At 33.7% G+C, this 72,089-nt stretch overlaps 5 protein-coding genes and 1 pseudogene across 6 annotated transcripts in view; 1 reads left to right on the top strand and 5 right to left on the bottom strand.

Annotated features, from left to right (window-relative positions):
* Positions 1-35,659: 35,659 nt before the first annotated feature.
* Positions 35,660-36,911, bottom strand: LOC145113116 (uncharacterized). The gene is made up of 3 exons (XM_079049231.1): positions 36,721-36,911; positions 36,213-36,452; positions 35,660-35,952 (listed from the first exon to the last, which is right to left on the bottom strand). Exons 2-3 carry the CDS (start codon positions 36,426-36,428, stop codon positions 35,896-35,898), a joined length of 273 nt encoding a protein of 90 aa, XP_078905357.1. The 5' UTR covers positions 36,429-36,452; positions 36,721-36,911; the 3' UTR covers positions 35,660-35,895.
* A 1,389-nt stretch (positions 36,912-38,300) lies between these two features.
* LOC145111053 (uncharacterized) lies at positions 38,301-39,262 on the bottom strand (annotated as a pseudogene).
* Positions 39,263-53,049: 13,787 nt separating this feature from the next.
* Positions 53,050-57,605, top strand: LOC145113166 (ADP-ribosylation factor GTPase-activating protein AGD5-like). Its single transcript, XM_079049285.1, has 9 exons — positions 53,050-53,280; positions 53,883-53,941; positions 54,038-54,128; positions 54,218-54,272; positions 54,361-54,659; positions 54,755-54,938; positions 55,552-55,985; positions 56,746-56,795; positions 57,208-57,605. The coding sequence occupies exons 1-9, from the start codon at positions 53,230-53,232 to the stop codon at positions 57,407-57,409; spliced, it is 1,425 nt and encodes a 474-aa protein (XP_078905411.1). The 5' UTR covers positions 53,050-53,229; the 3' UTR covers positions 57,410-57,605.
* Positions 57,606-57,987: 382 nt separating this feature from the next.
* CCDA (cytochrome c biogenesis protein family) lies at positions 57,988-61,087 on the bottom strand. 2 transcript variants are annotated; one of them, XM_079049287.1, is made up of 12 exons: positions 60,855-61,087; positions 60,592-60,726; positions 60,228-60,280; positions 60,011-60,144; positions 59,834-59,919; positions 59,701-59,732; positions 59,131-59,292; positions 58,994-59,066; positions 58,814-58,914; positions 58,621-58,713; positions 58,435-58,481; positions 57,988-58,274 (listed from the first exon to the last, which is right to left on the bottom strand). In XM_079049287.1, exons 1-12 carry the CDS (start codon positions 60,943-60,945, stop codon positions 58,193-58,195), a joined length of 1,089 nt encoding a protein of 362 aa, XP_078905413.1. In that variant the 5' UTR covers positions 60,946-61,087; the 3' UTR covers positions 57,988-58,192. The 2 variants fall into 2 exon arrangements, with proteins under 2 accessions (XP_078905413.1, XP_078905412.1); XM_079049286.1 differs by having other exon boundaries at positions 60,228-60,283; positions 60,855-61,085.
* Positions 61,088-65,070: 3,983 nt separating this feature from the next.
* LOC145113413 (B3 domain-containing transcription repressor VAL2-like) lies at positions 65,071-67,932 on the bottom strand. Its single transcript, XM_079049509.1, has 8 exons — positions 67,547-67,932; positions 67,128-67,209; positions 66,950-67,048; positions 66,599-66,732; positions 66,423-66,522; positions 66,175-66,349; positions 65,767-65,846; positions 65,071-65,409 (listed from the first exon to the last, which is right to left on the bottom strand). Exons 1-8 carry the CDS (start codon positions 67,663-67,665, stop codon positions 65,407-65,409), a joined length of 792 nt encoding a protein of 263 aa, XP_078905635.1. The 5' UTR covers positions 67,666-67,932; the 3' UTR covers positions 65,071-65,406.
* Positions 67,933-71,271: 3,339 nt separating this feature from the next.
* Positions 71,272-72,089, bottom strand: part of LOC145115997 (uncharacterized) — an 844-nt gene continuing 26 nt past the window's right edge. Inside the window, exons 1-3 of the mRNA XM_079052363.1 lie at positions 71,984-72,089; positions 71,812-71,866; positions 71,272-71,576 (exon numbers count right to left, since the gene is read on the bottom strand). The exon at positions 71,984-72,089 is cut by the window's right edge and continues 26 nt beyond it. Coding sequence (XP_078908489.1) covers positions 71,423-71,576; positions 71,812-71,866; positions 71,984-72,065 — 291 coding nt within the window. The 5' untranslated portion in view covers positions 72,066-72,089 and the 3' untranslated portion in view covers positions 71,272-71,422. The remainder of the gene's footprint in view (positions 71,577-71,811; positions 71,867-71,983) is intronic.

Here is a 72,089-nt window from a genome sequence, read left to right as displayed (position 1 = left end):
GATTCTCCACTTCTTGCTTAAACTCTTTGAATTTCTCAAAGGTTTCTGACTTATGCTTGATTAAGTAGACATATCCATATCTACTAAAATCATCAGTAAAAGTCACATAGAAACGATTAGCATCTCTTGTGGCAGTTCTGAAGGGTCCACACACATCCGTGTGTATGAGGTCCAACAAACCTTCACCCCTAGCACAAGTGCCAGTAAAAGGTGACTTTGTCATTTTACCAAGCAAACAAGATTCACAACTATCATCTGACTTTAGGTCAAATGACTCCAAGACTCCATCCTTTTGGAGTTGGCCTATGCGTTTCTTGCTTACATGTCCAAGACGACAATGCCATAAAGATGCTTTATCTAAGCTAGTGGAAGAGTCAATACACAATACATTATTTCCTAGATTATCTACAACAGATACAGTTTCATACACACCATCACAAGGTAATGCTTTAAAATAAAGAACATTATTAAAGAAAGCATCAATACTACCATTATTATTATCAAAATAAAAGGTAAAACCTTGTTTATATAATGCATGAAAGGAAATAACATTTCTTGCCATTTCTGGCGAATAATAACATTTATTCAAATCTAATGTAAACCCACTATTTCGCACTAAGGAATAAACTCCTATCTTGGTGACAGGTGAAACTTTCCTGTTTCCCATGATCAAGTTTATCTTTCCTTGCTCCACATTCTCACTTCTTCTTAGTCCCTGCAAATCACAACATATGTGAATACCACAACCTGTATCAAGGACCCAAGACTTAGAATGAGGTGAGTTATTAGACAATATAGTGTATATACCTGCATGGTTGGGTTTTACTTTCCCATCCTTCAAATCTTGCTGGTACTTTGGGCAGTTTCGCTTCCAGTGCAACTTTTCATGGCAATAGAAGCATTCAGCCTCATTAGGGTTAGCAGAAGAAGTGACAAACCTTTCTTGGTTTTCCTTGAAGAGGAGCCTTCAAGGGTCTTACCCTTGGTACCCTTAGAAGGGTTCTTTCTCTTCTTCCCTTTGCCATGCCCGATTGCCAAGACATTGGCCGCAGTTGGAGTAGGAGTAGGAGTAGTAACAACTGACTTACCCTTTAGACCACTTTCGGCGGTCTTCAAGAGTCCTTGAAGTTTGCTGAGGGTGACTTCTTCCTTGTTCATGTGATATGTCATGCGGAATTGATCATAGCACGATGGCAAGGAGTGCAAAATGATGTCTATTGCTAACTCCTCAGGGAAGTTCACATTCAGCTTCTGTAAACGGTCCACATACCTTTGCATTTTCTGCATGTGGCCCGTGATGGGTTCACCATCCTTCATTCGGGTTGTTATCATGGAGGAGATTATTTCATATCGCTCTTGACGAGCACTTTGATGGTAGCGGTCCATCAAGTCCTGGTGCATCTCAAAAGGATAATAGTCCTCATAGGACTTTTAGAGCTCGGCTGTCATGGTGGCCATCATGATGCATGCCACTTTTGTAGCATCTCTTTCATGTACCTCATATTCAGCAAGCTCTTCAGGAGTAGCAGTTGGCTCGGGTACCTTCAGCTCCTTGTCTAGAACATATTCTTTGTTCTCATACCGAGTGACCATCCTGATGTTTCTGATCCAATCTGTAAAGTTGGACCCATCAAAGATGACTCTTCCACAAAGATTCATGAGAGAGAAGGAGCTAGTAGGGTTTGAGCCAGAAGCATTGTTATTGGAAGACATCTGAAAAGAAGAGGGAATAGATTAGATTAGATATAGAGATAGTCCTTAACAAAACACCCAAATGTAATATTAAGGCTAGGACCCAACACAATATTTTATAACTTAGAAGAGGGATGCCATAATCTAAGCTATAAGATATTTGAAGGTAGGTGAATGACGATTCACCAATTTCCACCATGAAAAACGAAATATTTAATTAGGTTTTAATTGGTTTAGAAACTCCTAGATTCTTTGAGATTCATTGAACTTTCTTCAATGGCATGTTTCAATCTCGAGTGTGTCCTTCAAGTTTTGTGACTGGGATGCCGAGGATCACAAAACAAGGTGTGAAGTAACCATGCAAATTACTTGGTACCCTTAATGTATTACCCCTCAATCGACGTGCCGGTTAACCACACACGCTCCATCGATACTATGATAAACATTAAGTCACCCTTTACCTACCTTGTTAAGTTCAAGTTAGTGTGCCGGTTAACCACACACGCTCCACTAACGACTTAAACAAAGTGTAAAGTGTAATTTCATGGATTAGCACCTTATTCACATTTTCCTAAAATAACTAAGATTGGGAATTCAATAAAGTTTAGTTACTTTAGTATTATCATTATACTTTTAATGAGAATTTATAAGTCCTTGTCCTACCCGTTCGGCTAACGACCCTCCACCGATCAAGGAAGCGGTGGGTGAGAGTGGACACCCATTAAGTTGCCATTTTATAGGCAACAACCTTATACCCCCCTTATAGACCGGCTTCGTGAATGAGGCGTACTAGCGGTAAGACGACTTGATCTTATACATATATAAATATTATTAAACTTATAATATTATAAAGTATAAGGGTTGAATTTTAACTTTTAAAATTCTAGGGGTTGGAACTAAAGTTTTTAATATGACTTTACATGTTCCAAAACTTGAGGGTAAGTTTTGTAAACTTTCAAAACTTTTCATTTCTCATAACTTATGAGTTAATGGTTATTAAAAATGAAGACTCTTCATTTTTTGTAACCTATGTGTTCTTTTAATGGTTATTTATAAATGTGACTTTTGGTTATCCATAACTTAAGAACTAGTTATGGACTCCATTAAAACACATAAAGATCAAGAATTAATCTAATCAATTATTAGCACATAATTTCTATGATCTTCTAAACTCATATGTTTATGAATGTTCATATCAAAAATTTCAAGAATCGTAAGTACATATACAAAACTTGAAATTTTGATACGAGCTTTTGAACAAAACTTCGATTTTCAAGGTTTTTTTTTTTTTTTTTTTTTTTTTTTGCATCAAGTATCAAATAAACAAACCAGGCTCTGATACCACTGATGGGTTTTTAGCATTCTAACACTCCTATGGTGTACATGCAACCCTAGAAACCTTGGATCTATGTTTGACTAAGATACATGCAAATAATTATTTTTCCAAGGTTCTTATCCTAACTAGCATGGCATGGGGTACTTGAATCAAATAAAACTAGTAGAATTACTTACCTTGTAGTAGTAGTTGATTGCTTGGAGTTTGAGAGCCTAGCACCAATAATGTGGATGCCTCAAATGGAAGTCACAAATCACCACAAACTTGGAAACTTGAGAGAATAGTCACCAACTTCTTGAAATCGGCCCTCTTAGTTTACACACATCAACTACTATAATTTCAAGAACCAAAGCCTCCTTTATATAGTGTGATGGATTAGGGTTACATCCATGTAAACCCTAATACCCATGTCTTTTCATTTCCATGAGATCCATGGGTTAAAGCTCCATGGAGTATCCATGGACTTTCCATGCAAGCCTAACCCATTCCAAATAAACATTAGCCCACACTATATAAATACAAGAGCCCATATTTAATTAGTCATACTTTTGATCTCTAAATTAATTCTAAATTAATTATAGATCAACACTAATTAAATAATATGATTTTATATTAATATATTAGAACTTATAATATATTAATAAATCATAACTTATACTATTCTCAAAAGATTATCCGTAAATTGTTCGGGTGAAGTGCAACCCAAATGGACCATGCCGGGTCGGGTCAAGTACATACCAAATATAGTTATGGACTTAGACACTATCTCCAACAACTTTCGCATTAATTGTTATTGTTTTACTCTGATGTTTGAAAATACATTTTACTTTCATTGGTTTTGGAACAAATGATTGTATCATTTTGATGGATTAAAAATGAAAATTTTGTTGATATTTTTGGGACGTTACACCCATGAACCAATGGGGGTCTCGGGACAGCTCCCCTGGTAGCGGGGTCCAAGGGATGGCAATCCTTAGCGAGTTCCAAGGGCAGAGCCCATAGCTAGGGTCGAGTTGACATGGGTTAATATTGTTTTTATAGAAAATGCATAGAAATCCAAATTTGAGAATTTTGATCAAGTTTTGAACCTGGCGATTTTGCCTCTAATGGTCAACCCCTAACGTTAACCTTGATGGTTGACCCTTATGGTCGACCCCTTGGCATGGAACCATTTTGTGGTAGTTTTCATGACAGTTTTGAAACTGCCTTACGACAGTTTGGCTGTCAGTTTCAGACAAAGTATTATACCTTTTTTTGTTCATTAATTTGGTATGTAGAGATCATAACTACACACATTATCTGTTCTTGAACATCATTGAGTTTTATCCAATTGAGATTTTGATAGTACCATCGAAATACTTTAATTTGATAATGCAATCATGACTTTCAATGAATCCAAGCAATCTCGAAACCCTAATTTTCTAACATTACTTACGAAATCTTAACTTGGAATAAAAGAAATTGTTTATATTTGATGGGCCTAATTGTAATATATTTGTACATAGAAAGAGGGTTTGATATTTTCTAATTGTGTAATATTTTTCTTTACTGGTTTATCTCTTGATTCCCTATATAAAATTAGGATTTGATTAAAAAAAAAAAGCAATTCTTGTTTAGATAATTTGTTTCTAAGATAGGTTGTTGATCGTAGATGTTGTTTTGTGGTAAGATAAGTACTCCCTTATTCCTATTTTTATTTCGTGTAATCGTTTATTTTATTTAGAGTTGTTAAAAATTGATACAATGCGTCAATTCAATTTAAACCGAACCCCAAATTAACAAAATAGGGTCAAGATTTTTAACATATTTAATTAAAATGAGTCAACTCGTTTAACTCAATTAATTATATGGGTTGGATTAAGTTGAAATTTCAACCGTTTTCATCTTGACAATCCATTTAAACATTATATATATTTCTATTTTATATTTATTTGAATATTCATTATTATTATTTAATTATAGAATTATATTATTGATTATATCGAAAAAGAAGACTCTAATTGTAATTTCTAAAGTTACATAGACTCTTCGCTATTAAGTTACACTATTTTTATTTATTTCTATAGCAAAATTAGAATTTTAACTGGAGTTATATAGATTTTATAAATATATGTGGAGTCTCATATTATTTTTCAAAGATTCCTAATGGAGAGAATGGTGACTCTAAGATATTTAAAGACATAAGGGACCATGTTATGGGATGAGATATAGTAACACTTCCCCTCAAAGACTCGATGAGGTCAGACAATAATGTATTCAGCCACGGGGTGGATGTCGGCTCTGATACTATGTAAAAATATGTGGAACCAAATATTTTCTTTCTAAAAGAGTCCTTATGGAGTGAGAGACTTCAACATATATAAAAATATAATTGATCGTGTCACACCGATATAGGATAAACTAAAATCTTGAAAATAGAAGCTAGTTACATGAAAACTAAACATTTTCAATGTTGTTATTTGAACAATTTATTTGTATTTGTTACCATAGTTTCTTTTTCATATTTAAAAAATAAATATACTAAACTGTAACTTATTTACTTGTTTTTTTTACATTTTAAATTTAAATGGGTTGCCGAAGTTCAACCTATTTATTTAACATGGTGTGTTGAAAAAAAATTAACCCGATATAAGCCTATGTGTTTAACAAGTTTAATTGTGTTGAAAAACTCTGTCTATTTAATAAATAGGTCGTGCTAGGTTGAGATTCTTAAACCAACTAAAAAATTGGTTTAACTCAAACCAACCCAACCCAAATTGATTCAGCTCTAATTTATTGTAAAGATTTAATTTATATTGATGTATTTGTTGCATAAAATATTCTATGAGCTCATATAGAATTTGTATTTTAACACGTATTATTTGTATCTACTTATGTTATTTTAGTATCACAAGAGTAATTGATTCAAATCGAAATCGAAAACTGACAAATACCAATAAAACTAAAACCGAACCCAAATTGTCGGTTTTAGGTTTATATATATATATATATATATATATATATATATATATATATATATATATGTCTAGTCAATTAATTGGCTACTAGATATGCATTTTTTCTAGTTAATTAATAGACCAAAGGCCTTCTAGCCTACCGATATTAGGTGTTGCTCTCTTTCTCATTGAGTTCGATGGTTCAAGTCCCATTAGGGACATATGTGTATTTAAGAGTAGTTTATGAGTAAGGGACATATATGTATTTAGGAATAGAATAGATTTGTCGTTCAAAAAATATGTTTGGAATTGATCTTTTTGAATTAAATTTGTATTCATTTGAATGTTGTAATTAATATGTAACATAACAACTTCGTATGTAATGTATTTAAGGACTTACTTTGTTTGACTGTAACGCCCCGATTCTCAGGTATTGATTTATGTGTGAATCTTCTTGGTTTTTGGGTCTACTCAACGAGTTGGACGCCCTACTCATCGAGTGGTAGTGGGTTGGTCCGCGTGTTTTAGTGATCTACTCGCCGAGTCCAAGAAGGGACTCGACGGGTAGGAGCTGGCAGATGAAACCCTAAATTTCGGGGCATTACGCCTTATTTAAAGGATCTTTGGCCTCCCCCAGCCTCCCCTTTACTGCTTCTTGTCCCTCTCAAACCCTAAATTGAGTGTGTGTGTGTGTGTTCTTTTGGTGTGTTCAAGCTTGGAGGAGGGATTTTGGTAGAGGAAACACTTGGGGAATCAAGCAAGTAGAAGCAAGAACTTGTGGGATTCAAGATCTACATCAGTGAACACTCTCTTGAAGGTATTAGACTGTTTTCCTTGGTTTATTTTCACCTAAAATCTCTTTTGGATGGGTTTTATGAAAGGTTTCTCATGTTTGAGCTAAGATCTGAAGTTGTAACTTCAGATCTAAATTCCCTTTGGCCTATAGATCCATAAAGCTATCAGCCATGCTTAGTATGAGCCTTCCCTTAAGTGTGAGACTTCATTGCAAGCTTAGTTTTGTCATTTTAGGACTTTAAAGCCTTGCATGCACGTAAAGTTTGCAACTTTACGTAATAGGCATGCCTAAGAAGGTTGGATCTGCAATTTGGAGCCTTTGCATGGCTTAAAAAGCGTCTGTACGGATGAAGGATTGAAGGGACTCAGCGAGTGGCATTGTCGACTCGGCGAGTCCGTTGAAGTTGGTCGTGGGCTCGGCGAGTCGAATGAGTGACTTGGAGGGTCCGATGAAGATTGCCTTGGACTCGACGAGTCAGTCTAGTGACCCGACGAGTTGGCAAAATTAGGCAGGAACTCGACGAGTAGTCGAGGGTGCTCGACGAGCTGAGGTCAACATGGACTGTTGACCTTGACTGTTGACTTTGACTTTGACCAAGGGTGGACTAGTTGACTTATGGGGCACTTTGGAAAGTTGGGAACTTACGAGTGTGGTTTTATTGTGATGATAGGTAGTGGAGTTTGTGGCAGTGATCCGAGAGTTGGAGTTTATCTTCCGAGCCGACATTTGCAAGGTGAGTTACCCTCACTATATCAATAGGGTCTAAGGCACCAAGGCCGGCCCTCTATAGATTGTACTTAGAATATAGTGTGATATGCTTACTGATTTGTATCCTGGTATTTAGGATGATGATATGCTAGTGACCTGGTTAGGTCAGTATCCTGGTATTTAGGATGATGTTATGCTAGTGACCTGTTAGGTCGGTATCTTGATTAAAGGAATGCTGCTATGTTTTGTGATCTGTTAGATCAGTTTGACTGTTGTATATGCTAGCTTATGATATTTATGTGCACATGGTTGTTTTGGGTTGAGGCGGTCCTGCTTTGTGCTGTAGGCCAACATACTCAGTGAGCGGTCCGGATAGGCTGTAGGCCCTGCGAGGCGGTCCAGTCAGGCCGAAGGCTCGGGAGCGGTCCAGATAGGCTGTAGGCCTTGCGAGGCGGTCCAGTCAGGCTGAAGGCTCATTATGCATGCTATTCAGTAGTTGTTGATATGATGTGAATATGGCTATATGTAGTTGGTATTTTGGGGGAACTCACTAAACTTCCGAGCTTACGGTTTCAGTTTGTGTTTCAGGTACATCAGGGGATCGCGACAATGCGAAGGCATGATCGTACCGCTCCTCATGGTTTATTTATGTTTCTGGGAAAAACTCTGATATAGACTGTTTTGAAAACAAGTGGTAATGAATGTTGGTTTTAAATGTTTTGAAAAGTTTTAAATTAGCTTGAAATTTTTGGGTATTACATTGACATAATTGATTTTGCTTACAAAAATGAAGATATGATATCAAGTTTTATAAGTTTGAAGGTGGTTTCTTGGACACTACAATTTAAAGTATAACAATTTACACAAACCAAAGGTACACTTTTATTGCAAATTTCATGTTTATTGGGACTTATGTTTTAGGAATTGGTCATTTAAATTTATCATCACGTAATATAAAGTTGAAGAACACAAAAATAAATAAATTAAGGATATCATAGGCATTTTGCACACATCAATATAACTTCCAAAAAACGACATCGTCAAGGATTTTTGAAGTTGATTTGGAAAATATGCTACACGCACCGACGCTATAACATAAACCTAAGAGAAGACCCCTAAGTTTTTGCCATCTATAAATACCGGGTAGTCGTGTTTGGGATTCATTCTTAAACTAACGTCTCGCCGAAAACAAGTGCAAAATACCCGCATTGCGAATGGCCCAAGGTATAAAAAATTTCTCCCCTACATTATCCTTCTATAGTTATTTCGATCTTTATAAATCATGTTTAATTAAATTAAAATATATGTGCCCGATTTCAAACGCATAGTCACTATTTTTCGCTTTAATTGTTTGATCCATTATTAGATCTACTTGTTACTAATGATTATTGTTATTGTTGCTTCTTTACTAGGAATTTAACTTTAGTGTTTGGTATCGACATAGATATAAATCAACGGTGCATTTCTAAGGAATTTTTTTCCGATCTAACGGGAAAAGGAAACATACAGAATTAGCATTGTGTTAGTAAATTTAATTGATATCAAGGACATATCTTTCAAATTTGGAAAAGGTTTATCTATTATAGAATCAAAATGAGCTTTGAGTTATGTTATATGTCAAAAGAATCATTTACACATTAGTAAGAAAATCTTATATAGATGGTGACACTTGCTGCAATTCATGATGTGGATTTTCTATAACGACTAGAAATAGTTTTCTTAATTTGGGATCGGGCTAACATCAAAACCCTAAGCTCACTTTCGTCTTCGATAATACCGAGGTACGAAGGCAGATTGATCCACATGTTGTCTGGCTTTTAGTTTGGGATGTGATATTTCTATTTATGTTTTTTATCAATCCACTTAAAAAAAAGATTGTATTATCAATAATTCTCTCTTCAATTAAAATGAAGGGTATAAAAGTCAGAGAACGCATATTTTTTAAGTGGATAAATAAAAAACATAAATAGAAATATCACCAACCTTTTAGTTTTTCAAATATCTCTCTTAAAATTAACTTAATCAATAATTGATACCCTTGGAATGTTACTTAATATCTTTAGAAGAGTTTACATGCTACTACATATGTAATCTACATAAATTAATCTATCGTATTGCCTTGAGTTGGTAACTATGTTAGATTGCAGTTGGAATTGTTTTTTTCCCATTAGTTGTGCTTGTTAGATATTTTATCAGGTATTTTTTTCTGAATTCAGTTAAAGTTGTATGACTTTTTTTTTTGTTAAAGTTAATGTTTTCTAGACTATCATATTTTAATAAAAAATGAAAATGAAAATGAACGAAAGTGATTTATGTTTGATTGAATGGCCTCTCTGGAGCCAAGTAGTCGGTTACTTCTTGTTTTGAGTTCATGCCCACCTTTTCAACTACTGAAAAATGTTATACTCGTATTATAAAATGATTATAGGTTTTAAAAAATATAAACGGTGGTAATTATTAAAATACAGTAACTGCAACTTACAAGTATCATATTTGATAAGCCTTTTTCAATTTGTAACAGAACTAAATTTGGTGGTTGTTCCCGACACTATATTTTCACATGAAGAATTGAGGGAGTTTGTTGGTTCAATTCGAACTCGAGCACCACATTACATTGAAATAACATGTGGTTGCACAAGCAATCAATTTGGAGACACCACTGGCATACTAAGAATATGTGATGACGGCACCATTCATGCCAATTGTTTTTGTTGCAAACAAGGCATGATCAAACTTTCTTTACACAAATATATATCCACTGCATGTTTTCATATAATGTGAAATGAATTAATTATGATACATTTGACGACAGTGTTTAATTCACCTGCCGAGTTTGCAAAGCATGCATGGCTCCAGAATTTCCAACGTGTCAAATTGGAAAGCAAAAATTTGGATTGCTAATTGTGATGGTCAAAAAATAAAAATAGCCAAAACTTGTCTCCTGAAATACTACAAAGGAGATGTGTACAAAAGACCACACAATGAAGATGTCCACCGTGACCAATTTTTGAATTGTAGCGTCTGCAACAAGGTGCGACGATTTGAACTTCGGTCACGTGAGACATGCAGGTTCTATCACGATGCTATTGCAAGAGAAAATCGAACTTGTACACATGATACCTGGGAGGTAGGTTATCTTTAATATATATCTAATTACTTTCCTAGGTTCCCACTAGTAGAAAATTGGTGCAATAGCTACAGCACAATCCGTAGCTATTCCGTAGCTATAAGCGGATAGCTACGGAATTGCTACGGAAAATTGGTTGTAGCATAATGGTCCGTGGCCAAATTATAGCTACGGATTAGCTACGGAATCACTACGGAATAGCTACGGAATTTTCCGTAGCTACTATAGCTACGGAAATAAATAGTTACGGATTTCCTACAGAATAGCTACGGAATTGAATAGCTACGGAACTAAATAGCTACGGAATAGCTACGGATCCAAATAGCTACGGAATAGTTACGGAAGTAAATAGCTACGGATTTTCTGTAGGTAATCCGTAGCTAATTACATTTTATTTTTTTTTTAAAAATAATATTTTTTTAAATAAAATAACAATTAATTTGGTCAAAATGAAACAAAAATTCATTACATTAAACTACAAATTGTAAAATACATTACTAAGTGCCTAACACATTACAAAAACATCATTTTCCAAAAATAAATATTAGAATAAACATCATCTATACAACAAAATAAAAAATTTGGTCAAACTAAAAAATATGTTGCTATTTACAACACCAGAAAGCTTCATGAAGGGCAACCAACCGGTAACTATTACACAAGTCAGCTACTACAGTTTTTTGGCCTCCAGATAACTGCTTCATGGACTGTGTCACCTTGTCCAGTAAAGAAACCTGAACTTCTTAAACATAAGATGATTTTGATAAGTAGATTGTATAACATTATAATATATATATATATATATATATATATATATATATATATTAAAAAACTTAATAAATATAACATTATAACATGAAACTATGATTAAAAAACCCCTTTGATCTGAGAAGTTCATTGATATGAGGTTGGGGACTTGAAGGAGGCCATGTTGCAAGAAACCATTTAAGCCTTTTACAGAACTCACTACATAAATCTGTTGTGGTGCTTGAGAGATCAATAGAGCTGAAAAAATGAAAAAATATATTCAATTTCAGACATATGCAAAACCAATCTATGTTCTTGCTACATACACATACACACATAAAACTAATAATTGAGGGATGAAGAACTAACCTGTAATCCAATCTGTATGTTTGCTACATACACAAACAGCCAAATACACATACACACATAAAACTAATAATTGAGGGATGAAGAACTAACCTGTAATCCAATCTGTATGTTTGCTACATACACAAACAGCCAAATACTACTATCTGCTCCATTCATTTTTGCTCCAACCACCAAACACCACCATTGACCACCTTCCTGTTTGCATCTGTTCTATACCATCACATGCTCAGCTACTCCACCATTTTAGCAACATAAACAACCGAGAACCAGAACAAAACCACCTACATCTTCAATCCATCGTTCTTGATAACTTCACAGATGATCAAGGGACCAAAATTTTGGTCAAGAAATTACCCGAATCCAAATACCCTTCACTCAGGCAATTAATCGAACACTTGGTGGGCAGATGGTTTCATACACAAAAAATTAAAGATTTTGGTCAAGAAATTACCCGAATCAAATACCCTTCTTCCCTACCTGTTACAACCGAGACACAAATCCAACTAACAATTCAAAAAGATGAAGAAACAGCAAATGATTTTAGAAAGATGAAGAAAGAACAAACAATTTTAAAAAATCATTATGTGATGTTGCAGAAAGAACAAACGTTATTGAAAAGAACAAATGATCTAATGTCAACATGTGGTGTACCGGATTCGAACACGAGTATCTTATGTATAATGTCAAGGTATTTACCAAAAGGCCGAGAATGCCACATATCCACAACATAGAGGCTCTTTAATTAAATTTATACAATGCCCACTTGCATTCCTTTATTATTATTATTATTATTATTATTATTATTATTATTATTATTATTATCATAATTTTGTTATTATTTTATTATTATTATTATTATTATTGTTATTATTATTATTATTATTGTTATTAATATTATTATTATTATTATTATTATTTTATTATTATTATTATGATTATTATTACTATTATTTCCATTATTATTATTAGACAAAGTTACAAGAATGGTCACTGTGGTATGTCAAAACTAGCAACTTTGGTCCAAAATGGGTTTGGTTCGCAAGGATGGTCCAATAGTTTCGTTTTGTTGCGACTTTAGTCCAATTTTCTATGAACTTTTTATAATGACATATTTGCCCCTTATTATTTTATTTTCCATTTTTCTTTTATTACAACAATTAAAAATAAAACAAAAATAATCTCTCTCTCTCTCTCTCTCTCTCTCTCTCCAGAAGAAGAATAGCCAAGGACCACCTCTGTTTTGCTTCCGTTCTTCTTCCTTCTCCCTTCAATCAAGTCGTTTCCCTTTCCCCCTCGATTTGTGGCCACCGACGACGAGAGGAGAGCCAATGGGAGTTCGTCGGATATCGACTCCCTTCCCGTCGATCTGCCTTTCATTCGAATCGATGGTGGGTTTTCGTTTTAGGTAAGGTTTTATGTGTGAATTTTGTTTCAGATCTACCCTTCTTCATCTTCGTTTCAAATTTGGAACCAAGAACATACCTACCTTCAACTTTTGGATTTGGGTTTTATTTCAGATCCAAAATAAGAACGAAGAACACCCATTGTGGATTTGGATTTGGGATGTTGGATGGTGGTGGATCACGACAGGGGGAGGCCGAGGAGCTACCACAGTTGACTGTGGTGGCTCTCTTCGTCGGAGAAGTGCGAAACGAGGGAGATAGACGAGTTGGAGATGAAAGGGAGGTCGAGGAAGGAATTCTGAATGCATCGGCTGTGGTTTGTTCTTGAGTTCGCCCATATCTGATGAACACACACAAAATCAGATGGTGTTTTTGATGGGTTTTATGCATAAGAACCTTCCTATGTGCTCATACAAACCCTAATGATTGGATCTAGGTTTCTCTATTGTACATGCAATGAATCCAAGACTTGTAAACCCTAATCTAGCATACAAATATCAAAACTAACATATAGAATCAGATCTAGATGTTTACCTCTTCAATGGAAGCTTGAATAAGGCCTTGGACAAAATATGATGATGGTGATGGTGATGGAGATGATGATGGTGATGGTGATGGTGATGGTGATGGTGATGGTGATGGTGATGGTGATGGTGATGGTGATGGTGATGATGATGATGGTGGTGGTGGTGATGATGATGGTGGTGATGATGATGATGATGGTGGTGATGATGATGATGATGGTGGTGGTGGTGGTGATGATGATGGTGGTGATGATAATGATGATGGTGGTGATGATGATGATGATGATGATGATGATGATGGTGGTCGTGGTGATGATGGTGGTGATGATGATGATGGTGGTGATGATGATGATGATGATGGTGGTGGTAGTGGTGATGATGGTGGTGATGATGATGATGATGGTGGTGATGATGATGGTGGTGGTGGTCGTGGTGATGATGATGATGATGGTAGTGGTGGTGGTGATGATGATGAAGATGATGATGGTGATGATGTTGGTGATGATGATGTTGATGATGATGATTGTGATGATGGTGATGATGTTGGATTAGATGTCTAAGCCCATAACTATTATTGGTATGTACTTGACCCGAGAGTAGCATGGTCCATTTGGGTTGCATATCATCAGGACAATTTGTTAGGATGGACTTTTGAGAGAAGGTTATTTATGGTTTATTAATATATTATAAGTTATAATATATTAATATGAAATCATATGTTTTAATTAGTATCGATCAAGAATTAATTTGGAATTAATTTAGTGATCAAAAGAGACTAATTAAATCTATGGGGACTAATTATGATAATTAGTTATATTTATATGTGTTGGGCTTATGATCCATGTTGGACCAAGTTTATGTATGGATACATAAAGAGTTGGGCCACATGAACCATGGATCATAAAACCCATGGGTATAAAATTATGGGCTATACCCATGACCCTTGGCATCCTACATATAAATAGGTTACTCCATAGCCAAAATCACCACTTCTTTTCTTAGAGAAATATGGAGGTGTTTTGGTGCATGGAATTCTCTCTCAAGAGCTACCTTTGTCCTAGGTGTGTTGTGATTCCATTTGAGGCATTTCATACTATTGGTGCTAAGCTCTTAAGGCCAAATACATCAAGACTTCAAGCCACATAAAAGGTATGTTTCCCTAACTAGTATATTATATGGTTTATGTCAAATGCATGCTAGTTATAGGTTTAATGCCTTGGAAACCATTTGCACGTATAATAGAGAAAACATAGATCCAAGGTATTTAGGGTTGTATGTGCACCATAGGATGTTGTAGTATACTAAAACCCAACAGTGGTATCAGAGCCATGGGTTGTTTTCTATTATATTTGATGAAAATGTATTTTTTTTTTCAAGATGAAGGGAAAAAAAAGAAAAAAAAAACATGAAGTTTGTCAAAATTTATGATAATTACTTGATTTTATGAAAAACTAATTATTTATAAAATTTGAGTCACTTTACTACAAGAGTTGAATTAGGTCAATTTATTAAAAGATAGAATGATATGATTATTTTATTTGTTTTAAAAGTTTGATCTAAATGGTTTTAAGGAGTTACAAATTTTGTCATAAAATTTTGGAACTCAAAAGTTTTTTTTAAAGTTATGATCTTAAGAGTTTTGAAACTTCCATAAGTTATGGATGTGAAATGTCTCATTTATTAACTCTTTAGGTTATGAATTTCAAGAGTCTTCAAAGGATAATTGTCAAAGTTTCAAGATTTGTATTAGTTTATATGATTATCTAATTTCTTGAAAATTGTTGATGTGAATTATCTTTACTTATGAGTTTAATCTAGATCATAGAAAAATTATTTGATTATTGTGTTAATTGGAATATTTGATCTTAATGGTTTTTATGAACTCCATAACTTGTCCTCAAGTTATGGAAAGTGAAGAGTTTTTCTTTTTAAAGTGTCATTAAGTCTCATAAGTTATGAAAATAGAAGAGTCACTATTTTTAATGTCATCATTAAATGATTTAATGTCTTCCATAACTTGTCCTCAAGTTATGGAACTTGAATTTTTTTTTTCATTAAACCTTAATTAAACTCATAAGTTATGAAAAATCCAAGAGTTTTGAAAGGTTTCAAAACTTGTCCTCAAGTTTTGGAATTTGTAAAGTTACCCCCCATGTATACTTTAATTCCAAACTAGACCTTAGAATTTTAAAAGTTTAAAATTCAACCCTTATACTATTATTATAATTTTAATTATATAGATATGTATAAGATAAAGTTGTCTTACCATTAGTAGGCCTCATTCACGAAGCCGGTCTATAAGGGGGTATAAGGTTACTGCCTATAAAATGGCAGTTTAATGGGTGTCCACTCTCACTCACCGCTTCCTTGACCGGTGGAGGGTCGTTAGCCGAACATGTAGGACAAGGACTATAATTCTCCCTTCATTATAAGTATAATGATAAATACTAAGTAACTAAACACGTATAAATTCCCAATCTTAGTTACTTACGAAAATGTGAATAAGGTGCTAATCCATGAAATTACACTTTGCACTTTGTTTAAGCTGTTAGTGGAGCGTGTGTGGTTAACCGGCACACTAACCTGGACTTAACAAGGTAGGCAAAGGGTAACTTAATGTTTATCATAGTATCGTTGGAGCGTGTGTGGTTAACCGGCACATCGATTGAGGGGTAAATATTAAGGGTACCAAGTATATTTGCATGGTTACTTCACACCTTGTTTTGTGATCCTCGGCATCCCAGTCACAAAACCTGAAGGGCGCACTCGAGATTGAAACATGCCATTGAAAAGTTCAATGAATCTCAAAAGAATCTAGGAGTTTCAAAACCAATTAAAACCTAATAATACATTTTGTTTATCTTGGTGGAAATTGGTGAATCGTCATTCACCTACCTTCAAATATTTTATAGCTTGGATTACGGCATCCCTCTTCCAAGTTATAAAATAGTTTGTTGGGTCCTAGTCTTAATATATCATATTGGGTGTTATATTAAGGACTTAAATCAACTTTACGTGAATTTCTCCCATTGTTGATGTCTGGTTTAGACAATAATGATCTTCCCAAACCAAGCTTTCCTAATGAATATGACTTCCCGAGTTTGGCTCATGGAAGTCATACTTCTCTTCCTCCACCTCCTCCAATTATTCTCCCTAACCCACAAGTTCAAGGTCACTCAAGCCCTAATGGCAAGCAAGGTCTATGCGTGATCACATCTTAGAAATGAAGTCACATATTGACAAGCCGGGAGAGTTGGGTGTCAAAGTCTTGAGAAAGTTGGATGTTCAATCACTTTCTAAGTCACATAGTGAGTTCCTTTGGGACTACTATGAATAGTATGATGAATGAGAACTTTCAAGCATTGGAAAATCAAGACTAATTACTTGTTCACATGGATGTATGAGTCAAGTGAAGGACAAAAAGGGATCGAGTACACATTCTTGTGCACTGGTCATGTCCACCACAAAGCTCGTTAAGACTATTTGATTTACTAAAGTTTAGTAAATATGGTTATACTTACAAGTTTAAGTATAATTCTGAAACATTGGAAAAGTCTCAATGTATGGCAGAACGAATGGGAAGAATCAAATTAGGCAGAAAGATAAAAGTTTCTCAAATCTGAAAAGATGGGAGAGTACTTTAGTATCATGTTTGTGATCATCTTAATGATTTAGAAATCATATCACAATTAGTCCTCTAAAGGTCATCTTAGTGCATTCTTATGACTAAGAAGAGGAGTCATGAATTGTTGAAATGGTTAGATCAGGAAGATGAGTCATACTTCGTTCCAAAACAATTCTTAGAGTCATACTCCAAGATTGTAACTTAAGTGACATATCTTAAAGAAAGGTTTAAAATACTTGTCAAATGTAAGAGTAAAAGTGTCCTACTCTTGTACATTTGAAATTGGTAAGTTGTGATGTTTTGGATAAAACAAAGACCAACTAAGGCCAATTGTGTGAAGTGTTTGTCTTGATAAAGAATCCGCACTATCTCTTGAATATTTGGCAAGATAGTCTTATATGTCAAGAGGATAGTGGGAGTCTTAAAAATCCTAAAAAGAATTTCAAGAACTAATCAAGAATAAAACCTGAGGTTCTTCACTAGCACACGACTTGAGGTTTATAACCTATCGTGTTGACATATTCTGTGCCCATTCCAGTTAAAGTTGGCTTTGCATAGGAGTTCTGAAAGTTCTCAATTGGTTGCATAACAACTTGGAAGCAATGACAGGCCCTATACTGCCAGGTGGCAAGAAGTTAAGATTGCATAAGTTCAGTCCATATGAGTTTGGATTTGTCATTATCCTTGTCTTGTGACTATGGTTTTGACGATTCACATGGATAAGAACACATACACCATAAAATCTAAGGGTCATAAGGTTTCTCTCCGATTCATGAAAATGATGGTGAGGAAACACTTCCACCAAGTAGATTTGAAGCAGATGGCAAAAGGTCTAAACAATTGAGACTATGATTACGACATCCCTTTTCATAGTTCTGAAATTATTTAGACACACATGCATGCTATCTAAGGAAAGGTGTATGATTTTGATAAAGTTTTATCAAAGCATCTCGTATCAGAAATCTGAATTTTGGTAAGAAAGTCAATAAAGTATTGATTTCTAGAAGTCCAGCTGATTTCTGAGTACATGTCATAGCTAGTGGGAGCATAAGTGTTATGCTAATAATCATCATGTTAGTGGGAGCATGATAATTATTGTTAGTGTTGCAAGTTAGCAATGTTAATTATAGAAAACAAAAGTTTCAATTCGTGAGGCTGCAGGGATTGAAAAAGTTGTTTTGCTATAATTAAGGGAGAGAATATACTTCATTTCGGTTCTAAAGGCTTAGATTGAGACCTTAATCATCTTTAGTCAAGAATATATATATGAATTTCATGTTGGATTGGTTCAACTTAAGTAAATTCTATATATTGCGTTCTCAAAATTCGATTATGATTATGACATCCCTCTTCATAGTCAAATTTTGAAAACATGGCAAATAAAAATATTGTAGCAAAAGACTGGTCTAGAATCATGTCTTTATGTGAGACATCATGAATCGTGTACCAGTTGCTTTGGGTACAGGATCGATTGCATGTGCTATAATATTTGTCATTTCTAAATTTTTCCAAATGCCCAGAGGCATTAAGAAGGGAAAAGGTCTAGAATTGGATATGACTAAAATGATTAAGCAATTGTCGAGGACAATCTGAGGTTTACCAAAGATTTGTTGCTCAGGGACAGTTGGAAGTATAGTGCTAATTTTGGAAGGATCATATTGACATGTTCTGAAAAGAGGCATCTCTTATTCAGAAGTGATAGTCAAAATGAGAATATGGAGTTGTCTCCATAGGTGGAAGTTATCTGTGTAAGATTAGAAAACTTAATGCAAGAAGCATGTCCAAAGCAATGTACTTTGAATATGAGACTTAGTTTCCATGGAGTTGATCTCCATTGGAATACCTTATAATGACTGTTGACAAGTCTTTGTGACTTTGTACATATTCATTACAGGAGGGTCAGTGCATATAAGTTTAAAATCTAAACAGATTTCGATAAATGATAGGAATTTGAAATTCTCACATTTTTCGATAAGGATTTAGGAGTGTGAAATTAGAATCATTGAAATTATGTTCAATTGGTTTATTTCACAAAGTAAGGATCATAGACAAACATAGAGTGCATACTTGGTGTATGGCAAAGCTATTGTTTAAGAAAAACATAGTGTACATGCTTGGAGCATGGGACAACTAGTGTTTTTAATTCAAGTATAAAGTTGATAAAACCGAAACAATGAATAATGAGTAATCAGTATGGTGATAAATAAAAGTGTTTATTTATATTCATAGGGTTTGATACCATATTTGATTCATTTATTCTTGTGTTTCACTTTGCATGTTTTGACTTCCAGAATAACTAATTCACTCTTCCTGAATGATTAAGTTATTCAAACCATCCACAGTCGGTCATATGTTGGAAGTAGATATGAATCAAGACTGTCATGGGTTGGTTTGTAGAGGTCCAAGTTGGTAAACAAAGTGGTGCTACAACACTCATGAGTGCTCATAAGTTCTGAGTATTGGATTCAACCCGCGCTCATTTGAATCACTTCATGGATTTTATCACGAGTGATCATGAGACGATAATATCTTATATTCTTCAAACCTAGAGATATGAGTTGTTACTATGAGTTGGTTATACATTGATTGCACGAAAACGCATTGGTAACTCGATGTTATAAAATGTGCCTTTGTGTATGATTCAACAAGTATTAGAACAAGCCATATGAGTCGAATTTATCCATTCCTTTTACCTTCGGGATAAAAGCGATATATGTGGGCCCCTCGATGATTTAGCGATGACACATGTGAGTGCTTGGCCAAGCCAGGACTGATTTGATTTGTTCAATCAGTCAGTCATCATAAATCGAAAATCGGGAAACAACAAATGGACAGAGAGAATGATTATAATCCATGTCTCAGTCCATATGATATCTAGAATGGAGGAATATATGATCCCTTATCTAATGGACGCGTCATTGATTTGTTCAGAGTTCGACAGCGGCTTTAAGAGCTACGATTTCTAGTCGGGTTATGAAGTCGTACTTGCAATAATAGTTTTAGACTTATCCAAGTGGGAGACTGTTGGATTAGATGTCTAAGCCCATAACTATTATTGGTATGTACTTGACCCGAGAGTAGCATGGTCCATTTGGGTTGCATATCATCAGGACAATTTGTTAGGATGGACTTTTGAGAGAAGGTTATTTATGGTTTATTAATATATTATAAGTTATAATATATTAATATGAAATCATATGTTTTAATTAGTATCGATCAAGAATTAATTTGGAATTAATTTAGTGATCAAAAGAGACTAATTAAATCTATGGGGACTAATTATGATAATTAGTTATATTTATATGTGTTGGGCTTATGATCCATGTTGGACCAAGTTTATGTATGGATACATAAAGAGTTGGGCCACATGAACCATGGATCATAAAACCCATGGGTATGGATTATGGGTTATACCCATGACCCTTGGAATCCTACATATAAATAGGTTACTCCATAGCCAAAATCACCACTTCTTTTCTTAGAGAAATATGGAGGTGTTTTGGTGCATGGAATTCTCTCTCAAGAGCCACCTTTGTCCTAGGTGTGTTGTGATTCCATTTGAGGCATTTCATACTATTGGTGCTAAGCTCTTAAGGCCAAATACATCAAGACTTCAAGCCACATAAAAGGTATGTTTCCCTAACTAGTATATTATATGGTTTATGTCAAATGCATGCTAGTTATATGTTTAATGCCTTGTAAACCATTTGCATGTATAATAGAGAAAACATAGATCCAAGGTATTTATGGTTGTATGTGCACCATAGGATGTTGTAGTATACTAAAACCCAACAGATGATGATGGTGGTGGTGGTGGTGATTATGATGGTGGTGATGGTGATGGTGATGGTGATGGTGATGGTGATGATGTTTATGATGGTGATGGTGATGATGATGATGGTGGTGGTGGTGGTGATGATGGTGGTGGTGATGGTGATGATGATGGTGATGGTGATGGTGATGCTCATGATGATGATGATGGTGGTGGTGGTGATGATGATGATGATGATGGTGATGGTGATGATGATGATGGTGATGTTGGTGATGATGATGATCATCATCATCATCATCATCATGTAGGTATACGTGTTTGTGAGATGTATGTGAACGTATTCATAAGAATTATAGTGTTAAACCATTAAACGAGTAATGGATCTCGTATGTGCACACGACTTTATGAACGATATTAATAGCTATAAGTTAGTGAAAATATAGATAACCATGTATAGTAGAGGTGTGAAAAAAATGAAGCGAAAAAAACGACGTTTGGTGCCCGAAAAATCAAAAATAAGAAAAATTCGTAGCTAATTAGCTACGGATTAGCTACAGAATTCTAACGGAAAGCATATTCCGTAGCTAATCCGTAGCTAATTAGCTACAGAATTCTAACGGAAAGCATATTCCGTAGCTAATCCGTAGCTAATTACCTACGGATTAGCTACGGAATATGCTTTCCGTTAGAATTCTGTAGCTAATCCGTAGCTAATTAGCTACGGATTAGCTACAGATATTTCTTATTTTCGATTTTTCGGGTACCAAACGTCGTTTTTTCCTCTTCGTTTTTTTCACACCTCTATTATACATGATTACCTATATTTTCACCAACTTATAGCTATTAATATCATTCATAAAGTCGTGTACACATACGGGATCCATGACTCGTTTAATGGTTTAACACGCTTATGATCTACATTCACATATATATACTCACAAACACGTATACTTACACACATACACGTACACATATACCACAACTCATTAATGTATGTAAATATACATATACAAAAATAAATTCATCACAAGTTGGTGAAAAGTATAGTGATTACATTGTTAAACTGTGAAACGAATACTTGATCCCGAAGGTGCACACGACTTTATGAATGATATTAATATCTATAAGTTGGTGAAAGTATAGATAATCATGTATAGTAGAGGTGTAAAAAAACGAAGCGAAAAAAACGACGTTTGGTGCCCGAAAAATAGAAAATAAAAAAATTTCGTAGCTAATCCGTAGCTAATTAGCTACGGATTTTTCTTATTTTTGATTTTTCGGACATTAAACATCGTTTTTTTCTCTTCGTTTTTTTCTCACCTCTATTATACATGATTATCTTTATTTTCAACAACTTATAGTTATTAATAGTGTTCATAAAGTCGTTTGCACCTTCGAGATCCTTTACTCATTTAATGGTTTAATATTGTATCCGTAGCTATTCCGTAGCTATTCCGTAGCCATTCTGTAGCTAATTAGCTACGGAATAGCTACGGGTTAACATCCGTAACTATTCCGTAGCTAATTAGCTACGGAAAAACTACGGACTAGCATCCGTAGTTATTCCGTAGCTATTCCGTTACTAAATTAGGGCGTCCCATTCTGTAGCTAATCCGTAGCCATTCCGTAGCTAATTAGCTACGGAAATTTTCCTTAGCTATTATCCGTAGGAAAACACCCTTTTTTCTAGTAGTGTCCATAATCACACGAAACATGTTTTTTTTTTTTTTAATTATGTATTTCACTAGTTTGTCAATTGTTTGTTGTCTACAGGTTGTTAGTATTTACTAAAATTCATATACCATATACATTTATTTCATATCATATTTCTATAAAAGGAAGACCATGTTAGAATCTAGAGTTAGATGCGTACATAATCTTATGAAATTCTGTAAGAGTGAAAAGATGGAAACATCATTTGTAATGTTCATAACTTGATATATGTTCATAACATTGTTTGATCCAGGTGGACGTGTGAGGACTTGGAAGAGAGGGTAAGTTCTAGGATCCGAACTGGATGCCGCAAAAACATAAGATGCAAAGGGTGCCTTTGTTGTGTTTGTTTTGGATGCAACATGTGTAGGTTTGAAGATTGTGGATGTCGAACATGCATGGATTTTTATGAAAATGCAACTAACTAGGTGCATGTTGTTTTAGTAGCTTTGTGTCTGTCTTTCTAAGATATTGAAAAAGGGATGTTTATGTGGTTCACATGCTTGGGATTTTATGGTTCTACGGTCCGCATTGCACTTGTTTGGGATTTTGTGATGGTTAATGTTTCTATGAAGTTATACTGGCATGTTAAGAAAATCTATAGTCATTTACTTTTCTATATACAATCTATCATTTGTATAATATATGCATTTCATAACTTTAGTCATATTTGCATGTACGAGATTGTTATACCTTCAAAGATTTGCCATGCAACGTTCTTAACATGCCAGAGTGGCCACCCAGAGCCCATAGCAGTATATATGGTGCCTTAGTTTTAATCATGCTCTTGATTATCAATAAGTAACTTCTCATTTTTTTAAAACTAAATCGGCTCTTTTTGTAAGGAAACTTCTTATTACCTAAGCAACCTTGTTCACTCATTCACAACACCATTTTTGTTCTCATATGTAGCACGCTGTTGCTTTACTTTTTAATTTATATTATAAATATATTAACAACATTTATAAAACACTGTGTTCAAGTGAACTATTAAAATTTGCCTTAGTTTGCTTGGTAAGTGAACTTTCTATTTGACATGTAACCTTGGTTGGGTTCAATCCCTTGGAGATGTAAAAAATTATTATATTTTTGCTATTATTTTATAATCTGTATATTAATAAAATAGATAATAAAACATTATACATGCTCATCAAAATGCTTGACTTGATTGGCATGGGCAATAGATTTAGTTTACTTTTTTTTATATGCGTTTAATTTGAGTTTAGTTCTTAAATAATAATATTTTTTATAATAAACATTTTGACTCTTATTTAAGAGGTCCATGTTCATTTTTAACAAGAGTCTTACAAAAAAAACTCAGGTATAATCATTTGGAGCTTTTTCTTTTTTGTTTTGCCTTGTACTCCAAATATTTTTGGATCGGCCCTATGTCCTTGCTATTTGCTCGAGGTGCACATGGGTTGATTAATATCCGATCCCTAATTTGTTTTTATCTTAGTCGGATAAAAGCCTAAAATGTCAAACTAGTATTTCACAATATCCATATTGTATTTATCCGAATTCAGTTGAAAAGTGTTGGATCCGGTATAACTGGTTTCGAATAGGATAATATTATGATTTTAAAACTTGATATTCGGATTATAAATTCTTTTTTTATACTTGTGTTCAACCAAGTATATTATTTTTGTTATAACAATAACAAAAAAAAAAAAATAAAGCACTTTAAGCATAAAATTTTTCCAATAAAAATTAAAAAGATGCAAATAATATGTGAAACAAATAACAAAAGTTAGATTGAACACAAGTATTTATAATAGTTGAGTGCTACCAAGAACTTGATCCACTTCAATGGAAGAACCCCTCACTGTCCTAAATTTTTTTTGCAGATTTTGCTAACAAGTGCTTTCAAACACAACGGTAAAAGGTAATGAATCACTCACCCAAATACTCACACTCTTACACAATAATATATTTTAGAATGGAATCACACCACTGAAAAAGACTTGAAGCAATAAGGGGAGATGATAATTTGAAGATTAGGCATTGGATTTTTTTTTCCTTTCCTTTGAATTTCATAGAATTAAACTATCAAAGATGTATGAAATTAAAGAGAATCTAGAAAATTTTCATCAAATGTCTTAAGCTAGAATATGAAGCTGTAGCATATATAACCAAACTAAGGAAGCTGCCATGCCAAACCTGAATCATTCATCACAAGAAACCTTGGATTATGATATCTGAATAAAGATGCATTTGTTAACCTCTAAGTGGAAACTAAATCTAAGACAAACTGAAAAAGAGTATCGAGACGTCTAAGCACAGGAAGGGGAGTACTTTCCCTATTGATAAAAAAACTTACACCTTACAACCAAGTATTAATTTAAAATTGTCATTGCATATGCCACATATAAACATTCAAAAAAAAAAAAAAGTAAGAGTTTATAGATGCAACTTAAAACATCAACAAAAATGCAAAAGAATACAGAATCCAATCTACCGATACCTGTAAAGTGTAAACGCATATGTATTTTACAATCCCCCTCTTTATAAGCGCGACCGAATGAAGATCTTCTTCACATCAGTTTTTGCAGGAGATGATTTTTCACTACCTTCTGCGGTTTCATCTTTACGAGGATCCAAATCCTTGGCACATAAGATTGAATCTTCGTCATCCAGCCTTATAATATGCAAATCCTCTTCCATTTTCTCCATCCGAGCCTGCATCTCCTCCATCATTAATGTATGTGGTGCTTTATTGTTCAAATTTGCTGGTTCTACAGGAGCTTCATCCTTCAATCCTTCCTTCACTATCTTATACACTTGCATCCGACCTTCACATAACCAGAAACAGAATCATCAATTATGCAATCGGGTTTTGAGAACAATTGAGTCGTTCGTAAGAACCTTATAAAGTACCCAAAATCGTTACCATGAAACTCATAAATCCCTAATCTAAAATTCGACCATTTAAATAGAATTGTTGAATAATACCAATGTAACTTCGTAAGAAAACATTAAAATTTGAACACAGGCAGGGTTTCTTACCCCTAATCCCCAAAAGCAATAATTTTAAACAAAAATAGAGTCAGGAGCTCAATCCTAGTTCAGTAGCATGATTCATGAAGGAGATCATATAACTAACCTTTGAGAGAATCGTTAACAGCAGAATCGACGGCGAACTTGCCGAAGCCGGTTAGAACTCGAGTTATGGTCTCCCTACGATCGGGGTCAGGCAGGGATTCCACAACCGGCTTGGTTAGGAAGCGATTACGGGAAGTTGTAGATGAATCGGAGGAGGTGTTTGAAGTGCTCCGATTCATAAGTCTGACGGCGATCGATCTGATATCGTCCCAGATACCCATGGAGCCGGCGTTGGTTGTTCCCGGTGGGAGGAGACAAGGGGGTGGGGGTGGGGGTGGGGCTGTTCCTACTTCCTATCCGTAGTCAGTGGTTAAGATTATTAATAAGCGCAAATTGTTGCACTCAGCGGAAAACATACTTATATCACGGCCCTCGATTCCTTTGCGTAAGAGTAATGATTTATTTATGTAATATTTTAATACTTTAAGTTTAGTTTGCAATTTATCAATTATCAATACATATATAAATCATCAATATATAATCCAAATTTTAATTTACTTTTAGTATACTACTTTACTAGGTGTAAAACTCGTGTATTACATAGGTTGATTAGAAAAAAGATTAAATATTAAAGGATAAACAATAAGTATTTTTTAAAATAAAATTTCAAAATAATGAATGAAGAAAACGTATTAATTGCAATTTACTATCACATTTATTATATTTAATACTTTACATATATAAATACAAGTATTATGTGGCTTTTTAATTTTAAAATTTGAAAAAATCAAAAATTTACATGTGGATATTATTTGTTTTAAAAAATATCACAAAATGACAAGTGACAAAACTCATGAGAGATTGACATTTGACAAAATGAATATTATTTATTAGAGTAGATTATTATTATTTTTTAAAAACGGAAAACCAAACACTGTAGAATGGCCAACCAATTTATAGTGGCGTTCGGATTGCTTATTTAAATTTTTTTATGTTTTTTTTAAAGTGCTTAGTTGTTAGCTTATGTGTTATAAAATGAAGTTTAGAAAATAAAATGTTTACATTATTTTATTGTGGTAACAAGTTATAATAAGTTGATAAATACTTTTTTAGTGTTGGATAAATTTTGCTTATTGAAAATATAACAATAAATTCATATTCATATCGTTGTCATGAAAAAAAAAAGAGTTAAGATTACGTTTTAGGGTTAAAAAATGGTAATTGGTTTTCATATATAAGTAATACCTTTAAATAAATTAGAAGCATTTAAGATAAGTTAGAAGAAAGTCACAACTTATAAAAACTGTTTATTTAATTAAAAAATTAACTTTTTTTATTTGAACACTAAAATATACTTATTAACATTACCAAAAACCAAAAAAACTAATAAACACAAATAAACCAAAACACCCAAAAAAAACTATGGCTACTGTATTTCAAATCATAGTTTTGTAAGAAAAAAAACTTAATTGGAATATTATAATATAGGAAAAAGCAAAACTAATATTTAGTGAATCTAACCATAATCAACGAAGTTTAATGACTTAAAAGGTACATGTCATGTGTATATATATTTAGTCAGTCAACAATTTTTTTATATAATTTATCATTAAAATCTCTTCAACCATTCAAAAACTACCATAATAATGGTAAATTTTAGACTATGTCTGTTATCTTTGTTTATTTGAGAAAAGTAATTAAATATTATTTACATAGAGAAGGTTAATGACTAAAGATGATAATGTATTATTTCACGTAAATATATTTAGTTCCAAACTTTGAATATGATTTATCATTAAACTCTCTGTATTTGTTCAAAAACTACCATTATAACCAAATATTACGAATAAATGTTGATTTGATATTTACGTTGCAAAGATAGATCTAATACGTAATTGTAAACTTATATTCGTAAGCCATGACCTAAATTTGAACGAATGAAGTTCCAACAATATCGTCTTCTTCTGCACTCTCCAGCTCAAATACGAATGTGCAACCGAAATTTCATGTGATTGTGGCTTAGACCATGTGGTATGGGTCCTTAACGTTGTTGATGAGTTGTGACATCCCTATTTTTACGGTCATTTTAAAATTTTTTATTTATGCTTATTTAAAACATAGTTTATTTATATATGCGGAATTTGGTCCCGTAAAAATATTTCCGAATAAATGTTTTTCATTGATTTATAAAAAGTTTGGGATGTCATAACCGATACAAAACATAAACATAAACAGATCTTACAATATCTTAGACTATTAGTCTACATCTCTTTGAATCTTTCATCATTCATGTACCTTTGTACCGCTACCTATGATACAAAGAAGTTGAGTGGGTCAGGTTGGGAAACCTGGTGAGTACATAAGGTTTTCAATCCATAATAATATAGTTAATATGTTTAATTATCAAACAATTAACCTGGTTACTCATCCCCGTTTTCTTCTTTATTTTTCCCTAAGGATCTATCCTAAGGGTTATATTAGTCATCATTGCTGACAATACTGTTACATGGATTTATCTGGAATACATGTCAGTAGGTTTCTTTCTATTTTCATTCCTAAGGATATGTCCTCATGATTATTTTAATCATCGTCGCTGACAGTACTGTTATAGAGATTTCTCTGCAATACGTGTCAGTGGAAAGTAGAGTACATCAAATGGGCATGAAGTCCATCGATGCCTGCGTTCCACGGGACTATCATCAAATAGTTCGGTGGTTGTCATCTATACTTTGTTAGATGACTACATCGCTTAGTACTGTAGTACTAGTAGGTTAAGGCCTTTTATTATTTTTATCTCCCATCATTTATCTCTCTCTTTATTCTATTCATCCATTATTACCCAATATATTGTAGGTAAGAAAATACATATACAGTAAATCGTATAAAAATCATCTTATAATATTTCATCTAACACACAACGATTTTGCACATAAGCACGTATAATATTTAATTATCTAAATACTTCATATTTATGTGTAAGATGAAAGTAACTATGCACTCACTTGTTAAATTGGATGACTGAAAAGTTGGGTAGCGCTTCGCTTCGGTACTTGGCTTTTCCTTTTGACGCGGCTCAGGTTCATATTACTAAGTCTTAGTCTTATATTCGTGGTGATTAATGATAGTCTAGATTCCTCACTAATTCAAATGTCTACATCAAGATCTATCAAGTAAGAAACAACCATATAGGATCATATCGGAGGTAGGGTTCGTTTGGTATACATAGTATATTGTTTGGAAATCTCACTTTAAACACCTCACTAAATCCAGCCTAGACATTATCCCCATAAGTAGATCAATCAGTATAATGATCTGGAATCACTGATAAATCTTATTTATAGATTCATAACATCGACTATGAATATAAATATAAATTACACTAAAATAAAGTTTAGTGTAAGAGATTTCCTAGACAAAAGTCCGAAAATTGTACTGGCAGAACTCTGACCTGCTAGCTACTAGATTTCGGGCTCTCAGAGACCTCAAGGCTTCGCCAAAATCCTAATTCTAGAGAAAATGTTGGACAAAAATAAAGAGAAACTCAACAGATGGAGGAATAGGGAGTGAATGGGGCTTGGAATTAGCATTTATAGGAAAATTTTCGGGAGGTGTGTTGTGCATTTTGTCGGGTGGGTGATGTGGCTCCATGCAGAGTGTGACACGTGACGGAAATCTAATGGAGTGTTAGTGCGCTCCGCGCCACTTGTAGGGGCGCGTCGCGCACACACACATTTTCAGTTTTTTTTTTAAATCAAATATTCTTCATACTAGCTTCGTTTTTTATGTTCTTTATATCCAAGCATAGTTATCGACGAGATCTACAACTTTCGTTTAGACTCCGTCGGCTAATTTTCACTTTATTTTTAAAGTTATATTTTTAACTGGCTTAGACTGTTAAAGTCTGTGTAAAAATCATAACCCTCTCATACGACATTCGTTCTTGATTGGCTTTATATTAATTGACTCCTATTAACGAGATCTTCGACTCTCATTTAGATTGTTTTTCCTAATAATCGACCGATCTTTATTTTGGTTTCTGGGTCCGCATTGTTGCGCTGAAACTTCGAAAAATCATAACTTCCCCTCGCAAAGTCAGATTTGGACGTTCTCTATATGCACGCTCTCGGTTTTACAAATACTATGACTTTCGATTATACCACTAAGGCTAAAAAATATTTTATCAAAATTTTACTTTCTTCGATACATAGAGTCGTGTCGGTTTAATCGCGAAACTTCAAAGAAGCGTAACTTCTTCATACGAAGTCGGGTTTCAACGTTCTTTATATGTACGAAATCCTTGTCACATATACTATAACTTTAGTTAAGATTATTTATCCTAAATAATCATCTATTAAAAAGTCATTTTTAACGTTTATTATATATTAATCGTCTAGCCCGAATTTGCAGTCGTTATAGGAGCCAACGTGGCATACCCTTAACGGCGTTGAGGACATAGGCACACCACCCCCAAAACATGTTATGGTATGAAGCATTGCAACGAGAACGTAGCTCAACGACGAACTAAACCAATCAAAACTCTTTAAAATTTGTTGAGCATTGAACGGTCAAATTTTTTTTTACTTGTAAATACATACCATCTTACCTAATTTATTCACACCGTTTTTTTCTTTCTTTGTACTTTATATAATTTCAATACATCTACAAAAAAAAGTGTGCATCCGTTCGTCTTGTTCAATGACATGTATGATGATATGTTCATCACCATGATGTAAGAGTATTACAATAACGAGTTACTAGAAGCAAATGTAGCACCTCTACTAACAAGACATGCGATGTTAAATAAAAATCATAAGGAATGACACGAACAACTATATCGCGATTACTTTGCGGATAATTGTGTCTACCAGTCAAAAGATTTCAAAAGAAGGTTTCGTTTGAGTAGGAATGTGTTTTTACGGATAGTCAATGCCTTGGAAAGCAGGTATCATTTCTTTCATTTTTTTACTTATTAAATATATATTTTATATAAAATAAATACATATTTTTACATATTAAATATATGTTTAGGTATCGTTTTTTCTAATTAAGATATGATGTTAGAGGTAAGCGGGAATTTACAAAGTAGCAGAAATGTGTTACGGTAATTCGGTTGATGGCTTAAGGGAGCCATCTGATTCCATTGACGATTATATGAAAATATCTAAAAGAATTGCAATAGAAAGTTTGTATAGATTGTCAAAAGGTGTTGTTGAAACATTCTGTAATGTTTATTTGCGGAAACGATGTTGCATGATATGCAAGAACTATATGCAGCACTTGAAGAAAAATATGGTTTTCTCGGTATGTTTGGAAGCATTGATTGCACACATTGGAAATGGAGAAATTGTCCCTAGGCGTGGAGAGGGAAATATGCAAGTGGTTTTCATGTAGCGCCTTCGTTGGTATTAGAGATTGTTGCTTCCCAAGATTTGTGGGTGTGGCATGCTTTTTTCGGGGTTTCGGGTTCCAACAACGACATCAACGTTCTTGATCAATCACCAATATTCACCAATCTTTTGTCAGGAAAGGCACCAGTGCTCTTTTCAAAGTGAATGGAAACGAATATAAATTTGGGTATTACTTTACGAATGGAATATATCCTGCATATCCCACATTCGTGATATAGAGTAATATTGATATGTTGTAAAATGCTTGTTGTATTCAATAGTATACACGTCATTTATAGGTAGATTACAGAGGTTGTGAAGATCCACTTTTACAAGGCATATCTCACTTTACAACTCCACCTCATACCCCGGAACAAAATGGTGTCGCCGAGAGACGACACCACCATATTGTAGAAACCGACCTATCCTTGCTTCATCATGCCCATCTACCATTGACCTTCTGGTCTCATGCTTTTCAAACTGCAGTGTATCTCATAAATCGCCTGCCTACACCCATTCAAAACAATCAATCCCCTTATCAACAATTACACAATACCCCACTAGCTTATACCAAATTAAAACCTTTTGGCTGTTTGTGCTTTCCTTGGTTACGACCTTATGCTGCCACAAAACTTCACCCTCGCTCAACCAAATGCATCTTACTTGGTTACTCCACCTCAAAGTCAGCCTACAAATGTTATGATCCAGCCGCCCACAAACAGTATCACTCTCGCCATGTTCTTTTGACTGAACACATATTCCCTTACACTACTCCCACCGACACCACTCCCCCTCTACCCACTTCCGATGACTTTCTACTCACCACTACATCTCTTATTCTTACACCCTCTGCTCCCAGCCGCCCATTACAAGCCACACCCACTACCATTCCTATCACACCACCTACTGCACCCGATAATCCACCACTCATCGAATCGGACATACTCGAACCGGCCCCACCACAAACACCACCAGCAGCCCCCTCACCTCCTCCATCACCTCAAATCCTAGCCTCACCTCTTCGCAATGATCGTACCAGCCCCTTCCCACCTCCTCGAAATCACAAACGAAACTCTAAATACTTTAACCCCAATCTTATCAACTCCACTACGGAACTCTTCGTAATGATCGTACCAGCCCATTCGCAATGATCGGTTAGCTTTACAGAGTTTAGCAACAGACACAAGATGATTCTTTAATTTAGGAACAAACAGAACGTTTTTTAGAGATAAGGAACGAGTGTGAGTGGGGATGAGTGTATGACCAGTATGAGATATGGGCAGAGTTTTACCATTTCCTAATACAATTTCATCGGGTCCTCCATATTCTGAAAGGGTGTGAAATGAAGTAGTGTTGGACGCAACATGATGAGACGCTCCACTATCAAACATCCATAGAGGTGTTGGTGATGTGGATGTTGTTGTAGTAGTGTTGAATGTTGGAGAAGATGTTGTCATAGATAGAGTGATATTATTTTCTTTCAAGAAACGTGCTAATTTCATGCATTCTTTAGTATCATGGCCAGGAATATTGCAATATTGACAGTAAGATGAGCTGCGATTACCACGCTGAGGACCATTGTTACCATTGGAAGATCCGTGAGAACGATAGTATCGAGGTCCAAAGTTGTTGAACCTGTTTGGTGGTCGGCTGTCATAGCGGTTGTCATAGGAATTCTTTGGTGCATACTTTTGTTGTTGTTTCTGCGTGTTGTTGACAGTGGTGAGAATTGGGGTTGATTGGGTTTCCTTGAGTGTGCGTTCGTGATCAACAAGTTTGTCAAAGATATCAGGAATGTGATGGTGGTGTCTCTGATTTTGAGTGCGGCTGAGATATGAGCATAATCTTCTCCAAGTTGGCCCAAGATGCGGACTATTAGATCTTCTTCCTCTACTGGGCTTTGGGCCAAAGCTAATTCATCAGCAATCGTCTTCATCTCATGAAGAAATTCGGCTACTGGGCGGGAACCTCTAAGGTTGTTGGCAAGTCTGGATTTAAGCGAGATGATGTGTGATCTAGAGACACTGGCATAGCTGTCAGTGAGACGCTTGAAGACTTGGCGGGAAGTTTCGGCAGATGAAACGATTGGTTGAATTGTATCAGAACAACTTCCAAGTAGGGCTCCAAGTATGATCTGATCTTGATGGTACCAAGGTTTATACACTGGATTGGCTTTGGCGGTATCAGTGGCTAGAAATTTTGATGGAGCTTCTTCAGATCCATTAACATAGTTGTCGAGACCCAAGCCTATGAGAGTAGCCATGACTTGTTTTCTCCATACGGGAAAATTTGTAGCTGTAAGTTTGATAGGAAAGTGAGTGTGAGAGGTAACTTCAATTACGGAAGACACGATCATGAATGATTAGGGTTTGGAATGGATCGAGTGTGGCTCAGAGGAGCTGAAGGAGCTCTGATACCATATAGAGTAATATTGACATGCTGTAAAATGTTTGTTGTATTCAATAGTATACACGCCATTTATAGGCAGATTTCAGAGGTTGTGAAGATCCACTTTTACAGGAGTAAGTATAGGAACTAAACTAGATGTAGAGGACTAAGTAATTACAACGTGATTATAATGATATAATGAATTAAGATGGGCTTATGGAGTCGATGGGTCCATTATCCTTGATACGTGAAGACATTCTGACACCCAGTGGAACGAAGAGAAAAATTAGTCAAGAGAAAACAAGAATCAACATGTAAGGATGTGAAACGTATTTTTAGAATTCTAAAGGGGAAGTAGCACATAGTAAAACATGTGGCAACATCATTTGAGTTAAAAACTCTACAACATATTATGTATACATGTATCATAATACATAACATGGTGGTGTAAGATAAATGACAAAATATTATACAATATATGCCAACAGAGCCTAGACACAAAATTTGAACCAGGTTCAGCAAAATATTTACATAAAATCATTGATATTCAAGACGCACAAAAACACAACTAACTTCGAGAAGACTTGGCGGATCATATCTATGATGGTAACGATAATGATGAATAGTATATTTAGAAAAAAAATTATGTATTTCTTTTTTCGTCTTGTAATGTCTTTTTTTCAATTTAAATGTTATGGTTTATTTAAATAGTATGTTTTATAAAATTATATTTGTTTTTATAATTAAAAAAAAGAAACTTGAAAAAAAAAGAAAAACAAAAGAAAAAAGTAATGAAGTGAAAATATTTTTGGTGTTATAACATGATGACACTTAATTGGTGTTATGATATGGAGATGACAAAAAAGTAATGAAGTGAAAATATTTTTGGTGGTATAACATGATGACCCTTAATTGGTGTTATGATATGGAGATGACATGGCATGTGAGGTTTGTGTTATAACACCATGCTCATACCTGGTAGTCTTACTCTCTCGAATTATAATATCTTGGACAAGGCATATGTTTGTTATGAATTGGATTCTAAGACCAGATTCAATAACATAAAACAATCAAGGATTCTAATATTGATTGAAAAACACTCGATAATACCAAATGATAATGAAGATAGTTTAGCTTAATCGAGATAGCCAATCTCCTAAGGAACGAATTCCAAATTTCACACCAAAGATAGATCCCCACTCCCTGCACACTACCCTCTTCTTATACTATCTGACATAATAGCTAAATAGTATAAAATGCCCCTAATGTCCCTTTATTTGTTGAATTTCCCATATTGCCCTTATCTATCATATATGGCAGAAGTTGATGCATAACAATGGTGTGCTCTGACTCCTATGGTAAGTGGTTTTACACTCGATTTTGACTTATTCTATCGAATAGCACTTCCCATGCAACCTTTTATTTTTGTTTTTCAAGAATCTCAAAAATGAAAAATGTTTTTTCTGGAATTGATTCTCTCATTTGTAAAACCATTTACATATAAATGTAATATTGATTATTGAATTTAAAATCATTTTCCAATAAATGAGATGACTAATAACTTACAAACAAGTGGTATCTCATTTGCATAAGATATCCATGTTAGATGGCTTGCACACCGAATATAAGTCGACAATTACGTATTACATCTATCTCAACCACGTTGATGTCAAATCAACATTTACCTACAATACTATCTCGTAATGGTAGTTTTTAAACAACAAAGAGTTTTAATGCTAAATTGTGTTAAAAAAAATAGTTTAGTGATTAAATTTGTATGCCAAACATAATACATTACCCTCTAAAGTCATAATACATTACCAAGTCATTAACCTTTTCCATGTTGTACATTAGGCATGATTACATTTTTATGAATTGCTATATTTTAAAGACAGACAACATAAGATGTTGCCCCACAGGGGCAAGAAATATATATCACACCACATGTTCTCTTGATGAAACTGTGATTTTCCGCATATTGTTTAATCTATATTTGCTTATTAAAATGATCATGACTTGCAGACGACATCATGGTAAAAACCTATAGGTATTAAATATAGGTATTTGATTAAAAACTTTAGAGTTACAATAACATTTAATCTATAACTAAGAAATTTTTATAGCGAGAAACATTGATTATAGTAACATTAGATAAAAACAAAAAGGTACTTGTTAAAAACATTATACAGGATCTTCACTTCACAAACCAACCTCCCACAATATCCTACATACTTTTTATTTTTGGTAACAAGATGACCACCATAAGTATGTACACACACAGCATGTTATGAAACAAGTAGGAATGTTTTTAGGTAACTAGCCAAAAGGTTTTAGATGGAAAGCCCTGCAAAAAGCAACTCTAGCTCCTCATCTTGTGATGTAGTCCTCTGGATTTATAAGAGAAAAAAAAAAAACAATATTTATTTCCTGATAGTGGTTATAATGAGTATCTGATAATGGTTATAATGATTAATGAGTATAGAGAAGATAAATCATCCTTTAGTTTTTTGAGTAATCGATAATGGGGGTCCTATGGATAATATTTATTTTCTGTTAGCATCATTTATCAATAATCCTTGATGATTTTCCATCTTTTATTTTCTGTTCATCAATGAATTGTAGAAATGCAACTTCCTTTTATCCATACCTGAACAGATAAAAGCTGTAGAATTTTATTGAGAACCCGCATACGATGAGTTGCATAAGTGCTATGCGCAGGAAGCTGGTTCACTTTCTTAATTTCTTCATGAACTGCAGTTTTCTTCTCCTTGGGTCCCATTTGTTTTCCTCCACTTTTGGGCTGAGTCGTATAAACACTCTGCATACTAGGATCTTCAAAGGAACCAAGCGTAAATTGCTCCATTCCTGATTTTATTGCTAAGCTACGCTGCACATATATGAAAACAGCGTTATTTAAACCTGTAAGGAATTGAACCCTAGATGCGGATTTATAGGGACAATTGCTAATGCTTCCTTCTCGGAACGCATCTACTTAGAAGGCTAACAGATGATCTTGAAAATGAAATTAGGGTTTAAAGTGTCGATCACAAAGAGTTGCAATTAGGGTTTAAACTGTAAATCAAAGACGTATCAAAATTTATGTTTGAAAGACAGAATCTACATGTTGCGAGCGGGCGATGGGGTGAACAACTTACGGTTGCTTTTTTTTCAGTCTGATAAACCCGATCAAAACTTTTCCTAGGTAACCTCTGGAATTCCCTTTGCCAAATTTGGTTTTCAACGTTTGATGTTCTCGAACTAAAAACCCAAACTAGAATTATATTCCAAAGGGATAGTGACTTAACTTTCTCAAACAATTGGAATTTTATAGATTTATTTTTTCTGATAATAGGTTTTTAAATTATCATAAAAAAATTTGAATCGCCTAAATTTATACATAATTACATACATATAAATATTGAAAAACATATCTATGAAAAAAATTATTTAATTAAATATTGTATTGTTCTTTTCAAATGTTATTTCTTTATAGAGTTTTTTTTTTCAATTCATATGGTTTAAAATGTAAATATAAAACTTTATATTTTTAAGAAGTATATAAATATTTTTGTATACTTAAAAATATTCATATATATATTTTTAGAGGTATAAATATGTACTTTATGTTTTTTGGAAATATTAGTTATTTTTTTTAGAAGTATTAATATGTTTTTAAGAAGTATAAAGTTACATATTTTTACGTATTTAGAAAATTACTTCTAAAAAATATATTATATTTCTTATAAAAACATAAAAAAATTATATTTATACTTCTTAAAATATATTAATATTTTTGAAGAATATATTCAGTGACGAATCTAGTTGGTAACCAGGGGTAGTCTGTGCTACCCCTCAAGCTTGTCCGAGAAATAGAAAAACATTTGATATTGTCGTGGTGCTAGTACTACATTAGAGAGGTGCTAATCCTTATACGTTGCAGAGGAAGATGATTAGAAGAAGAATCATACCAGTATGTGTTCCTAACCCATCCTATCCTCAAAATTATGATTATTATGATTCCCTCCACACACTTTTTACTTAGATTCCAAATGAGTTTCCGCATTGTTTTTTTTTCATAATCGATCCAATCTGCAACCGTTAATAAGTTTTAATTTATTTGGGTATTCCTTATTGTTGGAAATTAATAAGTGCTAAGGGTGTGTTTGGTACAGAGAAATGAAATTGCAGCAGAGAATGGAAATGCAGAGAAAGAGAATTAAGCTAGAGAAAGAGAAATAACTTCCTTGTTTGGTAGAATTGAGAATCCACCAGAGAAATGTTTTTGAGAATCATTTCTCTTGTTTGGTTGTATCAAGTAATGAAATGGAAATGAATTTTTTTTTACCTTGTTTATTCATTTCAAACAACATGTTTTGTAAAAATGGATTATGATTTACATCTTAATTAGTCAAAATACGCATCTTTTATGTTTTTAATTTTTCATTTTAACATTAATTGTTACCAAATAATTTATTTTCTAATCAATTAATATTATTTTATATACATCTTGTATTGGAAAACATATTTCTAATATAAATAAATAACTTACAAATATATTTTAATAAATATGAAAATCATACTATTCACAAACTATGTCCAATGTAGGATATGCAAAAAGTAAAATTCAATATTCCTAACAACTAAAAAAACATAACTATGTATAATAGAGAATGTGCAAAGAGTCAACTTCACTATTCGTAAAAACTACAAAAAAACATAACTTAAAATAACCTAATCATGATATTGAACCATCCGCAATCATTTCCATGTAACAAATCTTTTCTTCTTCTGTCATCTTAAAAAACGCTCGGGCGCGAAATTGATCTTTGCTAAATATGTCAATCGCCTTAATTCGCTGTTTGACATTAATATTTGGCATGCGTTGTATATCTTCAACAACTTTATCTATCATATCACATGCTTCCTTGTTTTCTTACTTTCCTATATTGTATATTGTTTCATTAAGTTTCTCACCAACCTCCTTGAAAGTCTCTTTCATTTCTTTCGCTGCTTCCTTATAAGAGCTTTCGGCGTCATCCGTTGGAGGCCGTTTGCGTTTACTATTGACACGAGCAGTTTGTTGTGTCTCTTCAACAATATCTTCCAACCCTTCTACATCAACAGGTGAGTTTCTTTGTGTCTCTTCAGTCACATCTTCTTCTCCAAGATCAGTAGCTCCATTACCAGTAGCTCTATCCTTACCAAATATTTTACACAGGTTATCGAATTGGGGAAATGGTTTATCGCGAAAACATGCAGCACCTTTATGACTCTACAAGAAAAACAAAAAATTAATTGGTTAGTATACATTTACAATCCGTTTTAATGATGATAAAAATACTACAAACATAATCATTATAGTACCTTTATGTACTCATCCCAAACTTCAGCATCAGCGGTAACACAACATTTATTCGTATCCCAGCCGAATCCACTTGTGTTTGTTCCATATACCATATCGTGTACGATGTTGAAATGATTTTTCCATGTCTTCATCCCCGATTTAATATGAGGTTCTGCTTTCAAACCCGAGTTAGGAAGACTTACATCTAGTAATTGTTGCACTGCCTTCAAATAACCGGGTTTGAATCCGTTGTCAGCACCACCATACTTTCCGGATACATGTAACTCCAACAATGCTTCAATCAACTTTGTATCCTCTTCAGTAGTCCATGTGTGTTTGCTTCGCCCTGCCATGCCTACAAAAAAAATGAAGGAAAAAAACACAACAATGCTGAAATATTAGACAATATTCCTAACAACTCCTACACCATATACATTCTTCAACAAAAGTGAGGATTTGATCCACTAGCCTAAATTGGATTATTTAATCTTCATTTAAAGTGACGCATTTGCCATATATGTATTATTATAGAATGAAATATGAAAAGTTGAAAACTTAAATTACTTATAGGTATTCGTATAAAAGTGCACATATAAATTTGAAAATTAATGCATACTAAAACACCTCTGTCGAAATCATTGTAATTCCAAATTAATGCAATATTAAAACAACCATATGAAATCCTATGTACCATAAAATCAAGTATCTACAAACGATTAACAAAAAAGTATTCCTATGAACAATTGCTTTTTCAAAAAAGCAAATTGGAACCATATAAAAAGCGCAGGCGTCAACCAAATAAAAATACACACGTATAATTGTATTGATGAAAAAGAAATAGAAAGAAATTACACCTTCAATTGAGCAATAGTAGAAATAGGAGTAGCGTTTGATCAACAAGAATTTGACGTGATGGGGGTAGAAGTAACGCAGCAGTAGGGTTTATGGTGAAGGTTTACGCAAGTGATGGAATAGATCAACTTATATTGAAGCGTAATTGTTGATGGGAAGATTCGAACGTGATACCCTATTGACGGATACAAGCGTGATATCAATTCTCCGCTTTTTTTTTTATTTCCCAAGAGTTGTTTCTCCCATTTTCTCTATAAAATATAGAGAATTAATTAGGTGGAGATGGAATTAAATTATTTCTCATTCTCTCCTTTTTAAATACTAACCAAACAAGAGAAGTGGAATACATTCCATTTCTCTGCCCCTAATTCTCTCTACCAAACACCCCCTAAGGGTCATTTCATGATGCCTTACAAGTGTTTGATGTTATGCCTAAAAGACCAGATCATATCGTAATGTACTGGGTTTCTTTGATCACGATTTACATTAACTGTTAGGTGTTAAGGGTTATTCCTTATATGTATAGCTAGTTGCTCTCATTGACTGATGGACCTCAAAAGATTGATTTACGAAAGATGCATAAACTTGTTTTTGTTTCATTTCCCATGGACCCCCAAAAATTTAACTGATGGTACCTTGTTTTAACATATATTATTAGTGATGAGTTTATCTAAACTGAGAAAAATGATAAGCACCACTAGTATACCCCCATTTCGTTCTATTTATTTGTGGATTTATCTTAGGGGAAGATATAACAAAATTACATGCTTTTGTGCTTCTGATGGTACTAGGGCCTCCATTCTTAAAGAATAGACAGTTGTCACACCCCGATCCTTGTCGGAATCGATCGAGGCGTGATATATTGTTCAAAGTCTCATGACAACTATGTTATAATATGATTAGATTCAATTAAGTACTAAGTATGCAAACAAGATCCACAACATAAAAATACAAATCCAAATACGAACAACATTTATTACATCAAATTTAAATAGTCTTGTGGATTTCTAAGGCACAACCTATTTTTCATCAACTTCATTCTTCAAATCTGCATCATGGGTAAAAACAGGTCAACTACGAGAGTTGGTGAGTAATCTAATTTTAGTAGAGAAAATTGTGAAGTTGAAACCTTTATAATTGGAAATTTGTTTTCTTTTGAAGTCGGCAAACAATTGTATTTGAGATAACGGTTTATAAATCAAAAATTGATTAACAAATGATAACAACAACAATAAGTCCTCACCCTATATATACATATGTATATATATATATATATATATATATATATATATATATATAAATATATATATAGGATGGAGCATCTAATCATCATACACATTCAACCACGTGCGATCAATCACCTTAGCGTCCCAAGGCGGGGTGGTCAACCCAATAGCGCTATTATTGTCCATAACGTACCTCAAGAATACGGGCATAGTCATGGAGATTAGACTAAAAATGGTAATGCACTACAAGTACATGTAGCGTAAACAAACGATAGTTATACAATTAATGACTCACGTATAAATGTCCCAACAATGTCTCAATTGTGATAAAACAATAAAATGAAGTTGGAACATATTAGAACCACATGATACACCCCAAAAGTATTGAAAATTATAAAATATGGGGTAGATTACTCACATTAGTCCCAAAACGAAATGCGTGTGTCATACGATAGACGGTTCGGGTCAAAATGGCGTAGAACCTAATATAATTAATAGTTTTGGTTTAGGAACTGCTAAACGAGAATAGAGTAATAATACAATTAATTAGACACATATTCTTATATTAGATGAATTAACAATAATTCATTTTGATTATAATATTAAGGTATTCATTTGTTAAATGAATTTTAAATTGAATTAATTACTTTGCATAATTAATTTATATTTTTAATTTAGGCCAGATTTTAATAATTTCTTATTAAAATAATAACTTGCCCAATTATAATTATTTACATATTTTAACAATTATTTATATGAAATAATCATTAAAATGCATTTTTACATGCTTAAATACTTAGGAAAATAGTTTTAAATAGTAAACAGTATTGAAAAATTATGAAATTATTAGGAAATCATTATTGCATACAATATGAATTACTCTAAAATTTGTATATTTTTCTGAACTGTTTTAGTATTTATTTAATATTTTAATGATTAAACAACACAAAATTCGGGAAAAATAGTAAATGATTCTCAAAAAATCTGTAAAATTAACCATAGTTTTATAACATGATGTAGAGCTCAGTGTATAAGTTTCAGATATTTGTGACTATGTGAAGTATTTTTTATATATTTCATTATTAATTAATCAATAAAATCATAAATAATAGTAAAAAGTAATATAAATGCATAAAACTTCATATATCATGTTTAATCAGTATACAGGTCATCCCAGAATTTTCTCAGAATTTATTGAATGCAAAAAGTATTTTATGTGAATTATTGCCCTACTTTATTGCAATAGTTATAGTAATTCAATAAAAATAAATTATTTTCTGAAAATTTCCAGAACTTCTTATTTTATTGATGGGATTCTGAGAAAAATCAGGTTTATGCATAAAATGAGTTTTAGATATTTTGGTGGATTTAATTTGTTTCTTGTATGAATATGAAACTTTTAACAACATACCTTGATGAATGCTTCAAGAGGGATGAAGATTTGAGTATAATAGATTGTTCTTGGATGGAATATGAGTATTCTTGGAGGAAATTTCGAGATTGAGAGTGAGAGAAAGAATAGAGAAGGTTTAAGTGGTGAAGAGAATAATGTGTTGGGAGAAAAAGGAAAGGAAAGTGGATGGGAGGTGTGAGTGGGAGACCATGGGAATAATCTTTTTGCTTTTGGTGGTCTTCATAATTTCCCACTAACACAAGCATCTTTTACATAATTAATACAAGAGTTTTATAAAATTTAATGTAAAGTTTATAAAAATAGAGTTTTATAAAATTTAATGTAAAGTTTATAAAAATGGAGTTTTATAAAAGATGAGTTATTATTTGATTATAACAATCTACTTTGATTTGAAGTTTAATTATAGCATTCAAGTTTGATTCTTTTAAATTTAATTAGAGCATTATACTTTGATTTGATTTTAATATGGTATCATAATTTAATTTGATTATAGTTATAACGTTGTACTATACTATGTTGCTATTAACGTCAATTTATATCGCAGTGTATGAGTTTCGATCCTATTAGCGTCAAGTAATCTTGAGTAGGGTTTGAATGAGATTGCGAGAGGTTTCGTTTGTGATCTTTTTGAGTGTCCGGCTTCGCAACGCAAGGTCCATAGACCCCGTTAAGCCATGATTTAGTGTCCTACACAATCCCGATGATTGTGCAATAGTGTTTTATCGCTTTGGTTCATTGTTTAGCACTGTTAAGGCTAAGGAAAATCAAACACATGAACTTTCCAAATGATGTTTTCTCATTAAAATAGCGAATTATACAGTGATTACATAACGTAAACCCTATCATACAAGGGTTAATGGAGTTGACCGGTTTGACTAGTTGACTTTGTTTGACTTTGACTTGACCGAAATTTGATGGTTGCCACATCATCCCCCCGTTAGAGGGAATTTCGTCCCGAAATTTGCATTTTGATTGGGACTTCAAGAGTTTGGAAAAAGATGTGGAAAACTTTTCGTAATACAAGAAATTGATTATGGTGAGGAACAACCCTCCTGATGTCACATGATGACCTTGGAAATTTCTTATTGTAACTTGAACTGAGTCAATTTAAAAGGAGTTTATTGTTTTGGGATGATAGAGTATTCTATGTGTGCTTTTATACTCCCTGTTTTATCCTTGGTATTACCACTATGAATATTTTATAACGTAGTTAGCGAGTTCCATCATTACGAATGTTTCAACAAATTTTGACGAAATTTGCATTATAAGTCCTACAAGTTCTTTTATAGTCGATTGACGTAAACTAGTCGTATATCATTAAGATTGCAAGGGCATTTTGGATGGGTGACCCCGCCTTAAGCCCACAACCAAACAAGGAACAGGGAATGAGGCGGAATCACACATTCTAAGTCCATAGAATCTTAATGATATATGACCATAATGTTTACACTAGCCCTCATAGATTCCAGGGGCGTAGTATTATTGGGCTAGAAGTAGGAATTGTAGTTCAAAATAAAATAGTTATAGGCCTGCTATCTTCAAACTTGGGCTTTGTCCCCTCCCGATTCCTAATCAAAATGGTCAAATACTCCCATTTCTCCAAGCGACCAAGCGGTATCAAGAAATCAAAATCGATTCATCCCCATTTTCCCAATTCGCTGCCTATCTCGCCTGCTGTTCGTTTGTCGCTGTCTCGCCAAGTCAGTCGCCTGGTCTCACTCTCGCCAATCGCCATCGCCAAGTTCCCAAGTCCCCATTCTCACTTCACAGAAATCAGGTATGTAATCCCGAGACCCAAATCCTGTTCAGATGTTCTTTCTTTTCTGATTGTAAGATTGTTGATTGTTGGTGTTGGCGTATTGCACTGCTGCTGTTGTTTTCTGTCAATTTGTTGCCTATTTATGCGTTACTACTGTCTTACTGAGTTTCCTTTTAATTTGGTTGTCATTTGCGATTTGGCGATTTGCCAATTTGATTTATAAGTTATGAACTTGTAGATTTGGTTATTGATTTGGTTATGCTTAACAGCTTGTCAGCTTCAAACAAAACTGAAAAGTGACAACAAAGATTGATTTGGTTATTGTTAAATGAGTTATTGGTTATTGTTCTAATTTTGAATTTGATTTTGTTTTGATTGGATCAATTGTTCCTTCATTTTGATTTTTCTAGATATAATCATGGGAAAGATGAAAACATTGAAAGAGAAATTGTTGTCTGCTTACTAATATATCATTCATAATCTGTTTTTAAAGACATTAAAGGCTGTCGGGCTGAGTTGTAATTCTTTTTCTAGGTGTTTTTGGTGTTTATTTGTAGAAAACAATCTGTTTTTTTTTTAATTTTAATTTCAGTTTATAATATTTTCGCCCCCCCCCCCCCCCAAGTTAATTGTTCAAGCTCCGCCACTGATAGATTTACTAGTAAAAACCCTGAGTTTTTTTTACATAGATGATAAGACTTATTTGGGTTTTGCCGTGTTCTCAAGATTCATGGTTTATATACTTGAATCGATGCTAGTTTTAGTAATAAAAAGAAATTTTGAATTTAAACGTCGAGGTTAGAAGCTTGTACTGATATTTAAGGGGTTAAAAAATAAAATTTTATTAGTTACCTATAGCGACACACAAGTCATAATTTGCATGTGTGAAGACTTGGAGTACTTTCTAATTGGTTCGTGTGTGAAGACTTGGAGTACTTTCTAACTGGTTCATGTGTGAAGACTTGGAGTACTTTCTAATGAAAAGTATGCTACTGGGGAAATTTGAAACTGGTACGTAGCTTTAAAGTCAAGAATATGCGGTAGGCATGTGATGTATTAAATGCATGAGGCACATAAGTCATAATTTGCGGCAACATATACGTATATGTGTGTGAATTGAAGAAGAAGGTTACAGCTCAAAGACCATATATATTCATTTCCTCTTTATTTGTTTATTAATTACTTCTCCCACTTCACTTATATAAATCATCACATTCTTACCGCAACTTTTAACTTCTCCCTCACAAATGGATCCACCTGCAGATCATCAAAACCCCATATATGACCTCGATTGGTTTCCGTACTTTGATCATCAAGATCTTTTCAGGTATATATAAACGTCACTCATTACCCCATCTTTCGCACAAAAAAGTGATTTTGTCTATATTGATCAAAACATGGTTTGGATTTGTAGTGATCAAAAAGAGTCTTCCATCGTGTTGGATTTGATTATCTTGAGTTTTTGGATTTTTGCAGTCGTGACAGGCTCGACCATCATGATTACGAGTTGTCGGAAAAATTGCATGAAGTGCTCGATCAGAACGTTTCCACAGTACTTAACAAAGATCAAAACATCATTTCTAGAAATGAGTTTCACGATTTGGATCCCCTTGAAGATATAAGCTTACGGGATTGTTGGGAGGATGGTAATTTACCATTGGTTAGTTTCAGTGAAGACTGTAAATCCGGTGGTGAGGCTACATGTAGTTCTAGTGCTGCCACCATTGATCACGGTGGCCGGAAGGAGGCAAAGAGATTGAGACCATTGGAGTTTGAAGAGATAGCGAAGTACTTTGAGATGCCGATAATCATGGCAGCAAAGGAACTAGGGATAGGGTTAACATTGTTGAAGAAAAGATGCAGAGAGCTAAACATAAACAGATGGCCTCATAGAAAACTTAAGAGCCTTCAATCCCTCATTCAAAATGCCAAGGTAAACTACGATAATAACCTTCTATACATTACTCATGCATGTATGCATGCACTTGGTAACCAAAGTAGTTTTGGTATTTTCTAAAATTTTAATTATTAGTTTCTTTATAACATAAACATAGGCCCTAGGCATATGCCACATCGAATCAATTGTTTTACTACGATTTCTGATTTATATTTACATAAACTTAACTCATTGTAAATTTTGTGAACTCACACGAAAAATATATTGCATCTACCTAAAAAACTAGGAGTTGGGATTAAAGGAAGAGGTAGAGACGTTAGCAGGGCACAAGAAGATGATGGAGAAATTGCCAGGTATGGAATTGACAGAAAGAACAAAGAAGCTTAGGCAAGCTTGCTTCAAAGCTATTTATAAGAAGAGAGGACTTAACAATCCTTAGTCCTTACCTTTTCTTTTAGCCATTTTGTTATAATTAGTGGATTTTAATCTACATTGTATGTGTTTTTCTCTTGATAGATTGATACCCTTTTTAGTTTCATTGTGTTTGTCTATTGATTTTTAATGCAGAAAATTTTGTATAATTTGGGTATTATAGTTTGTATTATGTATTTAGCTATATTCTAGATTGCCGACACGACTACGCTGACGACTCTATACCAGAGGTCTATATAAATAGACTTATGAATTTAGTAGGAATAACTTGATTATAATCTTGTGATTTGTTCCATGTCTGATCCACTCCTAAGATTCACTCGACATGCCCCCAGTTATGTGTAATTAAAATTTTATTAGACTGTTGATCCTAATGAGTCTACCCTAAGTCCACAACCAAACAAGGAACATGTCAACTATGAGAAACATGCATATGGACTTGCGAGTTATTTGTAAATTGATTATGGAAATAAAGTTTTTTTTTTAGACATTGTTGGGTAAAATAATTGTAAAATACTTGTTGGGCCATTGTTAGGAGTGTTGGGCACCTTTTGGGCTTTCCATGGTTACTAAATGTGAAACATGTAGCACTTGCGTGGGCCCCCACAAAACTAAGTTTTCACATTTCTTTCCCACTTCTAGGCCCATTAGGGAACTTAATAGTCCAATGAGTTTGCCATTTTGGAGTGTATCCTTTCGGATACGTTTGATAAGGTCAGGTATTTTGATGGCTCAAAAGTAATGTGAATGACGCGCTTTAGCCTATAGGTTTGGGAACTCTCGCCTTTGGTCCCCAGATAAGCAAACTGGTCCCTCGGTTGATTGGGATGTATAAGAATGCTTACCTAGTCAGGACTTTCGGGCTACCGGCACCTCCCCCTTCCAGTTACTACGCGTCCATTACTATGATCCTACCCAACTAGAGTGGATGACTTTGAATTTCCTATGAGCTCTAAGGAATATATATGTATATACATTTTTTTTAAACCACTTAAAAATGTGTGTGATTTTCAAAGAAAGAGGAGAATATTCACCAGTGTATGCACACATATAAGTGTCAGGAGTAATACGTATGCACCTAAGGGAGCAATTAACACACAAAGGTATTCCTAGGATTTTCTAAGTGTGAATTGCATGCAGTTGTGTGTGCATTTTATAAACTAGCATACGAGAGGACCCTAGAGGCTATAGACTAGGTCAAGGCAATTAACCTAATTCCCTATAGTCAAGGGCTCTGATACCAATCTGTCACACCCCGATCCTTGTCGGAATCGATCGAGGCGTGATATATTGTTCAAAGTCTCATGACAACTATGTTATAATATGATTAGATTCAATTAAGTACTAAGTATGCAAACAAGATCCACAACATACAAATACAAATCCAAATACGAACAACATTTATTACATCAAATTTAAATAGTCTTGTGGATTTCTAAGGCACAACCTATTTTTCATCAACTTCATTCTTCAAATCTGCATCATGGGTAAAAACAGGTCAACTACGAGAGTTGGTGAGTAATCTAATTTTAGTAGAGAAAATTGTGAAGTTGAAACCTTTATAATTGGAAATTTGTTTTCTTTTGAAGTCGGCAAACAATTGTATTTGAGATAACGGTTAATAAATCAAAAATTGATTAACAAATGATAACAACAACAATAAGTCCTCACCCTATATATACATATGTATATATATATATATATATATATATATATATATATAAATATATATAGGATGGAGCATCTAATCATCATACACATTCAACCACGTGCGATCAATCACCTTAGCGTCCCAAGGCGGGGTGGTCAACCCAATAGCGCTATTATTGTCCATAACGTACCTCAAGAATACGGGCATAGTCATGGAGATTAGACTAAAAATGGTAATGCACTACAAGTACATGTAGCGTAAACAAACAATAGTTATACAATTAATGACTCACGTATAAATGTCTCAACAATGTCTCAATTGTGATAAAACAATAAAATGAAGTTGGAACATATTAGAACCACATGATACACCCCAAAAGTATTGAAAATTATAAAATATGGGGTAGATTACTCACATTAGTCCCAAAACGAAATGCGTGTGTCATACGATAGACGGTTCGGGTCAAAATGGCGTAGAACCTAATATAATTAATAGTTTTGGTTTAGGAACTGCTAAACGAGAATAGAGTAATAATACAATTAATTAAACACATATTCTTATATTAGATGAATTAACAATAATTCATTTTGATTATAATATTAAGGTATTCATTTGTTAAATGAATTTTAAATTGAATTAATTACTTTGCATAATTAATTTATATTTTCAATTTAGGCCAGATTTTAATAATTTCTTATTAAAATAATAACTTGCCCAATTATAATTATTTACAGATTTGAACAATTATTTATATGAAATAATCATTAAAATGCATTTTTACATGCTTAAATACTTAGGAAAATAGTTTTAAATAGTAAACAGTATTGAAAAATTATGAAATTATTAGGAAATCATTATTGCATACAATATGAATTACTCTAAAATTTGTATATTTTTCTGAACTGTTTTAGTATTTATTTAATATTTTAATGATTAAACAACACAAAATTCAGGAAAAATAGTAAATGATTCTCAAAAAATCTGTAAAATTAACCATAGTTTTATAACATGATGTAGAGCTCAGTGTATAAGTTTCAGATATTTGTGACTATGTGAAGTATTTTTTATATATTTCATTATTAATTAATCAATAAAATCATAAATAATAGTAAAAAGTAATATAAATGCATAAAACTTCATATATCATGTTTAATCAGTATACAGGTCATCCCAGAATTTTCTCAGAATTTATTGAATGCAAAAAGTATTTTATGTGAATTATTGCCCTACTTTATTGCAATAGTTATAGTAATTCAATAAAAATAAATTATTTTCTGAAAATTTCCAGAACTTCTTATTTTATTGATGGGATTCTGAGAAAAATCAGGTTTATGCATAAAATGAGTTTTAGATATTTTGGTGGATTTAATTTGTTTCTTGTATGAATATGAAACTTTTAACAACATACCTTGATGAATGCTTCAAGAGGGATGAAGATTTGAGTATAATAGATTGTTCTTGGATGGAATATGAGTATTCTTGGAGGAAATTTCGAGATTGAGAGTGAGAGAAAGAATAGAGAAGGTTTAAGTGGTGAAGAGAATAATGTGTTGGGAGAAAAAGGAAAGGAAAGTGGATGGGAGGTGTGAGTGGGAGACCATGGGAATAATCTTTTTGCTTTTGGTGGTCTTCATAATTTCCCACTAACACAAGCATCTTTTACATAATTAATATAAGAGTTTTATAAAATTTAATGTAAAGTTTATAAAAATAGAGTTTTATAAAATTTAATGTAAAGTTTATAAAAATGGAGTTTTATAAAAGATGAGTTATTATTTGATTATAACAATCTACTTTGATTTGAAGTTTAATTATAGCATTCAAGTTTGATTCTTTTAAATTTAATTAGAGTATTATACTTTGATTTGATTTTAATATGGTATCATAATTTAATTTGATTATAGTTATAACGTTGTACTATACTATGTTGCTATTAACGTCAATTTATATCGTAGTGTATGAGTTTCGATCCTATTAGCGTCAAGTAATCTTGAGTAGGGTTTGAAGGAGATTGCGAGAGGTTTCGTTTGTGATCTTTTTGAGTGTCCGGCTTCGCAACGCAAGGTCCATAGACCCCGTTAAGCCATGATTTAGTGTCCTACACAATCCCGATGATTGTGCAATAGTGTTTTATCGCTTTGGTTCATTGTTTAGCACTGTTAAGGCTAAGGAAAATCAAACACATGAACTTTCCAAATGATGTTTTCTCATTAAAATAGCGAATTATACAATGATTACATAACGTAAACCCTATCATACAAGGGTTAATGGAGTTGACCGGTTTGACTAGTTGACTTTGTTTGACTTTGACTTGACCGAAATTTGATGGTTGCCACAACAGTCCTATAGAGCTTAAATTCTGTATTGTGAATTCAAACTAAATCTATTATTTTAAAGGCAGTCATTAAAAGGTGGTATTGCAAATTTCAATGCATTCAAATGGCTTTAATTTCGTTATATAGTGGGATAGAATGTAAAACTATATTTTATAGGCATTCCCAGTACAAAAACTTTGTGTGGGTTTTAATTTCAAACTTTGTTTAGGTTTTAGTTGTTTACTGTTGAGTTCAAAGTAATGATCAAGGTCCATTTTTAATTATATTAACGCCATCTTCTATTAAGTTGTTTTGATTGGTAGAGTGTAAATGTTGTTAAAGACTTGCAGATTTCAGCTATTGATGCTTAAAGTGAAGAACAAGAAATGACAAAACCACCTCCAACTTCTTTTCTTTTCAAACTCCATATTCTTTTAGTTATAACGTTGCTTGTAAAACATAGAGTGACAAAACCACTGGTCATTCACCAAAGGGCTTTTGGCCTAGCGGTAAGGAGTGACATTTTCAAATGAAAGGTCATGGGTTCAAGTCACATTAGGAGACATAAGTGATTTTAGGAGTAGGTTAGTTTGTCGGTTAAAGAAAAAAACACTGGTCACTCCTAAATTTTCCTTTAAATCCATAGATAATATGTGGTTATTCTAAGGTGTGAATCGACCAATTTGTCCCCTGCCTGCTAAAACTTGTATAACTCTATGAGATCCTTTTTATGCATAGACTGTCAAATAATTTATGCTACTCCTGACGAAAGTTTCTGGTTCCGCCCCTGAATATACTTATATTTATAAAAAATATATATTTATGCTTTAAAAATATATTTATACATGTAAATATTTATTTATACTTCTATACTTATAAAATCATAGAAATATGTATTTACATTTTAAATCTGTATTAATAGGAAAAAAATTCTATAAAAAATAACATTTAAAAACATGGATACCATTTTTAGTTAAATATTTATTTTCGTATAGTAATACATTTGGAGATTAACTACATTCTTTTTACCTTTTAGTTTTTATACAAATAATCATACATTTTGGTAGGGGATTCCATGTGATATATTTTTATGGCTTAATTAGTCATAAGTGTGACACCCGTTCCCCGGATCGTTCCTTGTGCTTATTTTGGAAATTCATAATTGTGGGTCTATGATACGCGTAGGGCTACACTGAGCGTAGGATTAGTTATGCCATGCGTAGCTGCTGTTTTCATGAAACCCTAATTTCGAGATTTGGTCCCTATATAATGACTTTAACTCATATGGTGTGTTTGGTTGACAGAAAAGTAATGGAATTCGAGGGAAAAAGATTTCAATTCCCTTGAATTCATGTGTCTGGTTAGGCTATTCCTAAAGGAAATAAAATTTCTACCATATGGAGGAAAGTGGATTCCTTCCAAACTTGGATGGAAAACATTCATTCTCATCAAAGAAAGTGACAAATTATAAAAATACCCCCATTTACTTATCAGAAAACCAACACACACCACTACTGCTATCGACCACCAACCGCCACCAACGTTACTACCACCACCACCACTACTATCACTCGCCACCAACAACCATCACCCACCACCACCGTTGCCGCTACCACCACCATCACCATCATCCGCCACCACTGCCACCTTTACTTATATGTATCTTTACATATAAGTTAGAAAATAATGTAAAATTAAACAAACCAGACAAAAAGAGTAATTTTGTCATTTTAAATGGATTCCAATTTCATTTTCTGCGAATCAAACATAATCCAGAATTAATTTTGATTTCATTTCCTTCTAACCAAACAAGCTATGAAATTAGATTCAAAAGATTTATTTTCCGGTTCCAATTGTAATTCCTTCATAAACATTATGTGAACCACACAACACCCAGGGTTTGGTCTCATTCTCAGCCTCCATCCTCTAAAAACGAAACCCTAGCGTCTCTCACATGTGTTCTTGAGTTTTGAGTGTTTAACTCCATCTTTAGTGACGCTTGAATAAGAAGAAATATGTTGGTGGTGCTTAGAAGTTTGATCCATTAAAGATCCAACCAAGTGCTTCGATTTCAAAAATAATAGTATTACATGAACAACCTCACCAAGTTGGACGAACGACTTTAACTACCAATTTAAATTTATGAAATAATGGTATTATATGAACAACTTAAACAAGTTGGATGGTCGAATGTGAAAAAAAAATTGTCTAGATGTGAACAAAACCAATAGTTAATTACTCTTTTTGGTGATTATCATTGTCACATTTATGTCAAAGAAGCTATAACTTACTACAACCGGACATAATAATCATATGAACATTTCAAACAAATTTGATATATATATATATATATATATATATATATATATATATATATATATATATATATATATATATATATATATATATATATATATATATAATATTCAAATGCGAACAAAAACAATTTACTCGGATAAATCAATTTATCTTTTAGAAAAGAGGTCAAATACCTTTAAATTGCGTCAAGATTTAGAGAGATAGAAAAGGAGAACACGCGTGGACCCCATTTAAGACGTATAATGCACCCACGGAAATCCCACCCCACCCCTACCCCTCACCCGACCCGCAAATCCCTTCACACGTTCGTTGCCCGCAAGACCAAAACGGAACGGGAAAGGGAAATTAAGCCGCAACAGAACCTCCAAATTCCTGAATTTCATATATTTAATCGCCGAAGATGATCGTTGTCTTCTGGTAGATAATTCAGATTTTCAGTTTATTTATCGGCAAATATGAACCAGAAGGCCAACGTATCCAAGGAGCTCAATGCCAAGCACAAAAAAGTATTTCTTCATTTCATGTCACCTTTACTTTTACCTCTGGATTTGATGCTTGATTTCTTGGATCATGATTTTTTTTTTTTCTTTTGGTGCTCTCATTATTCTTATATTTAATATGTGACTTGTTTATTGATGACATTGATGTGTGATAGCATCGAAGATCTGCAAGTTTTTTTTAAACATGAATTTAGATTATCTATCTTCATAACAACATTATGATAGCTACATTCTGCGGATGAATGCTACGGTTTGATACTTGATGCATATTTGGAAGGGTACCAATTACCAAATCAATGGTGTTTTATGATCTCATATTTTCCTGCATGGTCGATGATCTAAATCCTGCAGAACCTGAACCAAACATCTGTTTGTATTGATTTGGCTTTTCCACATCTCTGTCTTCGCCTAGAAATCTGTTAGATTTAAGACAATACTTTGCTTTTCTTCTCTCTCTCGAGCTCTTTTTCTTTCTAGCATACATGTTCTCTCCTTTTTAATCCCTTTCCCTTGTTTTATACTTCCTATTTCACCTTCCTCACATCTTGTTGCTCCAGTAATCTTCAATGCTTCATATGAATTGATATTTATGCAATGCTTGTCTACAGATTCTTGAAGGACTTCTTAAGTTGCCAGAGAATAGGGAATGTGCTGACTGCAAAGCTAAGTATGTGTTCCCTTCATGATACCTCAGGGCCTAACATTGGATTATTGTCAGGTTATCTCTATATACCACTTCTAATACTGGCCTTTCACTTGACAGAGGTCCTCGATGGGCTAGTGTGAATCTAGGCATCTTTATATGCATGCAATGTTCTGGAATCCACAGAAGCCTTGGGGTCCACATATCAAAGGTACTAATCAGATATTTGTCATTTATATTACTTGATAGAAACAGAAGTCTGTTTTTTTTTGCATTATTTATTGACAAATGGCATTGCAGGTGAGATCTGCTACACTGGACACATGGCTACCCGATCAGGTTGCATTTATCCAGTGTAAGACAGTTCATTTTCTTGAGTTTCTAAATATGTTTTCACAAAGATTTAAAATTGAATAATAAGTTGACATTCATTGTGTATCCAGCAATGGGAAATGTAAAAGCAAATAGTTATTGGGAAGCAGAACTACCTCGAAACTATGACAGGGTTGGCATTGAGAACTTCATTAGGGCAAAGTATGAAGAAAAGAGATGGGCTGCTAAAGATAGAATACCCAGTTTGCCCTCGAGGTTTCAAGAAAACAAAACCCCTACACAATTTCAGAAACCTACTGAAAGATCAAGTCCATCAAACGAAAAGAAAATCTTTCAGACACGTGTCACAAAGACCAACATGCCTGCTACAAAAATCAGTCTCCCTGTGCCTCCAAAAGCATCTGAACCCGTATGTCAAATTTCTTAGGACTTGTTTGAACGGATATTTTGTGTGGTAATGGTAAAATCTGTTTTTATAAACAGATAGTTGAAAACTTTTAACAGGTGATACGGAAAGCTGAGTCAGCAGGCTCATGTGGTGAGGTGGCAAAGGAGAATGCTGAAGTTGTCTCTCCTCCTAAAGTTGAGGTTGCAACTGATCTTTTTGACATGCTTTCTATGCATGATTGTTCTGCTGATAATGAGTCAGTAGCAACTCCTACAGATGATATGTGGGCAGGATTCCAATGTATGTCCTTTATTACCTTACCTTTAGTTAAAGTGATGTTTCTTTTAAACTTAATATAAAAAGATGAGCTTAAGGGCTGTTTATTTTTCCCTCATTAAGTCCTGTATTGGTAAAGTGGTAAGTGGGTAAATGATGTCTGTATGGAGCAAGCGTTGTATTTATAAAGACCATTTCTTCTTTTAAACTGAATGAACCATCTGAATAAAAGTAAATGACAATTTTACCCTTCTGTATAAAAAGTTATGTTAAACATCTTAAAAACAAGCATTATCAATAAGTTAAGTTGAACATAATATTAAATTACAAACATCATTAACAAATTTTTTTCATCATCATTTCTAGACAGAAGGGTAAAGTGGTCATTTTCTCATATTCAGATTGTTCATTCAGTCCAACAACACTAACTCCAGCCAACGCTAAATGAGGGGGAAAAAAGAAACAGTATTTTAACTTTTTTATTTGTGAGGTAAATCAAAATTTGATGCAATAATCGTTTGTTTTTTTTTAAAAAAGGAAGTATAGTAATGTCTGACGATCTAAATAAATGGAAATGAAAACATCTGATATAGGAACGGAGGGGTAATTATGTAATTCCATTCTAACCATCTTGCAGCTGTTGGAGAAACATCGGCTACGGGGACAAGAAGCTCTTCAGAAGCTGCAGATAATAAGAAGGCCAAATCCACTTCTGAAATTGAGGATTTATTCAAAGATTCATCTAAATCTCCAATGTCACAAAATAATAATAATGCATCACCATTAAAGCCTCAGAAGGATGTTAAAAATGATATTCTGAGCCTTTTTGAAAAGGGCAATAATAATACAAGCACACCATATACTCTTCATCAACAGCAACTTGCCATGCTGGCACAACAGCAACAGCTGCTCATGGCGGCTGCAGCTAAATCTGGCGGCTTACCTAAATTTCCTGGAAACGGGCAACAGCAGCCACCCAATCAGAACTGGACAAATGTTGGTTACCAAATTCCTGGAACTGGAATGATGATGCCAGCTGTTGGAAAAGATGAAGAAAAATATTTGCAGGAGGTAAATGATTTATGATCCATGAAGCTATCAAAATTTATTTGCAGCCTAGTTTCCTCTTTAGAATAAATTACATTTTTGGTCCATGAGTATAGCTAATTTTTTCAATTTTGGTCCTTATTTGAGGTCTTTGTAATGTTTTTTGGTCCCTGTATCAAGTAAAATAATGACTACATTTTTTTAGACCAAAATTGCATTACAAAAATCAGCTATATTCAATGACCAAAAACAGTCAATTTACTTGGAACAGGACCAAAAACCTTAGAAGAACTTCAAATAAGGACCAAAACTGTAATGGGACCAAAATTGCAAAACCAGTTATATACTCAGGGATCAAAACTGTAGTTTATTCTTCCTATTATGCTACTTCCGGATTTAAATCTATGACTAAATTACAGATTTGGTCCCTGTGTTTAGTTGTCATTTTTGCTTTTGGTATCTGTTTCCCCATATCTGATTTATTTACTAATTTATAATAAATATTTAATTTTAGTATTATTAGTATATTAAAGTGGCTCCGCCTATAATAATAATATTATAAAAAGTAGAAATTATACATTTTGTAACAGAATCAGATAAGGGGTGAAATAGTCATTTGTAAAAGAATCAGATAAGGGGTGGGTACAGGGTTCAGAAGCCTTATGAAATCCTCCAAGGACCAAAATTGCAAAAAAAAAAACAGGGACCAAATTAGTAATTTAGTTATGATGTTTGTTTGGTTGCATGCTGATGATTGAGTTTGGTTGATGTTGTGTTGAACTAGATGAAAAACATGGGAGCAGCAAATTCAGGTGGACAGGTTCCAACTTCCAGGTATGGATGGTCTACTTATGTTATGTATTGGACAAGTTGCAGGAAATAGCAATATACTTCACTCTTTTTCACCAAAACAGACATTCTACTTCAATTTTTTACCATAATAGCAACATGTACCCGAAACTTGTAAAATGTACTTTATTGTTTACCCATAAATAATAGCAACATTACACAGAATAACAACCTACTTACATTTTTTTACCAATGCTGTCAATATTAAAAATGAAACTTGTAAGCCTTAAAACAAGTACATGTTCCAAACAAATTGCTATTATGGGTAAAAAGTTGTAAGTACATTGCTCAGATTAGTGGTGAGAGTAAAGTGCGTTGCTATTTCTCTATATACCCCATGTTTTTGTTGAGATATCGCCATTAATTAACTAACTTTTTTTTTTTTTTTTTTTTGCAGCTTTTACAACATGCGGCAAAATGCAAGTACAAATGTGATGGGGCAAAATCAAAATTCTTTTAACAACATGAGAGTGGGAGTGGGAGCATCGAAGAAGCCACAATCGTCTACTACTCCAACATCATCATCTCTATCTCCTACACAGTCTGCCAAAGACTATGATTTTTCGTCCTTGACTCAAGGCTTTTTCTCAAAACCATGACCTTTTTTTTTTATGCTACTTTTATCATCATCATCATCATCATCATCATCATATATATATATATATATATATATATATATATATATATAATAGTATACCATGAAAAGTATTCGAAAATGTAAACTAATTGTAGAAAACTTTTTCACTTATTTTCATTCTCATATATCAGGGGAAATAGAAATACAAATACGTCGGGCATACTAGTAAAGTAAACTCTCTGTTTGTTTTTCTTTTCCTTATTCTTTTTATTCTGAATAAATTCAATTATGGACATAATAGTTACGCGTTATGAGCTTTTCAAGTTAAAAAGCTCCTCTAACTAGCTTGATTGCTTTGGTGAATATCAAAAAACCATCTATTTTGATGAGAGGAGTAGTTGTTTGTTTTGTTTTGTTCTTTCCAAATTAAGACTATATTCCCAACCAATTCAATCTTTTATAAATAGAAAAAAGCTACTCTCATCTAAACACAATGTTTAAAAATTTTGTATTGTTTGCGTTATCCATCCAACCCAACCTACTATTAAACAAATTGTTATATATAGTTAATTTTTATTCCATTTAAAAATAATAAGAATATATGTATGTAACAATACCTTCCCATTTCTGAGTATTACAACTTAAAAGATATATTAACTATGCATTTCAATATCCAACTATAATGACTTAAAGCGATGTGATGGACTGGACAACAATGAAACTATCTACAATGTTCTATAATTCATGTTGCATCCTTAAACATACATACTTCACTATAATCATACTAATAATAATAAAATAAAAACTACATCATCATGGTCATGGAAGTAGGCGGGAAAGTCTTGTCCAAAAGCGTATAAACACCACCACCTAACAGTAGCGCACCACTGCAAACAAAAAAGCTCAGCAATCAGCATCACATCTATATATATATATATATATATATATATATATATATATATATATATATATATATACATATATATATTAATTTTATTAATGCAGAAGGGACTTGATCATACTATGTATCTATATAGGATAGGTTACCTCATAGGGTTAATCCATGCAGAGAACTTGCGGAAAGAGAGCAGACTCTGTACACATTAACACAATCAATAATGCCCGCATGAATACTACTACTAGTACTCCTCAAATATATTTTTAGAAAGAAAAAAAAAAGATCCAACTCAAGTCTACTAAAATTAAAATATATACACTGTCACCATAGTATACCTGCAAAGCTCCAGCAAAGGAAGCAGCAAGAAGCAGAGGAGCAACATAGCCAGTTGTGTATGTCAACAGCAAGCTGCCACCTATTATGGGATCCTGTTTTCAACAATAACACTCACATCAGTCATCCTGTGAGCCTGATTGTCTAAAAAGGGTGAATGATATTTGATAATTGATAATGATACCTTCTTCTTACCTTGGATGCTGCAACATATCCAAGTAGGGTGGCAAGCACAGGAGTACTGCAAGGTGACGCAGCTAATGCAAATGTAAGACCAGCCAAATACGCTTGGACACCTGTCAAGTCAAAACGCTCGATTTATATCTTTAAGCCCAAAAAGAAATTAAAAAAAAAAAATTGAATTTAATTATTTACTCGAAGGAAAATTAGCAGCTGCTGCACGTGGATCAAAGTTGTCCAAAAATGAAGGCATTTGTAGCTCTATTACCTACAATAATACATCCATTATTAGCTCTATAATCAAAATAGTTAAGAGAGGGAAAACGACTTACTTCTAGAAGATTTAATCCCATAATGACTGCCAAACCGGAAGCTGCCAATGGTAAACCCTGGCCCACCTGTCCATATGCCTTGCCAGCAAATGAGGCGGCTACACCAAGTAATGCTAGTGTTGTTGCCAAACCAAATGCAAATGCAAGAGAGTCGCCTACAATCTAATTCAAAAAAAAAAACAAATTTATATCAGACTCAATTACAAATAAAAAAACCAATTACCAAACTAAACAACTCAATCATTTGTTATATTGGGTAACATACAAAATAACAAAATGTACTTTCACCATTTTATCAATGTAGTCACTTTTTAACTATTGTCTGCAGTGAATTAAACATTTACACGTTTTTTATAGCTCAAAAGACGATCGAAAAAGTGTAATGGTTTAATCACTATAGAAAATAGTTAAATGGCTAAATCGATCAAATAGAGAAAGTACAAAGTTTTTCACCTAAAAAGGGTCACTTGCTCTATCATTGTGAAAACTGTATATGGAAATTCTTGAATTTTATGTAAATGCAAAGCACAAGGTTAAAGGAGACAGGACAAAAAAAAACTGATAAATAACCTGTGCTCTACTTTTTCCAGATCCAAATGCACCTAAATACTTGCAACATGCCCATAGATCAGCCATCATCAATAAGAGGCAATTTTTATAAAAAAAAATGTTTAAATTTAATGCTAGAAATTGATGTCGATACCAATATAACCAAGGGTCAAAGGTAGAACACTTAACGTGCAAGGGGAAAGGCTAGTCACTAGACCCGCACCAAATATAACTGCCAAACTGTGAAAAAGAATAACTAATAACTATCATATCAATAAATTTTATAAAATATATAAATATGATAAAATGGGGTATTAGACATTGGATGAACCTGGTCAAACTTAGGGCTCCTAGCTGAACCTGAACAGCTTCATTTGCCTGCTGTCCAGCTGAATACATGAGGCCTCCAAACCAATCTCCAAGCCCTCCATCAGCCAAACTGTATACAGAAGAAGCACTTGTTTCCTGATTTCAAAGACTTGATTTTAGAACAAGAACAATAAGTTTGAACAAGAGAAGAAAAGTTAATGAGAAAGAGTTCCTAGTACCATGATTGCGTCCATATCCAATGCGTGTGCAGTATGACTAGAAACCAAATTTGCTGCTGAAGCATCAAAAAACCAACAGTTACCACTTAAAGGTGATGTAAGTTGGATAGTTTTATGTTTAAGTATATAATTAGTTTTGGTTTGATTACCGAAATCACATTATTTTGATCCTAAAATACGAATCATGATCAGATAGATTAAATGCAACTTTAAATCACAGCAATCAGTTTGAAGGACATTGAAAACCCCCTTCAAAATAACGTAATCCAGATAGGTTAAAAAGACTGGTGGATTTACAGATGTTCAGAAAATTAAACAGAGGAACAAGGTGATTCTAAAGCTTAATTTCTGTCGAGATAAGTACCTGAGATGGCGGTCGTTAGCGAGGTGATTCTAAAGCTTAATTTCTGGTCAATTTTCGAAGACGTCTGTATTTCTTTTGAGGAATCGTCTTTACTGAGCGATTTCTTCATCATTTTGACTGGTAGTACATATGTTCCTTTGATTTCAGAAAAGATCACAGATAATGTCATGAACAACAAGAGAAAAGTTGATATGATCGTATTAATTAGCAAATAGATGAACAAATAATAATAATAAGGGCAAGCAAAAGCAAGCCTAACTAACCAGATATGCTTCTCTGTGGGCGATGATAGCTTGAGATGAGGCCATATGGAGCTCCATGGGTGCCATAGTTTCCATTAATACTCAAATTCATAGCTGCTGCTTCTTCCTAGTTAGAGAGTGATATTCGTTGTAGAGAAAGGGGGAAGAGTCGAGTGCAGTCGTTACGTGAACCACATCTTATTTTAGCAACGGTCATTTTATAGGTGTTTGGATGCGCCTAGAGTAACTCCAATCGACCTCTATATACACTCTCTATAACATAAAAATTTTCTTCCAAACTGCACGCCTGCTAGTCTGCTACGTTGGTTGGTGTCCTTTAATAAGATTTAAGATATGAAACAATAAAAGAGATTAACACCAGTAACAATTTAATATAAAAACACCAGTAACAATAAAATACAAAAATGTAATTATTCACAATTAATAATATAAGGAGAAATATTGACATTTTAAAAAGATAGTTTTCTTTGTAGCTATTAAAAATAGGAAAAATTTCATATATACCCTAAATAAACAAGGAAATATCATATTTACCCTAACTAATATCTAAATATCATATATATCCTAAATGAACAACCATAATATCATATTTGCCCTAATTTTAAATTTTAATACTTTTATAATCAGTAATTAGTATTTAAAATCATTTTAATTAAAAAAAACAAAGAAATTGACCATAATACCCCTTTCCAAACACATTACCAAAGCCCTACGTTGATGAAAGATGCAATCCACGCACGTCGCCTCCATGATTCTTGCCCCGTCGTCATCTGCTCCATAGAACCTCGATTGATCACAGCCAATTAGCGATTCTGATCATTAGCGGCTTGACACCAGGTAATATGTCATTCATATCTCTAGTGATTTCATCTCTGGATTCTTGATTATACCTGCGTGCAGGGGCGGAACAAGGACATTAAAAGTAGGGGGCCGAAATCAAACGCTTCAAAACATAACTACATAAACAAATTTAATTTGATTCAAAACTACAAAAATTCAAGATGAATATTTTTAGATTGGTTCTCAAGAACACCGTGAAATTTTCAACCAAAACATTTGTGAGTAGTTTTTTGAGGTTTTCTTTCTAGAAACTCATAACAATAATTGTTTTTTTGATGTTGTTGTATAATACTTCCTTGCAAAGTTAACTAATAATTAACAAACAACAAAATAAAATATCAAATAACATGTATAGTTTGATAACAACTAACTTAAATTTTATAAAATAAAAAATAATGTAGATAGTTTAACAAACAAAAAAAACTGAATACTCCGGATGAAAACCAACATAGAAATTTTTATTTTAAAAACAGTATTAAATTCATCTAAAATCAAAAATATCAATCTACAATCACTGCATAATAAATTTCCTGTGAATTTGGTATTAATAAAGTAAAATATTTCACTCTCATTCTCAAATTATAAATATACATTTAAGTGATATTTGTTATTGTTATCAAACTTTTCAAAATAAAGAAAAGGTAATATCTATCTTTTGCTTAATGTCTTGCAGATTTACAGTTTAGTTTAGTCTTTTCATATCATCATCTATTAGGTTAGTCTTTTCATATCACCTACTAGACGACTGTATACAATATTTTTCATTTATAGTGACAGAGAGAAAGGAAGAGAAAAAGAGAGGGCAGATACTACATACAACTTAGCTTAGTTAGGCGGAGGAGACACTAGAGAAAGCTACAATAGGCGGAGCACACGACGAGGTTAAGTGTTGAGTACTCCGGCGACCGCTCGGAGATGAGGGAGAGTATACGGAGGAGATCACTGTGGCGACCGGCGGAGGGGAGACAAAGAGTTCACGGAGAAGACGAGCTAGTCCGGCGACGGTGTTACTCTTTTGGTGAGGTTTGATAATTTCTTTTCCGGCAGCGGCAATAAGTTAGTAGGGTTTACTGCTTTCTTAAGATTATGTAAAAAATGGTAAAAGAGATTAGATATTTGTTTTTTATATAGTTTTCTTACTTAATTTCCTAACAAAAAAGGTTAATTTTGATCCAGTGTGTGAGTTTTTGACTTTTGGTTGTAATTTCCTATCTTCAACCCACGCTACTAAACTTAAAATTGGAAGGGTAATTAGTCATTGAATTGATTAGAATTAATAAATAAACATATTTAAAGGTATTAGAAACCAAAAAAGCAGGGGGGTCATGGCCCCTCCTGGCCTCCATGAGCCTCCGCCACTGCCTGCGTGGAGTGTGATAATACATGTGTGTAGTGTGTTTTATGTGATTATACACGTGTGTCGAGTGTTTCAATACCATTGATGGTTGTGTTGGGTGTTTAAATGTCATTAATTATCTACTTTATTTTTGAAAACTAAAGCTTTTTAATGTACATTAATTACACGATTATGACCCATAAAAACTTGCTGTCCATACGTTCATGCATAATCACAAAAAAACAACTAATTGCTTTAAAGCTCTTTGTCACTAATGTACATTAATTTCAAGAAGTGTCGTAATTAAATTTTGAGTCTTCAACTAGAAGCAATTGACTACTTTATAAACCTAATCAAGCCCATATTATATTACATGTATTGATGGCTGTGTATTCTTTCTACAAAGGCATGTATCAACAGTTTAAAGGCAACCCTTTGTCTTCTTTGATTAAGGCTCTTATGGCCATGCCTACCCCAAATTTCAGATTATGCCTTTTTATTCTAGAAAGAGTAGAAGTGGATGAGTAGTTCCTGACTCTTAAAGTTCTTTCCCACTATGATGAGGCTGCCGAATTTGCTCAATTTTATGATAAAGCAACTAAAAACATAATATTCTAGATGTTTAAGATTATTAGTTTTTTTAGAGATGTTAATGTATATTAATGTTATGCTTATTTTTTAAGATTTTTTTACCAAGATCGAGAATTGATAGATGGAAGATACTTTTGACATTATCCTTGACGACACCTCGAAACCGGTATGGGAAAATAGGGCCGAGTCTCCAATAATCGATTACGTTCCTGCAAGTATACCAATGGGCAAGTACAAGCTAAAATTAAAATACGGGGGTTTCTTTCGGTTAGCGAAGAACACTTGTAAGAAAATATATTGCTTTGGCTCTCAAAAATGCATCCACCTAGACACATGGTCCAACAATTTGAGTCAACTAAACGAAGAAGTTATAAAGCGTTATTCATCAAAGAACAATCCAAAATTTTCAATTTCCTATGTTGATAAGTGTGCATCAGGCCAATCCTTTATTGAGCTTGATTCTGATGAGAAGTTCATGGCTATGCTTAATATGTATGAAAAAGAGAAAGAAGTAACCATTTACATCACAACAGAGAATAACCACAACTCAAATAATCAGTGTGCGCATAACCATTTATGTGACAACATAGATGAACCCCATGATGATTCAGACTACTGTCCCCATTGAAATTTCACTAGAGATACTCCTTCACAATGCTAATATTCAGTCCCCTATTGCATAACGTCATTCTACATGCATCCAACCTAGCATTTAAATCATCCGTAGACTCAACCACCAACACAATATAATCAATAAAAAAAACATACACCAAGACACCTCACCCTGAATTTGATGAGAAGATGAGACATCTCGTCCAAAATCAAGTTGAAGATATAAGGGATGAGAGTTGAACCCTGGTGCAACCCCATTTCGACCATGAACAACACCAATATGGTCATGTGTGAGGTTATAGACGTGAGATTATAGACCGACGATACATATCACAAATAGTCGGGATATATTTTTTGGAGACCCTTCTAGCTTCCAATGTCCTCCAAATCATTTGTCGGGGTATACAATCATATATCTTTTACAGGTTAATGAACACCATATGGATATCCATATTTATTTTCCAATATTTCTCCACAAGACATCTAATAAGGTGATTCACTTCAATCGTCAATCTCCCTAGCATGAAACCAAATTGGTTTTCAGAAACGGTTGTAAAAGGATGCCTCCCTCTCTGTGTTTTATGGTGACTAAGCAACTTAATATCTCTATAGGTGCCACAAGTTTGTACATCACCTTTGTTCTCATATATGGGACCACAATATGATTACATATATTATAAATATAATAATCTCAAATTTTCTTTTATATTAAATAATTCACAAGGTTGTAATGTAAGCATCCCGCACTTTAGACAACCTTGGAGCTCTTCAACCCGTTTTAACTTGTTTTGGTTCTAGCCGATATATTTCTATAATACCCATTTGACTCGTTATCAATAAATACAACTTATATTGCCCCTTTTCATATAAATGGACTTGTAACCTTATACAGAACCAAGTCTTCCATTTTCACAGATCATAAGTATCTCGATTAAGAAATTCTTATAAACCCAACATGGGAAACTATTAGTATTATCTCACCAAAATAAAAGAACATCAATTTGTCTATGTTACACTCTACTTTCAAAGGGCAACCATTTCAAGTTTAAGATCAAAAATGCTTTCACAAGAACTGAAGATTATGATTTTAAGAAGACAGCAAGTACTTGAGTGAAGATCTTCTTCTCTGGCATAGACACATAAAATGCAGACTTGCAGGATGAATATGCTATTTCACTGCAACAAATTTCAATATTCCGCACATAAATTAAGGAATAGACAAATCAAACAAGACCTTACATTTCATCATCATATTTGTTTAGCCTACAGCGTATATGAATAGAACAAATTTTCATGAGTTTTTTCTAGATCATTTCTGAAAGTCAAATTGTAATTCAATTAAACTTTAAAATATTTTTATTGTCATCAAAACTATATAAATAAAAATGGTTTATATTGCAATGTTTCATTCCATTTCATGATGAAAAAAACACCCATTGGCTAAAGAATGAGAATTAATATTTATTCATGAATGGTCCAATCCATTTCATCATTACAGGAAATATATTAAGTTTTTGTTTTCATATGACATACCTGATGACCGGGTTTCACAACACAAGTCTTTCTAAATCCAATCGCCATCTTTCCCCCCGGTTCCACACGATAAAACGACACTAAAAAGAAAATAAATTACACAAGTTTAAAGATAACCAAACAGCATTATGCATAAAAACCTTTTACAGATTGAGAAATAGGTCATATACATGAGGTTAAAATTTCAACCCATGTACCTAATATGAGTTGATTAGTGTTATATTTTATCTACAACAACTCAAATACGCAGATGAGCCGAAAGTTGCCTAAAGTATATTCATATGATTGCTATAATTGGGTAGATTTTTTCAGAGTAAGATGTTGTAATAGAAGCAAATGAAAGTAGCATGCTATAATAAACAAATCAATGAAAGTTGATTGGTATTCCACATATATAGGAGAAATTACCTGTATCCCCTGCTTGCAATTTGCGTGAAAGCATAAAATCTCTGAGGCCTTCTAAAACATACGTTTTGCTTCCACAATTAGGCCAATAACGGAACGAAAACTCCCATTCTTTGCTTTCCATATCCAAAATATTCATCATTATCCCTTTTGGTGCAGAAACTTCCGGAAAAAATGCCTGCTCAATTATAATATAAACCTTTGTGGGAGAAAAAATGCTAAGAAAGTTTATACTTTATATTATATCACACCTCGGCGTATTTTTTTGGAATCACTATACGGCCTAACTTCATGTCCGCATCACTAGCAGTCAACACTTTTTCAAACAAAGGATTCAGAAAAGGTTTCGCGCTGATGATCCGTTAAGGATTTTACAATGAAATAGTGATTAAAATATTGAAAATTAAATAAAGATGAGAGAGGATACGTTTTTGAGATGCATTTTATGTCTGAAACAATGCCATCTGGCCAATAGTGAGGTTCAATCTGTATTCTCTTGGCAAGATCTGGTACGTCTGTTGGATCCGTTTGAAATTCACGCGCATAACGCTGATTTCGTGCCTATAATATTATTTTATTTTCATTAGGGTTTTAGTTTTAGCTTTAGTTCAACAAGGAACCACATCTTTACACAAAACCATGTACAAAAAAGCCACCTCATTTTTGCTTCTTCTTTTTTTTTTTTTTTTCGTTAGTACACATGTGAATCACTCCCTTTGATCCAATATATATAAGTCATGTTTTGATGAAATTGAGAGTGAGCTCCATTCTATCTTACCAGCTTTAGATTTTTCTTGGAACATTCTCTGCAAATCACCCCGCCAAAGTCCAGAAGAAAATATTGATTGAATGACACAACACATCCACAATGGACTAACTGCAAATTAAGAACATGTAAGGTAAGGGTAACATGTAAATGGAAGAAGTGTACTCTCGGAATTATACATTGTACGAACCTTTCCACAAGATTCACAGTCTCTCCAACCATCATCGTTGGAATGAAATGTTTCACAGAACCTCCCTTCTTCATACACACAACTAAATTGATCAAGAAAAGAAGGTGTCAACAACATCAGCACAAATTATCAGTCAACAATCTCCGTATTTATTTTGCAGCAATCAACTACACCATGCAATTGAGCCAATTGAATTTAGAAACATCCTACAAAATTACTTGATACGCAAGTCAAGATTCCAATCAACAGATGTTAACCAAAAAAGTCAGTGAATTTCGTAATACATGAGCTAACCGCTAATCACAGAGAGCATTGATGAGGAGAGCATCAGGCAGAGCACATCGAATTGAAGAACAAGAAACGAACAAAATTGAGCATTCAAATGACGAAGAAGAAGAAGGCGAGGTTAGGGGGCTTACGCGCACTGATAGCAGAGGTGAGCGCGTTCTCCATTACGGAGTCTCCATCCGTCTCTGAAGCAGTTGGAGGTTGAATCCTGGCACTGAAAGCAAGAGGCTTTTGATGATGAAGATGCCATTGAAGCTTGCAAGTTGTAATTACGATCAATAAACCCTAGAAAGAGAGGGAAAGACTGTTAGAAAGAATATGGGGTTTGGGGTTTGAATGCCGGAAAACCACTCTTTTGTAGAGAGGGAACTTGGGGAATGTAATTTATTGCAGGCTCTTCGGCTGAGTGAGCAAAATAAATATCAAGATTCAAAGACCCGAAAACTTGTTGGAAATGGAGCAATTTTTGTCAAAATTCATTGGAATTTAGTGTTGAATTTTCAACTGATTTAGCTTCTGACTCTGAGCATAATTTTCTGACTTCTTAAAAGCAATTGGTTGACTGGCCTATAGATTTCTTCCTTTTTCTCTTGTTTTTTTTCTTCTGGATTGGTTCATTTGCTCATTCATCTTTTCTCTAGTCATCCTCATAGTGTATTGATTTAAAAATTTTAATTATCCAAGCAAAAGATACCAACTTTGTTGTATTTATCAAAATGTTGGTTGATTAAGAGGAAGCATGAGATTAAGATGAAAGTCATGGAAATGAGGATGTTGTGATGGACGTTAGGTAGACAATTGAAAATATCAATGCGAGTGGTGTCGATCACTGAGAAATTGAGAAAAAACAAATTATGGTAGTTTAGACGTGTTACTAGGAGACCGCCGACAATTGTGGTTAGGAGGGTGGATACGGTCACTTCCGATGATGCAAGAAGGAGATGACGTTCGAGAAGGAAGTGAGAAGGTTGTGTAAGGTTAAACTTGAAGGACTTTACTCTTACCGGGTACATGGGGTTAAAATCAATGTAGGTGAGTACATGGGCTTAAAATCGGTGTAGGTGAGTAGTCCATTAGTAGTTTAGGTATTAGCTTCTTTTCCATTATTTGGACTTGTTGTACGATATTTACCGTCTTCCTCTTGTCTCATGATCTCATATTTACTTCCAGCCTTACGTGCTAGTATTTGTTTCATGCTTTATTGTTTGTATTCATTTTCCATGTTTGTGTTATATGTAGTATTTGCATTGCTTACTCTACCCCAATTTTTTCTTTCGGCTTTGTTGGTTGTTACTTGTAACACTCATACTTTTATACAACAAAATAAACTATGGTTTTAAAAACATTTTCTATCAATGAGCGCCAGTTATAAAATTATGGTCCCAAAATTTCCAATTCATTTAGAAATACAATTATAATACTTCGATTCAGGCACTACAAATGATACAAACAAAACCATAGTAAGCAATAAATCCACTTATATTATAGAAACTAAGTCCAGTTTCTATTGTTGGCTCACCTCTATATGTCTTAGCATAGCCTTCCATACTTACATGGCCAGTTAGTGACAACTAACTTATGTTTTTTTAGACTTGCGCTGCCTCTCAACTTATCACATTGTCTAAAACCTAAGCTCATTCAACAGTTATGCCCTCTGAAACTGACCTCAAGATTCCCGTCTCTAACCCTTAATCAACTTTCACCGATTCTGATTTCGATACGCTAAAGAAACCATCGAATAAGCACTTCATTCAATTATACTAAGTTGGATCACATGCATATGCACTGCGTTACTTTCATGTACATGTCGCATCCAGGTGTCTCATCAGGCCCGACCCAGACGGTGGGCAACCCGGGCGGTCGTCCAGGGCCCATGTCTCTAAGGGGCCTAAAATTCCTAGAGTATATATAGAAAGAAAAAAAATTAACTTATCTAAAAATGCTAAGAAAAATATTTTTCTTTAAATTAGTTGTTTTTGACTTTTTGTAATGTTGTGGTCATATTTGTGTTTTTTAGTATTAATAGTGAATTTTGTAATGATATGTTTATTTCTGATTTTTTTTTGAACGGCGGCTTGACTGGTTAGATGTTAGTGTTAATACTTTAATTCTTGTTAGCACCAAGGATCGAACTCTGGCATCCCCATTCTCCCATACTAAATGTTTATTTCCGATTTATTTTTTATTATATTTATGACTTTGGGGGGCATATTTTTTTATTTTCGCCATGGACCCACTATATCTTTGGACTGGCCATGTGTCTCATCCAAAGATAATCACATGCTTACACGTGTTATGTACCCGACCATGTATCATATTTGTGTGTCGCGCTTACCATGTGTCACATCCTTGCTCCACATGTCATATGCCATCTAGACGTCAAGACGCATCGCATCAATACACACACACACGCATCACGATCCTCTTCCCTCTCACATCCAACGTCAAAGTAGGATGCCTTCTGCAAAATAGCAACTTACTTTAACATATACCCTAGGACTAACTTTTTATCTTGCACAGTGTATAGTCAATATTCAAACTTCCGGGTCGTTGCATTACTTTTTTTTTGTAGTCAAACATCCATTGTTGGTTAACGCTTGGATAATAAAGAGAAAAGATAGCATTTTCCTTATCAATGGAAGCAGTATCTCCACCCTCAGGTAGAAGTAGGGTCTTAACTCTTCCTTGCCTCATTCTTATCGGATTTGGTATTGTTGTTTACGTTGTCATTAAGTGGTTGAAATAGTTTTTGGGCGGCCTCCAAACCTCGTAATAATTTGGAAAATTGGTGGATAAAATCAAATGAGCTAGTGTATGGTTAAGAAACGGGTATATACTTGTTTTTAAAGATCAAAAGTATATGAAGATATGGAACAAAACTTGACATTTATATGTGTGTATGGGTTGATAATTACTAGTAAAAGTGGTAGTGACATCAATATAAAACAATTGATATGAATGGAAGTGTGATATTAATACATAAAGTTGATCATGTATGTCTGAAAAAAAAAGAGTATGTTATAATTATGAAAATACGATACGAGTTACATCTTTTAGTAGCATACATATAACCATTTTTTTTTTTTCTACAATTGTAGTCCAATCTATGAAAGTCTTTTCCACTTTTGCAATTATTTGGGATCCAAGCAAGTGGCCAGCAGAGAAAAAATAATATTAGTTATGACACTAAATACATTGATAAGAAAACAAAAAGGTGTCTTGCTTATTCTTATGGTTGTGAATTACCAATTTGTACCAAGTTTTACTACTGAATTTCAATCCATCCAAGTCCGCCACCACATGGTAAAAAAAAAAAAAAAACTCCATACAAATATTCGTCAAAAGCTTGTCTACGTATACGTTTTTTATAATGGCAAAATACATAGTACAAGGCAAAATACATAGTACAATATCGATACAAGATCACCTTGTTTTACACTAGATACAGATCAACAAAATAGAGTATCAAAATATAGCATACAACAATATACAATGAGTATATTCGACAAAAGTAACTGGTAGCGGATAGCTTGTAACTAGTAACGTTTTGTTAAACGCTACGTGAAGTAGCAATTTGATTTGGAGCATTTTGTTCAAAACGAAGCGTTAGAAACTAGATGAATTTCTATGCATGTTTTAATATCATATCCCTGCATTATCAATGCATTCCTTTTGAATATGTCATGCATTTAAACACAATTTGGGACATGTGTATGTTAGTTGAATTGACGTCTACTCGGATACTTTGACGATTCTACTAAAATAAAAAAATGCAAAAGTCCCAAAATGTGGGTGGTATACATGACATTTATGTACATGAGATGCATCAAAATGAGTGAGATGATATACTAAAATATGCCTGAAAATCATCTAACATCAAATTAGAAGTGAACTCATCCATCCCCCAAAACATAGACAAAAATGATGAACTCAGAACTATAAATAATCGAAGCCATAGAATTTTCAACACCTATGTATATATATCCAATACAAATGCTCTCAAGTGGTCAGTCGTATAGAGTTTTTGCTGACTTGGTTCTCAATGTCTTGCTTTCGTTCTTCTCAATTTTGGTTGCAGATTTTTCGTTTTGAGAAACAGCTTTTGCTATGGCTTTCTTCTTCCTAACATTTTTTGTACGCTTCATTTGTACGCCCTTCTTTCTGGATAGATAGAGAGAACTTTAAGAGGAATCCAAAATGCATCGAACTTATAAAGTTAAATAGTTTCTCACGACATCATTCTACTTTTTATACAAGTTTACCATTTAATTCCTATTATGCATTGAGCTCTATATAAACAAACTCAAGACTATTCATATTTGGAATAATAACCACCGAAACACATATTCAGTCAAACAATTACTGAAATCATAAAGTATCCAAAATCAATTCTGACCTGCCGATTTGAGACCGGCTAGGAGTTACAGTCTCCGACGTGTCCATCGCTGTAACTACAGAGAAAATTTAACGGATGCGTCATTAATTAAGGCGTTTAACTGTAAACAAGCGACAAAAGACGCGAGCACAAACACACCAAAAACATGAACACAGATATAGTATGGATATACCTTGAGGTGAAACAATGGAGACCTCGTCGGTGTTCATAGCTGTGGAAGCATTTTTCTTACTCTTGTTCCTGTTCTTCGCCATGGATTGGTTACGTTAGACTCTCAC

This window comes from Lactuca virosa, chromosome 5 (assembly GCF_052849685.1).
Source record: "Lactuca virosa cultivar CGN04683 chromosome 5, Lactuca_virosa_CGN04683_v6, whole genome shotgun sequence".
In the NCBI taxonomy this organism is placed as follows: domain Eukaryota; kingdom Viridiplantae; phylum Streptophyta; class Magnoliopsida; order Asterales; family Asteraceae; genus Lactuca; species Lactuca virosa.
The sequence above is the reverse complement of the archived record's forward strand: the minus strand, read 5'-3'. Positions and strand labels throughout refer to the sequence as shown.

Excerpts from the sequence above, each read along its gene's own strand:
- LOC145113116 (XM_079049231.1), bottom strand. The coding sequence starts at position 36,428 with ATGGAGCAATTTACGCTTGGTTCCTTTGAAGATCCTAGTATGCAGAGT. Across the intron at positions 35,953-36,212 it reads TACAGCTTTTATCTGTTCAG|AGGACTACATCACAAGATGA; the intron begins GTATGGATAAAA and ends TTATAAATCCAG.
- LOC145113166 (XM_079049285.1), top strand. The coding sequence starts at position 53,230 with ATGAACCAGAAGGCCAACGTATCCAAGGAGCTCAATGCCAAGCACAAA. Across the intron at positions 54,129-54,217 it reads TTGGGGTCCACATATCAAAG|GTGAGATCTGCTACACTGGA; the intron begins GTACTAATCAGA and ends ATGGCATTGCAG. Across the intron at positions 55,986-56,745 it reads AAGAAAAATATTTGCAGGAG|ATGAAAAACATGGGAGCAGC; the intron begins GTAAATGATTTA and ends GTGTTGAACTAG.
- CCDA (XM_079049286.1), bottom strand. The coding sequence starts at position 60,945 with ATGAATTTGAGTATTAATGGAAACTATGGCACCCATGGAGCTCCATAT. Across the intron at positions 58,714-58,813 it reads GATATGTTGCAGCATCCAAG|GATCCCATAATAGGTGGCAG; the intron begins GTAAGAAGAAGG and ends TGTTGAAAACAG. Across the intron at positions 58,275-58,434 it reads GCATGGATTAACCCTATGAG|TGGTGCGCTACTGTTAGGTG; the intron begins GTAACCTATCCT and ends TTTTGTTTGCAG.
- LOC145113413 (XM_079049509.1), bottom strand. The coding sequence starts at position 67,665 with ATGGCATCTTCATCATCAAAAGCCTCTTGCTTTCAGTGCCAGGATTCA. Across the intron at positions 67,210-67,546 it reads CACCTCTGCTATCAGTGCGC|TTGTGTGTATGAAGAAGGGA; the intron begins GTAAGCCCCCTA and ends TGATCAATTTAG. Across the intron at positions 66,733-66,949 it reads CCAAGAAAAATCTAAAGCTG|GCACGAAATCAGCGTTATGC; the intron begins GTAAGATAGAAT and ends ATAATATTATAG.